Raw genomic sequence first — 72,089 nt, 5'->3', positions numbered from 1 at the left:
CACCAGACGGAAACAGCGCTGAAGCAAAGAATGGCCTTGCGCTATAACACCAAAGTACTCAGAAGAGAGTTTGAACCAAACGACCTCGTCTTAAGGCGCAACGACATCGGCTTACCGACCCCGGGAGAGGACAAATTGACGGCAAACTGGGAAGGCCCCTACAGAGTTAAAGAGGTGATTGGCAAAGGCGCTTTCAAGTTGGAAAGGCTCAATGGTAAAGAGATCCCAAGAATGTGGAACGCGAGCAACTTGAGAAGGTTCTACTCCTAGCACGCGTAACGACCTACCGACCAAACGAGCTAAATAGCCAATCCATAAAATTGTACTTTTCGCTTTGGCTTATAAACCTTTTGTGCAATTACCGACTAAAATATACTTGTCAAAAGTTTTGTTTGTTTACTTTTCTTGGACAACCCATTGTGCAAATGAACTCCACGCAATGCGACGATAATATGCGGCTCCGGGACTGATCACCCCGGGAGCCCGTCAACTACCGCAACAACAAATGGCTACGCTAAAGAGCCACGACCTGGCTCAGCCAGAATACCATCAATACGATAAAACTAGTACGAATAACAACACTGAATATAAACGGTGACACAACCAGACGAACAGGAAAGTGTTAACTACAATAAGATGGGCAACGACCTAAAAAAGTTGTTCATGAAAGTCAAAACAGCTTACGAAAAGTTTCACGAAGTTACACAATATAACAAATCACTTCCTAGGCATGTCGACAATCTTGCCGTCTTTGATCATCTTGAAAACACCAATTGCCGACGTGTCGAAGTCAGGGGCAACGATTTTGACCTGAGCCTTAAGGGCTTCCTCAGTCGCCAGTATTGCACCTTTCCCCTGCTTAACGACCTCCTTATACTTTGTTTTCCACCCCGCAAGCTCAGTCTCGGCAGCCTCCTTCGCCAGAACAGCCTTGTCGCGTTCTTTCTCTAGTGCGGTCACCCGCCCTTGAGCTACGCTAACTTGACCTTCCAAAGCCATTTCCCGCTCGACAAGTCGTGAAACGGTGGCATCAGATTGTTCCAGTTTTTTCTCAGCAGCAGAGGCCTTATTTTCGGTGGCCTGGAGCTTCTCATTAGCTTGGGTAAGTTGCTCCCGAAGAGTTTCAACTTCGCGTTTAAAAGCATTGTTGGCCTTCCCGGCAGATTCCAACTTCTTGCGGAGAGATTCCATCCCAAACAGCTCAAACTCGGCCTTCCGAGCTATCACTGCGCCGCGCAGGAGGGTACGATACATCCACCTCGCTTGCCCGGCAAGAGATGACTCGTGGAAATGCTCTTCAGTGCCGGGAATCAACTGAGCATCTATGAAATTCCCGGCGTCAAAATTTTTCTCCATCACAGTAAGAACCCCCTCGGGACTACTGGACGCTCTCCTCCTTTTGAGGCTCGGCACCTCTTCCACCTCATCGTCGGCTACTGGGTTGTACGTCGAACCCCCAGTACCGACCACTTCGTGGAAGAGGAAACGCGCACCTCCTTGTTGCGAGCCAGGGCATCTTGAACCGAGTTACCGACCTCATCGGCCACAACCCCCTGCTCGGAAGTGGCCTTACTCTTGTCCTCGGGGGGAGCAGCTGACTTCTCATTGGCCGCCTCATCGTCACTTGCACACAAAAACGTCTGGAACAAGTCAGGGAGACCTTTCACCTCGGCAGACATCCCCATTGAAACAGGACAAGAAGATGGTTTAGTCACAAGGGAGTATTGGAAAAATCAAGAAACGAAAGTAAAGCTCAAGTTAAAACTGCTCACAAATATAGTTCCGATCGACTTCCCGATCACCCATGAGGAGGTGAGGATTCACATGATTCCTCTCGAAGACTACCAATAACACATCGGCAATCTTCTTGTCAACGGCGGACATACCCTTCTAGGACACTTTAATAAAGGCATTGGACCCCGCCCCGAAGCTCCAATACGTCGGGATGAGGCGTTCCCCCTCTAACGACAACCAGAAAGGATGACGACCTTTGACGGGACGCACCTTGAAATACTTATCTTTGAACCCATGGTAGGAGTCCTCAAACAAGCCAAAAATCCTCCGACTTTGGGCAGATCGAAAGGACATGAACCCCTTCTTATGTTTCCCTTCCTTCGAAGGGTTTGTAAGGTTGAAAAAGAAAAGAAAAACGTCCACACACACTGGCAGCTTGAGATATTCACAAACCATCTCGAAACAGCGGATTGAAGCCCAACTGTTCGGATGCAGCTGCGACGGTGCCATGAAAATCCGGCCCAGAAGTGCCATTTGGAAGGCGGAGAAAGGAATACGAACCCCCACTTGAGTAAACATGGATTTATAGAACCAAATCCAGTCGGCAACTCGGGGAGCATTGAAGTTGATCTCATATAAACGCTCATGGGGAGCCGGGACGTAGACATCGTAGTTAGACTCCTTGTCGGTACCGCCGCATAAGTACTTGTTTTGGCGGAACTCAGTGAGCTCATCCTCGCCCATTTGATTGGGAGAGTCCCTCAGGTCGGAAACCACCCAGGCATAGGGGTCGTACGCCGCGGGAGAAGGGGAAGCCCGGGAGGCGATGCGAGCCATACCTACACGGGGGGACCATCCAGTCAGTCTAAGAGGTCGGGTACTCGGAGTGAATGCAGAAGCCACACTCAATCTATTCCGCAACTAAGGCTAAACACGACTAAAAGATAACACCCAAACAAAACCTACCCTAGAATGGCAACCTCCTCCTAATACACCTACTTAGGGCTTAAGATCAACCATCATGCAAAGCTAAAACAAACGGCATGCACAAAAAGGAAGCAATGGCAGAAGCAAAAGAACAACGAAAAAGGATAAGAAAGATGCACAATTACCTGTACTGATAGCAAAGATCCGAAAGGAAGACAACAACAACGCTCTGAAACTGCTAAGGGAGAAGAAGATGGGGATGGCTGAATTGGAAACGAAGGGATAAACGCCAAATGGATACCAAAGGCATCATAAAACTGTTTTAAAACTACCACCAAAAGGAGCGCGAAAGCCGAGGGGCATATCAGTCTTTGCACGAAGGGTTTTAAACCCATTATGAGCATTTAATGCTCGACACGAAAAAGGGGCGGTAAATGATCGCCCCAGCAACAAACAGGCACGCGCGCAAGAGATACGTCCTCCCTCACAGACGGCCGACTTGGCGACAACGCATGAGGTCAGAGATAACACGCCACCAATAGCCCACGCGACTATTACTGACGCGTTGGTGGTACTGTTACGGCCTGACCCAAAGGGAACTTGGGCCGACCCGACCCATTGACCACCCGACCTGAACGGTTGAATGATGTACTCGTATCCGGCCCGAGCACGCGTCCGGGACAGCTGGCCATCACAGCTGTACAAGGAAACTTCGAGGAAGGTGGGTTCTGCCCTCGTGGGACCCACATCTGACATAGTATATAAGGGGAGGGTCCTACCCCTCCCCCAAGGTATGTCACACATTCCACTTAACCTATTTCTCACCTGCACACTAACTAACTAGGGCGTCGGAGTGTCTTTGCAGGTGACACCCCCTCTTTCCAAAACAAGACCTCGGCTGCCCAGCAGATCCAATCCCAGCACAATCGCGAACGAAGCGTTCCCGCCTCTTCAAATCTTCACCCGAACCGTCCAGAAACTGTTCAACCGAACAATATTTTATTGATATTAAAATTTTAGAATTTTATCTTTGTTATTTTCAAAAAATAATATAAAAAATAATTTATTCAAAATTTATATTTCAAATTCCAAAACAAAAACCTTGTATAAAGAAGAGTTTAATTTTGATTTATTAATAATATAAAATATTTTATATAATAATTTAATTATATTCATTTTTTAGATAATTATTTATGTAATTAATATAAAATATAATTATTTTTGCTGATATGATAATACAAAAATAAATACACATAAAAATTTATTTTATACTAATAATATATTAAAATTAAATTCTAAAAATATATTAAATAGGTAATTTAATGGTATTGTTTCTGAATAAAAAATCTAAGTAAGTTTAATTTTATGTTGTTAAATCTTTCTAGCTAGTGGAGTTCAAAAAGTTCTTTTAACGCACAAACACTAATATAATGATATAGTATCTGTAAAATGTTACTAATATTATAATTAATTAATGAGAAACTAGATACTTATAATATAATAGCTTTTCTTTTTTTCTAAAAAAAAAAAGAGAATTATTTCCCTTGGTATTTTAGTCATCAAAATCTACCAAGCAATTTGGACAAAAGAGAGAACATATCACATCGATGTGACCTTCCCCTAACTGATATTCAACTTGCATTCAATATTCAATATATATAACAATTATAGAATCAAACTGATATCATAATATAGAGATTACATATATGTAGTAGAAGCATACTCATACATATATTTATAGGAAGATATAGATAGATATATGTCCCTCTCATGGACATAAAATATCACTTAAAAAGAAAGCATCTGGGTGACAATTGTAATTAACTCGTTCATGGATTTCAACGATATATATAAGACAGTGCACTTCAGTTTCAGTTGCACACACATTAGGCTACAAAAAAGTAACTATGTATGTGTATAGATATGTCTTTTTCTTTCACTATTTCAAAATAAGAATAACATCTTCGCGTGCTATCTTGCCTAATTTTCGAACCCAACATGCTGATTGTGATCGATTAAGCTATATATATGATAATTAAAGAATCTTATTTTATAGCTTCTGAATTTCTACCAAATTAGTTATCCACTACTACTCTCCACAATATAATTATAAATTTGTTGAAAATTCTAAAATTCTTTTAATCCAAAGACCATTTATATTAAATTATTAAAAAAGAGATATTTGAGAGTAGAAGTGTACCTAACTTTGTAATTATAATTGAGATTATTTGATTTTTTTTTATCTTCCTCAACCAAAACCTTTTATATCTTTAATAGGGTTGAATTGTAATTTCTCTGATATAAAAAGAGTTATAGATAATACAGAAGCAGATTTAATGTATTGGAGACCAAAACTCTAAAATCACTATTTATATTTGAGTATGAGACATCTATTTTTTAGATTTCATATTTTTTAAAAAATCGAGTAATCTTTTTTTGTTTAACAATACAATTGAAATGTCTTTTATATATATATATATATATATATATATATATATATATATATATATATATATATATATATATCACTAAACAATTATTTAAAAATTCACTTCTCATACAATCAGAAGCCAACTCTCAATAATATTTATAGTTGAAAAAATTCTTTCAATTAATATAGTTGCTACACGCAGGAACGGATCCAGAAATATTATCATGGGGGCAATAACATATATAATATTAAGAAGGGAAAAGCTCTGCATACAAGCCATTAGGTCTTGTATGCTTTACAAGTTCTTTAACGAATAAACTCGCAAAACGCGCTGCAAGATCTACGTTGAATACACGCGCTATATAAAGATCCCGCGTATATATAACTACCAAATTTAAAAGATTTTTTCCTTCTTCATTCTCCTTATTTCTAGATTTGTTTCCTTCTTCGTTCTTCTTCTTCTTCTCATTCTTCTCTCTTTGTAACTCCAGCTTCGTTTTCTATCGATTTTTTATTTTCTGAAATCAAAGTTTGAACTCGTTTTGAAGATAATGGATGATTCAACCTAAGATTCTCAGCTGAATCAGGGCGAAGTGGGTTATGAATTTGAATCTAACGAAGTTTCTGAGGCTGAATTTTGTTGCAGTAATTTGTATAGCATTGTGTAGCTGAATAATTCGTGAACATTGACTGTGAGACTAACGCGTCAACATAAATCTGTGGATTGAATGTAATGTATTAGTTTTGATTGATTATGTGGAATTTATAGCAAACGCTCGGGTGTAGATCAGAACTTTTTTGGGTGTATTTGTTTCGGTAGTGTGCGTGTATTTACAGTTATGGCTTTTTCTGTTATTTTAGCTGAGTTGTTGTCATTCGGGTGTATTATATCAGACATGATTGGGTGTATTTTTAGTTTTTGTGATGGTGTATTCTGCAGCATGTGTGTTTACAGCTTATGGTTTTTATTGTCATTTTAGTTCAGTTGGTGCCGTTCGGGTGTATTATATTAGCAATGATTGGGTGTATTTATAGTTTTTGACATGGTGTATTCTGCAGCCTCTCTCTGTTGTTGATGACCAGTTTGTTCTGAAGGTTGGAATGACCTTTACCACCCTTGAAGATGCTGGAAAATTTTATAGGAACTATGCTAAGGTTGCAGGTTTTTCTACAAGAGTTCGGAGCACAAATAGAAAGGGAAACGAGATTAAGAATCAATTGATTACATGTAGTAGAGAGGGAAAATGGAAATCTAAAATATCTCCGACCGAGAAGACGAATCTGACAGCCGGTTTAAACTGTCCTGCAAGAATTTATATACACACATTGAAGGATGTTGGTGCTTGGATCATTTCAAAGGTTGTGCTGGATCATTCACACCCTTGCTGTCCAAGTAAAGCAGAGATGCTCAAACAGCACAGAAAACTAAGCATGTCCATTCGTCGTACAATAGAGAATAACGAGGAGGCTGGTATCAGACCAAGCAAAACTTACCAATCATTTGTTGCGGCTGCCGGGGGTCATCGCGAGTTAAATTTTATTGAAAAGAATGTGAGGAATTACATTACCAGGGAAGTGCGGAATGTTTCCGAACAAGAAGATGCAAAGGAATTCGGAAAATATTTGTTAAGAATGAAAGAGAAGAATCAGAATTTCTTTTTTGAGCTTGAACTCGAGGAGGATCAATCGATTAAGTTTGCTTCTTGGGCAGATGCAAGAAGTAGAGCTGCCTTTGAGTATTTCGGAGATGTTATTTCATTTGACACCACGTACAATACAAACAGGTAACAAACTGTCCCTTTTTATGATTCTAAATTAATGTGTTTTATGAATCTGCCGCAGAGGTGTATATTTAGGTGTTTTTCGGGTGTATACAAAGTATTTGTTGGGTGTACGTATTGATTTTCCATTCTGCACTATGGTAATTTGTTTCAGATATAATTTGGTTTGTGGTTCTTTTGTCGGAGTGAATCACCACGGTCAGTCAACACTTCTCGGATGCTCTTTGATGAAAAACGAAGAAATTGAATCATTCAAATGGTTGTTTCAATGTTGGCTTCGTTGCATGGGAGGAAATGCTCCGAAAGGGTTTCTCACCGATCAATGCGCATCAATGAAAAGGGCTTTAGAGGCCTGTATGCCAACAACAATTCACCGTTAGTGTATTTGGCACATCATGAAGAAGATTCTAAGCAAATTAAACGGGTACAAGGGACATGCAGATATTGAACAACAAATGAGCGAAGTTGTTTGGAACTCTCATAGCAAAGACTCATTTGATAGGAATTGGAATGAGTTTTTGCTAAATTTTGGTCTTGTGGACAACAAGTGACTTTCAGGTAGTGTTGGGTTAAAATCTATAGTAGAGTTGTAAATTTAATCTTTATCCGGTGTATTTATAGTCTGTGTTTGGGTGTATTATGCAGATCTCTATGCAGACCGTCATATATGAGTTCCAATCTATCTGGATCACCACTTCTGGGTAGGGATGAGAAGCACACAAAGGAGTGAGAGCATTGACGATTAGATTTTTGACGGTTTAGAATTTCACTAATGAAATCTCGTTGCAAGTATAGTTTCTAAACCAACAATAATCCTTTCATACAAAAGATTGTTTGTCACAAGTACAAACCCCTAAAATTAATAACCGAAGTATTTAAACCTCGGGTCGTTCTCCCTAGGATTTACAATAAAGTGTCTTGTTATTGGTTGTGAGTTATTTTGGGGTTTTTGAGATTATAGACAAGAATTATAAATGGCAAGGGAAATAACCTAACAACTAATAAAGCTCTTGGCAAGATATGAGAACTAGAAGTCCTATCCTAGTTATCCTCCTCAATTGTGATAACAAATTATCCATTGCTCCCACTTAGTTAACCTCTAACCATGGAGGAAAGTCAAGTAGATGAATCAATTTGATTCCTCAAGTCCTAATCAACTCCTAAAGGAAAGACTAGCTTTAGAGGTATTCAAATCAATTAGCAACTTCTAATTATCAATCAACAAAAGGATTAGATAACTCAAGAGTCACTAATTACTCAACCAAAGCCAAGAGGAACAAAAGCTACACTAAAATCCTACCAAGCATTTCATCAAACACTTGGAAGGCACAAAAGAAAAGCAAAGCAAATTGACAACAAGAAGAGAATCTAACAACAATTATTGAAAGAAATTAACAATAACAATCAAAAGAAACACAATTATTATGAATTACCTTGAATTGAATTGAAAGAAAGTAGAAGGAACAATACTAGATCTACAACAAAATATAAGAACAACATAAAAGAGATTACACCAAAAGAATAGGAGAAGAATGAATGTAACTACAAGGAATTGAGAAGATAGAAGTAGAAGAAGATGAATCTAAATCTAGATCTAAGAACTAAACCTAATCCTAATCCTAATCCTAATTCTAGAGAGAAGTGAGAGCTTCTCTCTCTAGAAACTAGTTCTAACTACTTCTAAAACTAAACTATGACTAATGGTAACTAACATGTGTTTCCCTCTTCACTCCTTGGGTTAAATAGCATCAGAAATGAGTTGGATTGGGCCCACAAGGCTTCTAAAATCGCTGGCCACGTTTTGCTTCAAGTGGACTAGGTGGCAGCAACGGCGCGTGCGCATACTATGCGCGTGCGCGCCACCATACTTGTAGCAACTATGGCAAATCTTATATCGTTTCGAAGCTCCGGATGTTAGCTTTCTAACCCAACTGGAACCGCATCATTTGGACCTCTGTAGCTCAAGTTATGGTCGTTTAAGTGCGAAGAGGTCGGCTTGACAGCTTTCCGGTTCTTTCATTTCTTCATGAGTTCTCCAACTTTTCATGCTTCTTTCTTCATTCCCTTGATCCAATCTTTGCCTCCTAAACCTTAAATCACTTAACAAACATATCAAGGCATCTAATGAAATCAAGGTGAATTAAATTTATTCATTTTAAGACCTAAAAAGCATGTTTTCACTCTTAAGCACAATTAAAGGAGAAGTTATAAAACCATGCTATTTCATTGAATAAATGTGGGTAAAAGGTGATAAAATCCCCTAAAATCAATACAAGATAAACCCTACAAATGGGGTTTGTCAAGCATGCATTCATTTTTTAACAAGTTTATTACCCAGAACTGCTCGCTTATTCAATTCGTCAAACAATACGATAATTGCCTCGGAAGTAGGGAGCAAGCAGAGAGAGAATCAGATGCTGCAGATTTTCATACGGTCATACCGTGTGCAACCAAATCCTCCATTGAAGCTCAGTTTCAAGATGTGTACACTCATCAAAAGTTTAGGGAACTCCAAGCGCAATTCCGAGGAAAGGTGAATTGCATCACTAGATTAACGAATTCTGCTCTAGGCTATTCAGTATATGAGGTTAGAGAACAAGTTTTCAGCTCAATATTCAACAAGTTTGTGGTTACTTATGACTCAGTTGCAGCCGAGATAAAATGCCAATGCTTATTATTTGAGTCGAGAGGGATACTGTGTCGTCACGCACTAAGCGTGTTAAGCTTTGAACAAGTAAGCCAAGTGTCACCTAGATATATATTGGAATGATGGAGCAAGAAGGTAAAGAGGCGACACACACACACATCAAGAGCAGCCACGACGAGCCACTGTTGGAGCCAAGAAGGAAGAGGTTTGACCAATTGGTTTTTCGTTCGCAAAATATTTGTGAATTTGCATCCGAATCAGAGGAGCTGACTGCAATTCTGCACCGTGCGTGATGAGCGGATAATTTATACGCTTTTTGGCATTGTTTTTAGGTAGTTTTTAGTAAGTTTGAGCTACTTTTAGGGATGTTTTCACTAGTTTTTATGTTAAATTCACATTTCTGGACTTTACTATGAGTTTGTGTGTTTTTCTGTGATTTCAGGTAATTTCTGGCTGAAATTGAGGGACTTGAGCAAAACTCTGAAAAAGGCTGACAAAAGGACTGCTGATGCTGTTGGAATCTGACCTCCCTGCACTCAAAATGGATTTTCTGGAGCTACAGAACTCCAATTGGCGCGCTCTCAACGGCGTTGGAAAGTAGACATCCAGAGCTTTCCAGCAATATATAATAGTCCATACTTCATTCGGAAATTGACGACGTAACTTGGCGTTGAACGCCAAGTACATGCTGCTGTCTGGAGTTAAACGCCAGAAAAACGTCATGATCCGGAGTTGAACGCCCAAAACACGTCATAACTCGGAGTTCAACTCCAGGAGGAGCCTCAGCTCGTGGATTGATCAAGCTCAGCCCAAACATACACCAAGTGGGCCCCGGAAGTGGATTTATGCATCAATTACCTACTCATGTAAACCCTAGGAGCTAGTTTATTATAAATAGAACATTTAACTATTGTATTAGATGTCTTTTGACCACGTTTGATCTTTGGTCTCAGTTTCGCCTTATTCTTCATCTTAGGAGGCCATTGAGCACGTTTAGGGGGGCTGGCCATTCGGCCATGCCTGAACCTTTTACTTATGTATTTTCAACGGTGGAGTTTCTGCACACCATAGATTAAGGGTGTGGAGCTCTACTGTACCTCAAGTATTAATGCAATTCTATTTTCTTTTATTCAAATCTCTCTTATTCTTATTCCAAGATATTCATTCGTACCCAATAACATGATGAATGTAATGATTAAGTGACGCTCATTATCATTCTCACTTATGAACGCACGTGATTGACAACCACTTCCGTTCTACATGCAACAGAGCTTGAATGTGTATCTCTTAGATTCCCCAACAGAATCTTCGTGGTATAAGCTAGATAGATGGCGGCATTTATGAGGATCCGGAAAGTCTCACCTTGTCTGTGGTATTCCGAGTAGGATCCTGGGAATCCGGAAGGTCTAACCTTGTCTGTGGTATTCCGAGTAGGATTCCGGTAATGAATGACTGTGACGTGCTTCAGACTCGCAAGTGCTGGGCGTTAGTGACAGACGCAAAAGAATCAAGGGATTCTATTCCAGTAGGAGCGGGAACCAACCAGTGATTAGCCGTGCTGTGACAGAGCGCGTGAGCGTAGTTTTCACTGGGAGGATGGGATGTAGCTTTCGGCCAGGTGATGCCTCCAGACGATTAGCCATGCGAGTGACAGCCGCAGAGGACCATTTTCCCGAGAGGATTCAAAGTAGCCATCGTCGAACAGTGAACCCCTATACACAGCTTGCCATGGAAAGGAGTAAGAAGGATTGAGTTGAAGCAGTAGGAAAGCAGACGTCCGTGAGCCATGCAGTATCTCCATATGCTTATCTGAAATTCCCACCAATGAATCTGCATAAGTATCCCTTTTATTATTTCTTTTTATTATTTGATTTTCTAAACTCCATAATTTTATCTGCCTAACTGAGATTTACAAGGTGACCATAGCTTGCTTCATACCAACAATCTCTGTGGGATCGACCCTTACTCGCGTAAGGTTTATTACTTGGACGACCCAGTACACTTGCTGGTTAGTTGAACGGAGTTGTGTCCACTCGTGTCAATTTCAAATTCCATAAAAGTACAACTTAAAGAATAGTGATCACAATTTCGTCCACCAAGTTTTTGGCGCCGTTGCCGGGGATTGTTCGAGTATGGACAACTGACGGTTCATCTTGTTGCTCAGATTAGGTAATTTTCTTTTCAAAAATCTTTTTCAAAAATTTTTCTTTTTATTTTTCGTTTTTCCAAACTATATTTTCGAAAAAAAAATTAATAAAAATACAAAAAAATTAGAAAATCATAAAAATCAAAAATATTTTGTGTTTCTTGTTTGAGTCTTGTGTTAATTTTTAAGTTTGGTGTCAATTGCATGCTTTTAAATTTTTTCTTGCATTTTTTCGAAAATCTCATGCATTCATAGTGTTCTTCATGATCTTCAAGTTGTTCTTGATAAGTCCTCTTGTTTGATCTTGATGTTTTCTTGTTTTGTGTTGGTTGTTGTTTTTCATGTACACTTTTGCATTCATATTTTCCATGCATTAAAGATTTCTAAGTTTGGTGTCTTGCATGTTTTCTTTGCATCAAAATTTTTTCAAAATTATGTTCTTGATGTTCATCATGATCTTCAAAGTGTTCTTGGTGTTCATCTTGACATTCATAGCATTCTTGCATGCATCTTGTGTCTTGATCCAAAATTTTCATGTTTTGGGTCATTTTTGTGTTTTTCTTTAAAAATTCAAAAAAATCAAAAAAATATCTTTTCCTCATTTTTCTCCAAATTTTCGAAAATTTGAGTTGACTTAGTCAAAAATTTTCAAAATTAGTTGTTTCTTACAAGTCAAGTCAAATTTTCAATTTTAAAAATCTTACCTTTTCAAAATCTTTTTCAAAAATCATATCTTTTTCATTTTTTTTATATTTTTCGAAAATTCCAAAAATCTTTTTCAAAATATTTTCAAAATCTTTTTCCTATCTTTACATCTAATTTTCGAAAATTAGCTAACAATTAATATGATTGGTTCAAAAATTTGAAGTTTGTTACTTTCTTGTTAAGAAAGGTTCAATCTTTAAGTTCTAGAATCTTATCTCTTAGTTTCTTGTTAGTTAAGTAATTTTAAAAAATAAAATCTTTTTCAAAAATATCTTTTTCTTAAAAATCTTTTTATCTTTTATCTTATCTTTTTCAAAAACCTTATCTTTTTCAAAATTTGATTTCAAAATATCTTATCTAACTTCTTATCTTCTTATCTTTTCAAATTTGATTTTAATATCTTTTTCAATCAACTAACTAACTTTTTGTTTGTTTCTTATCTTTTTTTCAAAACCACCTAACTACTTTTCCCCTCTCTAATTTTCAAAAATACTTCTCTCTTTTTCAAAAATTCTTTTTAATTGTTTTAAATTTTAATTTTAATTATATATTATCTTTAATTTTCGAAAATTACTAACCCCTTTTTCAAATTTATTTTCGAAATTTCTCTTCTCTTCTCTTATTCTATTTAATTATTTAATTACTAACACTTCTCTTCACCTCTCTTCATCTAAGAATCCGAACTTCTTATATCCCTTGTATTTGGATTCTTCTACCCCTTTTCTCTGTATACTAACAGAAAGGAATTTCTATACTGTGACATAGAGGATTCCTCTTTCTTTTCTTGTTTTCTTCTCTTTCATATGAGCAGGAACAGGGAAAAAGGCACTCTTGTTGAAATTGATCCAGAACCTGAAAGGACTCTGAAGAGAAAATTAAGAGAAGCTAAATTACAACAATCCAGAAATAACCTTTCAGAAATTTTCGAACAAGAGAAGGAGATGGCAGCCGAAAATAATAATAATAATGCAAGGAGAATGCTTGGTGACTTCACAAAGCCAACGTCCAAGTTTGATGGAAGAAGCATCTCCATTCCTGCCATTGGAGCCAATAACTTTGAGCTGAAACCTCAACTAGTTGCCTTAATGCAACAAAACTGCAAGTTTTATGGACTTCCATCTGAAGATCCTTATCAGTTTTTAACTGAGTTCTTGCAGATCTGTGAGACTGTAAAGACGAATGGAGTTGATCCTGAAGTCTACAGACTCATGCTTTTCCCTTTTGCTGTAAGAGACAGAGCTAGAATATGGTTGGATTCACAACCTAAGGATAGCCTGGACTCCTGGGATAAGCTGGTCACTGCTTTCTTAGATAAATTCTTTCCTCCTCAAAAGCTGAGCAAGCTGAGAGTGGATGTTCAAACCTTCAAACAAAAAGATGGTGAATCCCTCTATGAAGCTTGGGAAAGATACAAGCAGCTGACCAAAAGGTGTCCATCTGACATGTTTTCAGAATGGACCATATTAGATATATTCTATTATGGTCTCTCTGAATTTTCGAAAATGTCACTGGACCATTCTGCGGGTGGATCTATTCACCTGAAGAAAACGCCTGAAGAGGCTCAAGAACTCATTGACATGGTTGCAAACAACCAGTTCATGTACACCTCTGAGAGGAATTCCGTGAATAATGGGATACCTCAGAAGAAAGGAGTTCTTGAAATTGATGCTCTGAATGCCATATTGGCTCAGAACAAAGTGTTGACTCAACAGGTCAACATGATCTCTCAAAATCTGAATGGGCTGCAACATGCATCCAACAGTACTAGAGAGGCAGCTTCTGAAGAAGCTTATGATCCTGAGAACCCTGCCATGGCAGAGGTTAATTACATGGGTGAACCTTATGGAAACACCTATAACCCATCATGGAGAAATCATCCAAATTTCTCCTGGAATGATCAACAAAAGCCTCAACAAGGCTTTAACAATGGTGGACGCAATAGGCTGGGCAATGGCAAGCCATATCCATCATCTTCTCAGCAACAGACAGAGAATTCTGAACAAAACACTTCTAATTTAGCCAATATAGTCTCTGATCTGTCAAAGGCCACTTTCAGTTTCATGAATGAAACAAGATCCTCCATTAGAAATTTGGAGGCACAAGTGGGCCAGCTGAGTAAGAAAGTCATTGAAACTCCTCCTAGTATTCTCCCAAGCAATACAGAAGAGAATCCAAAAGGAGAGTGCAAGGCCATTGATGTGATCAATGTGGCCGAATGCACCAAGGAGGAGGAGGACGAAAATCCTAGTGAGGAAGACCTCCTGGGACGTCCCTCAAGCAAGAAGGAGTTTCCTATTAAGGATCCAAAGGAATCTGAGGCTCATATAGAGACCATAGAGATTTCATTAAATCTCCTTCTGCCATTCATGAGCTCTGAAGACTATTCATCCTCTGAAGAGGATGAAGATGTGACTGGAGAGCAAATTGCTCAATACTTAGGAGCTATCATGAAGCTGAATGCCAAGTTGTTTGGTAATGAGACTTGGGAAAGTGAACCTCCCTTGCTCATTAGTGAACTAGATACTTGGATTCAGAAAACTCTACCTCAAAAGAAACAAGATCCTGGCAAATTCCTACTACCTTGTACCATAGGCACCATGAGCTTTGAAAAGGCTCTATGTGATCTAGGGTCAGGGATAAATCTTATGCCACTCTCTGTAATGGAGAAGCTGGGGATCATTGAGGTACAACCTGCCTTGTTCTCATTACAATTGGCAGATAAGTCATTGAGACAAGCTTATGGAATAGTAGAGGACATGCTAGTAAAGGTTGAAGGCCTTTACATTCCTGCTGATTTCATAATCTTAGACACTAGGAAGGAAGAGGATGATTGCATCATCCTTGGAAGACCTTTCCTAGCCACAGCAGGAGCTGTGATAGATGTCAACAGAGGTGAATTAGTCCTTCAATTGAATGGGGACTACCTTGTGTTTAAGGCACATGGCCATCCCTCTGTGACAAAAGAGAGTAAGCATGAAGAGCTTCTCTCAGTTCAGAGTCAAGAAGAGCCCACACAGTCAAACTCTAAGTTTGGTGTTGTGAGACCACAACCAAACTCTAAGTTTGGTGTTGGAACTACACTAACATTGACCTGATCACCTTGTGGCTCCATGAGAGCCACTGTCAAGCTATTGACATTAAAGAAGCGCTTGTTGGGAGGCAACCCAATTTTAATTATCTAATTTTTATTTTATTGTTATTTTGTGCTTTATTAGGTACATGATCATGAGGAGTCACGAAAAAAATCAAAAAAATTAAAAACAGAGTCAAAAACAGAAGAAAAAAATTTTTCACACTGGAGGACGCACAGGCTGGCGTTCAACGCCAGTAAGATGCATCTGGCTGGCGTTCAACGCCAGAACAGAGCACCATTCTGGCGCTGAACGCCAGAAACAAGCAACATCCTGGCGCTGAACGCCAGAAACAAGCAACATCCTGGCGCTGAACGCCAGGAATGTGCCTAGAGGAGACAAACTGGCGCTGAACGCCAGTAACAAGCATGAAACTGGCGTTCAACACCAGAAACATGCTTTACATGGGCGTTGAACGCCCAGAACGTGCACCAATGGGCGTTTAAACGCCAGAATGATGCACGAAGGCATTTTACATGCCTATTTGGTGAAGGAATGGTATTTCTTTACACCTCAGGATCCTGTGGACCCCACAGGATCACCTCAGGATCTGTGGACCCCACAGGATCCCCACCTACCATATTCCCACCTTACCTTTTAATCCTAATCACACTCTCCTAATCCTAAATCTCATTTTCCTACTCCCCATGTCACACTTCCCAACACCCATCACCAATCACCTCAATTCCTCTTCCCAATTACCCCATTCACCATTCACATCAACCCACTCTTCCCCATAAACCCCACCTACCTTCATAAAATTCAAATTCAATTTCCCACCCATTCCCACCCAAAATGGCCAAACATACACCCTCCCTTCTCCCTATAAATACCCTTCCATTCTACTTCATTTTCACACAACACAAACCCATCTTCTCCCACTTAGCCGAACCCACCTCTCTCCCTCTCTACCATATTCTCTTCCTCTTCTTCTACTTCTCTTCTTTTCTTTCTTGCTCGAGGACGAGCAAAATTTTAAGTTTGGTGTGGTAAAAGCATAAGCTTTTTGTTTTTCCATTACCATCAATGGCACCTAAGGCCGGATCATCCTCTAAAAAAGGGAAAGGGAAGACAAAAGCTTCCACCTCCGAGTCATGGGAGATGGAAAGATTCATCTCCAAGAGCCATCAAGACCACTTCTATGATGTTGTGGCAAAGAAGAAGGTGATCCCCGAGGTCCCTTTCAAGTTCAAAAAGAATGAGTATCCGGAAATCCGACATGAGATCCAAAGAAGAGGTTGGGAAGTCCTAACCAACCCCATGCAACAAGTCAGAATATTGATGGTTCAAGAGTTCTATGCCAATGCATGGATCACTAGGAACCATGATCAAAGTATGAACCCGAATCCAAAGAACTATATCACAATGGTTCGGGGGAAATACTTAGATTTTAGTCCGGAAAATGTGAGGTTGGCGTTTCACTTGCCCATGATGCAAGGAGATGAACGCCCCTACACTAGAAGGGTCAACTTTAACCAAAGGTTGGACCAAGTCCTTATGGACATATGTGTGGAAGGAGCTCAGTGGAGAATAGATTCCAAAGGCAAGCCAGTTCAACTAAGAAGACTGGATCTCAAGCCTGTGGCTAGAGGATGATTGGAGTTCATTCAACGCTCCATCATTCCTACTAGCAACCGATCTGAAGTTACTGTGGATCGGGCCATCATGATCCATAGCATCATGATTGGAGAGGAAGTAGAAGTTCATGAGGTCATCTCCAATGAACTCTACAAAATAGCCGATAAGTCCTCCACCATGGCAAGGCTAGCTTTTCCTCACCTTATTTGCCATCTATGTTACTCAGCTGGAGTTATCATAGAAGGAGATTCCCCCATTAAAGAGGATAAGCCCATCACCAAGAAGAGGATGGAGCAAGCAAGAGAAACCATGCACGGTTCTCAAGAAGTGCATGAGGAAGCTCATCATCAACAAATTCCTGAGATGCCTCAAGGGATGCACTTTCCTCCCAACAACTATTGGGAGCAACTCAACACCTCCTTAGAAGATTTGAGCCACAATGTGGAACAATTAAGGGTGGAACATCATGAGCACTCCATCATTCTCCAAGAAATAAGAGAAGATCAAAGAGCAATGAGGGAGGAGCAACAAAGGCAAGGAAGGGACATAGAAGAGCTTAAGGACATTGTTGGTCCTTCAAGAAGAAGACGCCACTAAAGGTGGATTCATTCCTTGTTCTTTATTTTCTTTCTGTTTTCGGTTTTTAGTATTGTGTTTATCTATGTTTTGTGTCTCTACTTCATGATCATTAGTATGTAACCATGCCTTAAAGCTATGAATAAAATCCATTAATCCTTCACCTCTCTTAAATGAAAAATGTTTTAATTCAAAAGAACAAGAAGTACATAAATTTCGAATTTATCATTGAATTTAATTTAATTATATTGATGTGGTGACAATACTTTTTGTTTTCTGAATGAATGATTGAACAGTGCATATGTCTTTTGATGTTGTTGTTTATGAGTGTTAAAATTGTTGGCTCTTGAAAGAATGATGAACAAAGAGAAATGTTATTGAGGATCTGAAAAATCATGAAATTGATTCTTGAAGCAAGAAAAAGCAGTGAAAAAGCAAAAGCTTATTCGAAAAAAAAAAAAGAAAGAGCAGTAGAAAAAGCCAGTAGCCCTTAAAACCAAAAGGCAAGGGTAAAAAGGATCCAAGACTTTGAGCATCAATGGATAGGAGGGCCCAAGGAAATTAAAATCCAGGCCTAAGCGGCTAAATCAAAGCTGTCCCTAACCATGTGCTTGTGTCATGAAGGTCCAAGTCAAAAGCTTGAGACTGAGTGGTTAAAGTCGTGATCCAAAGCAAAAGAGTGTGCTTAAGAGCTCTGGACACCACTAACTGGGGACTCTAGCAAAGCTAAGTCACAATCTGAAAAGGTTCACCCAGTTATGTGTCTGTGGCATTTATGTATCCGGTGGTAATACTGGAAAACAAAATGCTTAGGGCCACAGCCAAGACTCAAAAAAGTAGCTGTGTTCAAGAATCAACATGCTTAACTAGGAAAGTCAATAACACTATCTAAAATTCTGAGTTCCCAGAGACGCCAATCACTCTGAACTACAAAGGAAAAAGTGAGATGCCAAAACTATTTAGAAGCAAAAAGCTACAAGTCCCGCTCATCTAATTAGAATTAATATTCATTGATATTTTAAAATTTATAGTATATTCTCTTCTTTTTATCCTAATTGATTTTCAGTTGCTTGGGGACAAGCAACAATTTAAGTTTGGTGTTGTGATGAGCGGATAATTTATACGCTTTTTGGCATTGTTTTTAGGTAGTTTTTAGTAAGTTTGAGCTACTTTTAGGGATGTTTTCACTAGTTTTTATGTTAAATTCACATTTCTGGACTTTACTATGAGTTTGTGTGTTTTTCTGTGATTTCAGGTAATTTCTGGCTGAAATTGAGGGACTTGAGCAAAACTCTGAAAAAGGCTGACAAAAGGACTGCTGATGCTGTTGGAATCTGACCTCCCTGCACTCGAAATGGATTTTCTGGAGCTACAGAACTCCAATTGACGCGTTCTCAACGGCCTTGGAAAGTAGACATCCAGAGCTTTCCCGAAATATATAATAGTCTATACTTCATTCGGAAATTGACGACATAACTTGGCGTTGAACGCCAAGTACATGCTGCTGTCTGGAGTTAAACGCCAGAAAAACGTCATGATCCGGAGTTGAACGCCCAAAACACGTCATAACTCGGAGTTCAACTCCAGGAGGAGCCTCAGCTCGTGGATTGATCAAGCTCAGCCCAAACATACACCAAGTGGGCCCCGAAAGTGGATTTATGCATCAATTACCTACTCATGTAAACCCTAGGAGCTAGTTTATTATAAATAGAACATTTAACTATTGTATTAGATGTCTTTTGACCACGTTTGATCTTTGGTCTCAGTTTCGCCTTATTCTTCATCTTAGGAGGCCATTGAGCACGTTTAGGGGGGCTGGCCATTCGGCCATGCCTGAACCTTTTACTTATGTATTTTCAACGGTGGAGTTTCTGCACACCATAGATTAAGGGTGTGGAGCTCTACTGTACCTCAAGTATTAATGCAATTCTATTTTCTTTTATTCAAATCTCTCTTATTCTTATTCCAAGATATTCATTCGTACCCAAGAACATGATGAATGTAATGATTAAGTGACGCTCATTATCACTCTCACTTATGAACGCACGTGATTGACAACCACTTCCGTTCTACATGCAACAGAGCTTGAATGTGTATCTCTTAGATTCCCCAACAGAATCTTCGTGGTATAAGCTAGATAGATGGCGGCATTTATGAGGATCCGGAAAGTCTCACCTTGTCTGTGGTATTCCGAGTAGGATCCTGGGAATCCAGAAGGTCTAACCTTGTCTGTGGTATTCCAAGTAGGATTCCGGTAATGAATGACTGTGACGTGCTTCAGACTCGCAAGTGCTGGGCGTTAGTGACAGACGCAAAAGAATCAAAGGATTCTATTCCAGTAGGAGCGGGAACCAACCAGTGATTAGCCGTGCTGTGACAGAGCGCGTGAGCGTAGTTTTCACTGCGAGGATGGGATGTAGCTTTCGGCCAGGTGATGCCTCCAGACAATTAGCCATGCGAGTGACAGCCGCAGAGGACCATTTTCCCGAGAGGATTCAAAGTAGCCATCGTCGAACAGTGAACCCCTATACACAGCTTGCCATGGAAAGGAGTAAGAAGGATTGAGTTGAAGCAGTAGGAAAGCAGGCGTCCGTGAGCCATGCAGTATCTCCATATGCTTATCTGAAATTCCCACCAATGAATCTGCATAAGTATCCCTTTTATTATTTCTTTTTATTATTTGATTTTCTAAACTCCATAATTTTATCTGCCTAACTGAGATTTACAAGGTGACCATAGCTTGCTTCATACCAACAATCTCTGTGGGATCGACCCTTACTCGCGTAAGGTTTATTACTTGGACGACCCAGTACACTTGCTGGTTAGTTGAACGGAGTTGTGTCCACTCGTGTCAATTTCAAATTCCATAAAAGTACAACTCAAAGAATAGTGATCACAATTTCGTCCACCAGTGCGTACGATAACGTCATGGCTGAGATGGAATCATTGAAAGCCAAAAGAAAGGGCACATCTTCTTTATCTCACGAAGATGCCAACTTGGAATCCGTTAACGAGCTTCAAAGCCCCCCAAGGATTCGAACAAGAGGACGTCCAAAAAATAGGCTAGGTTCAAAGTTGGACAAACAGATTGCAAATGCCACAAAGAAGAAGAAAACGAAAGTTTAAAGCGAGGTAAAAGTGATGTTCTTTAAATTTGTGGTGATTGAGTTTATTTTTCTCGTTAATAGTTTAGCTAATATGTGAGTTTGTTATATTCAGATAAACCTGTTTGATGTTGCATCAGTGGTGCATTCAAATTCCAGCCAATATCAAGGACATGTTATGAATTATCAGTTCAGGGCACCAGTAGCAGGGGACAACTCTTTGGGTGTATAGTTATAGAATATGGGTGTAAAATCAATGTTATTTTGGGTGTATTTTTTTGTGAATTTTATTCTAATTCACATTTTACATATAGATACATATATATACTTCAGAATCTTCTGTTTGTTTTTTTTACAATGGTTTAATGGTTTTAGGTATTAGGGTTTACAGGTTAGGGGGTAAGGGTTTAGGTTTTAAGTGTTTAGGGTTTAGGGTTTTAGGCACAAAGCATCAGAGGGGATAGATTTAAGGGTGTATATTCAATTTTCTTTGGGTGTAAAAAATGGCAGGTTATGGGTGTATATTTGATTCGATATTTTCCTTCATATTATAGTACCTGTAATTCATACATTTTGAACACAGCACACAGAATTTAATAATTGAAAGAAATTTCACAATAAAATGCATTATAATTGTCAAATATTTACAACATGTCTTCCATTTGTTACAAGACTATATAAGATTTACATTAAGCAGTGTCAACATCCTGAGAATCTATTACATTAAGCAGTGTCAACATCCTCAGAATCTATCTAACAATATGGACTCAATAACAACGAGGATAGCTTGGACAGTCTTATTGCATTACTTCCCCTAATGGCTTCATGTTTGTCTATATTCAAGTCATGGAATAGAATCCGGGAAGCATATTCTACTCTAAAGTGGTCCACCTCGTCCTACAGTAAAAAAGAATATTCTGTTTAATCAACTATGTTAATTGAGTAATGTAATACAGAGTTATTTAGTTTTAAACATATTTACCTGAGACCAATTGTCCCACTCATACTTTCGCCTCTTAATGTTTGTGGACTCAAATATCTCAAGCCACTTCATTACGTAGATAGCACAGTCATAGCTGAAAATAGAAAAATAAATTATAAATTACATATAGGAAAGTTTAATTTTCAGAGTGAAAGATTTATACCTTGTCTTTTGGCCCGATATGTGAAGGTATGGTGCTACAATTTTCCTGTCTTTGTCCTTTGATTTCAGAGGTGCCCCCGAGCATATACTTTAATTCATGATATTACGTATCCCTTAAAACACAAAAAAAATCAGTAATAAATGAATAATTTCAATAAAAGGATACACCCAAAGGAGTTAATAGTTACCCCTTATATTAAATAGAAATACACCCAACTATATATATACAGAACACAGAACCAACTTACAACAAATGTATTCAGCACAGTTCTCTCTTCGGTAGGAGATTTGTTGTGTACTGGGTCAACTATATAAAATTTCTTCTTTCTTGTATCAGCAATCCATAACCACCAATGGTCTGAATGGCAAACAGGTGCAAAAATCTGAAATATGTTCAGATTGAACACTATTTTAATTTATTTAGCACATAAGTAAAAAATCGTGATAAAAAGTTTTTGAAATGAAAATTTACATAATGATGTGATGCTAATTTTTTAAGGTCCAAGAAGGGTATAAACATTGGGTAGTCTTCCACCCTGAATGGCTTATTAGTTTTAGCGTTTAAGAATACCCCCTTTGGATGATTTACAATCGCCATGTTCTGTAAAAATTGAGAACAACCAAATAAATCCAGAAAATACACCCAAACGAATAAACAACTCCCACCCAATTGAACACAGAAAATGCACCCAAATGAATAAACAGAATACACCCAATGTAAGAAAAATAATACATCCTAAGGAATGCAGAAAATACACCCAAAATTCGTTGAAGCAATCCTTACCACAATATCAGGGGGAGACAGTATACTTCTTCTTGAAACCTTTGAATATTTTATTGGTTTAAGATGAAGCACATGGCAGAGACAATCTAAAAAAACAGAATACACATCAATCAGGATTGTACTTAATTTTGGTGATAAAAAAATTAATATTGTTGTGATATTACCTCAGCTTCTATATGCGTTTTAGGCGCAAGTGATGCAAGGTGGAATTTTGACAGAGTGTATATATCTCCGGCTTGGAGTCTGCCGATGTCGTCAAACTCATTAGTTCGCTCATTTGAGTAGGATTTTACTCGTACAGCCCAGTGGTAGCATTTCTGTTTCATGTCAGTAGTATCTAAATTCGGCGTGACAGAGTTTCAAACTTCTCGAAACTCTCTGCCGCACTCTCCTTTGGAATCTGTGGACTTTTTTCTTCTTTTGTCACCCCACCACTTGCAATTTTATGTACCAGATTCTCTAATTGTTCTAGCAGTGTTGGGGTTTTTGGAGCTTTTACCACGTGTTCATCTTGCATTGACGCCCCCTCCTGCGTTGTTGTTTCTTCTTGGCTCAAATCAGTGAAGCCAAGACTGAATGATGGCAACAGATATTTTTTAGGAACGTACGATGTTGTCCGTGCCATCATCATCACGCAGCAGCGTCTTCTGGGGCTGGATTACTACGTGATCATTTATAACATATTATAACAATAAGAATATACGGATGATAACCAAAATATTGATTTTATTGTAATGAACTTACATTTTAGATGGAGCTGGGGAAAGTGTGGGTGTGCTTTCTTCAAGTTCTTGGGGGGGGTTCAGGAGTGCTGCACGGCACATAAAATTAATCATGACGTAAATAAAACTATTCAGGGGCAATATACACCCAAACTGTAACTCAATATACACCCAAACTGTAACCCAATATACATCCAATAATATTTCTTACGTTTTTGTAGTTCCTTCAATTTGTAGCAGAGGGGTTGGTTCATATTTTGTCTCAGGTATTTCTTCAAATTCCGGCATAGCGGTTGTTTGGGACACTGGTAGACAAACTTGAATCGAAACTCTAAACAAGAAGAAAAATGAAAGGTTAACAATGCCTTTGAAAATAAAAAGGTTATAAGAGTGAAATATTCTTGAAAAACTCACATTGCAAGAGCTTCGGACGGTGTCTTTTTTTTCACAACCATCATATTCAAATCAGCCGGCTCACTGTCTGACTCTTCAACCAAACTCATTCTAAAATACACCCAAAGAAAGTCAAAAATACACCCGAACAATTCAAAAGAAAGACAGGCTTTGTTTTTTGAGAACTTACATAATTGCAGTTTTTTGTTTTTTTTTCCTGCCTTTTTTTTTCTCGAATAAAACAATAAAAGACTTTTTTTCTAAAAAAATATACAGAATTAGAAGTAGAAGGTAATAAAAGAACAAAAGTAATGGTTATTTGAAAGAGAAATTACATGCTGTTTGCCGGTCTGTTTACGCTACTTTGTGTTGTGTGTCCTTGAGAGGAAGGATCATCACTTCCCAAGTTTACGTTCGATATTCTAAACAGAGTTCATGTTATTCAGACAAAATATCATACAGTTAAATCATGATAAAAAGATTTTATTAAATAAATCTTCTTACGTTTCAGAGGAGACATAGTGACCTTCCGTCGATCGCAGGTCAGCTTCCTTCTCCCTGCGAAACAAGAAACAGTTATTAACAAAGAAAACACGCTAAAATTTGAAATATACACCCCAACAAGATATACCCCTGTGCAGCAGAATTTTCATTGTTTTTCCTTAAGAATTCATCTAGATCTTCACTTCCTATTTCAGATCTGTCAGTACATTCATAAAAGAACATGTTAACAAAAATAATCATGATGATAGACGGTAATATAGCTTACAAAGTACTATACCCATGATAGGATTGATCTTCTTCAGGAGATGAATGCTCAACAACAACCTTTTTCTTTTTGGATTGTGTTCTGGGTGGAAAAAACAAGTATGAATCAGAAATAAAAAATTAATTTTATCACAAAATATTATCCAAAGAAGTGCTTACTTTTTTGGTGTTCTTTGTGTCTTTTTCTTTTTTTTGCTTCTTCACCGGTGATGATTCTTCGCTTCTATAAGTTATTAAGAGACACTTCTGTTAATACATGAAATCTTGATAATAAAGCCAAAAGAGAGGAGTAATAATTTCAGAACATTACTCATCAGTTGATTCAGATTCTGCATCAGAATCTTCTTGACTCTTCTTTCTTTTTTTGGAGTCGATTCTGGAATGCAAACAATCATTATTTAAAACATAGTAAAGATATAAAATACACCCAAATGAATGCACAAGATACACCCAAATAAATGCACAATATACACCCAACACAATAAACAAAATACACCCAACTTGATAAACAAAATACACCCAAATGGTTCAACAAAATACACCCAACTTGATAAAGAAAATACACCCAAGTATGGTACTTACTTTTTTTCCTTTTTGCTGGGTTGTTTTCTTGGTGAATCCTCTTAGTCTTCTTGAGTCTTAGACTTAGAGGTAGAACTGTCACTATCAGTTGTTTCTGTCTCCGAAGACGATGTTAAACTTACCTTCCTTTTTTGTTTTTTTATTTTTTATTTTTTTTATTTTTTCTTTTTTTTTTCATTTTCTTTATTGTTTCAGCCATCTTTACAATCCCCTGAAATACTAGAAATTTTAGTTAGCAGCATTCAGGTAAATAAAATACACTCAACATATTATGTTCACTTACCATATTTTCCTCTATTTCCGCCCTCATTCTTTCGACTAACTGCTCCTTATTCCAGTTTTCAATCCAGGGTTTTGGAGGTCTTTCTGCCCTCTTCTTGTCTTTATTTTTAGAAAGATGAAAGTAAATTATCATCAGGGCAAAGAGGCAGCCATCAATTGCCTTTTTCTTTTTCTCCTTGTAATCGGTTATGCCATTGATGATAAAACTCAAAACATGCCCTCCCCAGTTTCGCTCTGTTATGGTGTCCATCTAAAAAATTGGGGCCAGATGCACAGGTGAGATTTTGTTTATTGTCGTTAATAAAAGGAATGTCATCTGTATATAGAGGATGAAAATCCTCTTGAACATTAGGCGATCCTGTTCGCTACCAATGCCAATATCCATCATCTCATCTGTAAGATTTTTGAGGGTCTTACCCTAGAATCTTCTAAAAATTTCTATATCATCCTCAGAAAGTTTCTTATAATTAACTTTATGAGGAAATAGATCCCCTACAAAAAAGAAAACAACATAGTATGAAAATCAGTTCAAATACACCCAAGCATAAACTTAAATACACCCAAGAATCAGTTAATATAGACCTATAATTTTTAGTGAGTTACCTGATGCGTTGATGCCAAGCGCATCACCTATTATTTTTAGACTTATTTTAAAAGAACCGTATCCGGTTTTCAGTCTGTGCTCCCCTAATTTGAAGTTGTTAGCCAACTCCCTTAATACTTGGTGATTCACCCTTAGTGGCGGGATGTGCATCAAGCCACCGAATCCCAAATCCCTCACAATTGTTTTCTTCTCCTCACTCATGTTTCTGAATTTCTCACTTAATATATGTGTTGCACACTTAAGGTCTTTGGTTTGCTGTAAACAAAAACAAAATTATAGTCTGATATATTTCTATTATATACAACTGATTTCATCTAAGACATATATTTGTTCTTACATTTTTTTCAGATTGGTTTCTCGCTACCATTTTTTCTGAAATGAAAAATACACCCATAGATATCAGTAAGATACACCCATAGATATAAGTCAGATACAACTATAGGTATCATTAGGATACACCCATAGATATGATTCAGATACACCCATATATATCAGTATTATACACCCATAGTTATGATTCAGATACACCCAACAATTTATGCCATATACACCTAACAAATTACTCCATATACACCTACTAAATTATGCCATATACACCCAAGGACAAGCGATATTACAAGGACAAGCAATATTATAATAGTTGCAACAGTTGATTATATTACACTATATCAGTTCAGAAATTTACATCCAACAAATTATGCCATATACACCCAACAAATTACGCAATATACTCCTGAAAATCAGTTACGAGAAGAACTAGAACAAGAAGAACAGTAAAACCTAGGATAACTAAGAAGAACAGTAAAACCTAGAACCAAGAAGAACAGTAAAACGTAGAACAAGAAGAATATTAAAAACAGTAAAATGAAAGATAGAACAAGAACAACAGTAAAACCTAGAAGAACGTAGAAGAACAGTAAAACCTAGTTCTTCGATTTCGAAATGTGAAAAATCTACAAGATGACTAAAATAGTAACGTACCTTGAGTAATATTTCTTCGTTTTTTCTGAAAATTGTTGATGGAGAGTTCTATCTTTTGTTGATGGTTACTGCTAATCTTCACGACGGGTTCTATCTCTTCAGTTTGGAATGTTGCTCGAAGATTGACGGTTTGTGTTTTCTTCGAAAGAGAAGTGGAGGAGTGCACCATAACGAGCGCTTTTTTGCGATTCGTAACGGTTGAGTGACGCGCGTGACATTGACGCTCTATTCAATGGGAATGAGTGCGCGTGTAGCGTTATTGGGCTGGGCCAACTTGTAACGCTTATAGAGAATTTTTGCTTGTATGTGTAGCAGGTCCCTATTAAGAAATTATGCAAAAAATTATATAATGTAAAATGTATTACAAAAATATATCGATAGAGAATATATTTTAAACTACAAAAATATGTATGTATTTTTTTATTAACGAAGTGGTCGATTCTTCGTATCATAAAATTCATCGATAATAGAATCTGTGTTAAATTTTTCAGCAATTTTTTCAAAATAATTAAAAGACAAATAGCAAGAAATTCATCTTTTATTTTGTTTCTGAGTTATTCTTCACAATATTCATAGTTGAAAAAGATCTCTCAATTATAGTAGTTGAAACAAAGAGAATTAATACCAAATGAATCAAGAATGACGCTCACAAGAAGAAAAAAAATTCACTTTATGGGATTTGAAAAATTTTATTTAATTAAAAAATATTAGTAATAATATCTTTTCAAATTTTTTTAATATTGTTATTTACTTTTTAGATATTATAAATTATTAATATTTAACTTTTATTTATATTAGACTAAATACTAAATAAATATTTTAAAAAATTAAATCATACTTAATAAATTATTACTATTAATCTTTTTTTTACAAAACTTGGGGCCGAGGCCTCTACTCCCCCTTTGTATGTACGTCCTTGGCTACACAAAAAATTAAAATTAATTTTAAAAAAAGATAAATAATATCTACGTTTGATTTATTTTTAAGAAAGAATACTAATCTTATTTAAATTGAGAATTAGTCATTCTAATAAATATGTAATATGAAATTCTTAAACGGACTATTAAGTACCAAAAGTTGAATAAAAAATTAGAGTAATGCTACATGTATACCAAAATTAGCAAATAAATTAGCCACCAATATAAAATATATGTTAAAATATAAATACACATTAAAAATAAATTAAACTACATGTATTTATACACAATATATTGGTGATCGATTTTAGTGTACAAATAATATTTTAAAAAAATTATTATAAAATTAAATTTAATAATTTAATGAGAACAAATAAATATTATTATCGTATACTATTAAAAAAAATTTCAAATGATAGTGGAACAGTTACCCCACTATAATGTATATATAAATCTGTCCTGGTTACTATAATATTATTTTGGTCATGCTTTTAAATATTTTTAAAAATTTATTTGATGTTTGTATTTTTTGAGTTATTTTTATTAGAAATACGAATTTTTGGGTACCTTTTGATAATTACCCATCATGGACAGAATTTAAACACTGAACTCATGTAGACACCGAAAAGAACCACTGAACTCATGTTCTTTCCTGTCTAAAATACATGTTACTTTAAAATTTTAGTACATTTAAAAACTATGTATTTAAATATTAACTAATTAATATATAAATATATTAAAACTTTTAACGTGGTAAAACCATAAAATGACTCTCCTCATTTTAAAATAACTATTGTTGTTTTGACTTTTATATACTAAATGTAACGTCTTAATTATCAAAATGTCATGTTTTTAACTGTGTCACTCTAATAGTTCGAATATGATAATGATTTGTAAAATATTTAATACTAAAATATGAATTTGTTTAAAACTTAAAACCGAATATTCAAAACTTCTATTCATACGTTATAGTACAAATTACAATATATATATATATATATATATATATATATATAAACTTCACATATTACAATTCCTATCCTTCTTGCAAAAATTGCTAGAAATAAAGGCGAGGAAAAAAATAAAACTAAGATAATACAAAATAATGTCGAATGAACAGAAAATGAATATAACTCTTCTAAAGCTCCGTCGCCCATATCTTGAAAAGGGAAAAATCTATAGGAGAGTGAGAACATCATTCTCAAAAGGATTCTTACTATAGGGTTATAGAATTACTATAATAAGATACGAGAATAAGACCGTTTTTAAAATACAGTAATTAATAACCACCTTATACTTCTTTTCAAAACCAAATATTTAATATTCAAAATCCGAAATCCTTTCTAAAAAGAAAAGCTGTTAATTTCTCAGAAATCCAAAAACCTTTTTAAAAGTTTTTCCTAGACAGCATGAATGACAAACTGTTTCAAGTTCATTAAATCTATGCTGAATCAGTTTAGTTTTTCATACGTTTATAAACAAAAGCACAACCAAACACAGCCTTCAGCCCATCTCATAATCAACCACGGCCCTAGACCCAAGCAACTCAATCAACAACCAATTCATCACAATTCAACAAATTTTCAGTCACAAACACAAGTAAGAAGGTTCAAACACAATCAAGCAGTTATATCAAGTACAACAATTAGCAATTAAACATAACTATTCACATAGACAAACCAAATACAATATGCACACCCAAACAATGTTATATAAATGAATATGATGCATGCCTGTCCTACTGGCCATGAACTCACGCATCGGTTATGTTGTCAGACCCGACTCAGATAAGCGGGATTAAACCACCATCCTTAAAAATTACTTTAAAATATTGTTTGTTGTACCAAAGTACTAATTAATTTAAAATCAAATACTTTAATTGAGTTTATCAGATAATAAGATTAATTTTTTATTTTTAAAAATTAAAGTATTGAATTATAAAAATATTAACTACTTAAATTAAGTCATAAAATTCTTATTATTTCATAACTACTAGTTATAATTTAAATATGAAAAATAACTCAATAATTATAAAACTGAATAAAGATCTTAATTTATTTCAAATTCAATTAATCAAAACTTACTTTAATTATCTTTAATAAAAAAAATTTCTGAAATTAAAGTTACAAAAATATTGAATTTAAAATTGGCTCATGATAGTCTTTTTTAAAAAATTTTGGGTTTAACACTAAAAATTAATATTTTAGATATAATTTAGGTCTAAATATATTTGTTTTTTAATGTAAACAAAAAGTCAATACAACATTTATTTTGAAAAAAAAAAAGAAAAAAAGAGAAAGTAATTATATAGAAATTATTTTTAATATGAAGATGAAGATGGTATTTTAATTGAATATTAGTATTTAGAATGTATTACAGTATTGTAGAAATGTAAAAAAAATGTCTAATACACATCCTATCTCTTGTCAGACAAGATGATGACTGACACATGTCTAATACGTATTTTGTGTATTGATTTTTTATCTACAAAATTCACTCACATATAATTATACTAAATAATTTTATTTTCAACAAAAATATTAATATTTTTCTATTAAAAAAAAATAGCCGTAACTATATCAATACCAAAAAAAAGCTAGTTATATATGTTACAACTAGTACAAAACTGGTGGAGCAAGAAAGGGACTGATCAGAGCTGAACAAATAGAAGAACCATGTCAGAGTTGATTAAGGCTGTTTATACTTTCTAACTTTATTATTACAATTTGTAATTGTACAAAAATGGGGAAACATGAGAATTACTGAATTCTTTATCAAGAAAAAATCAATCCAAAATTTTATTTCAAGATAATTTGTCGATGTTGGGGCCTAGGAAAACATGACAAAGATATCCATGAGAAACCTATTTGGTATATTGAGAATATCAAAATAAGATTGGTTAATAATTTATTAGTTTTTTTGATATTCTATTTTACCTATTTATAAAGAATATTTACTGGCATTATTTTGTATCTTCTATTAGCTTAAATAAACTTTATACTAAAATATTAAAATTGATCATAAAAGATACAAACGCTAATAAAATCAACCATAAAAATTTTAAAATTGAATTGTAATCATAAAAGATTGCTTCATTTGATAATTTTAACCATTGTAATAAACTGAGAGTGGAGGAATAAAACAGATAAGCGGTGATTGCAAAAACAAGAACATTGACAATAACAATAAAAAATGGTAATTGTTACGATACGATAATAAATTCATATGTACCGATACGTTTAAAATATAGACAAATAATAATAAACTATGTGGCATTTTTTTTTACATTAGCATTTAATTTTTTTTAAATATATATTATATCACCACTTTTATTAATACCCCCTTTAATTAAATAAAAATAAAAATATATTTTCTTATTTAATTTTATAAAAAGTCTTAAACATCCTTCTTTTATTTGATTAAACAAAAATACCCTTTTAAATTAATCAAATTTTAGAATTCAATTAATCCTAATTTTATAGTTTCAAATAATTAAAACAACAAAATAAAAACATATTAAAAAAATAAAAAATTAAAATTGTTCTTCATCTGGATTAAACATATTAAAAAAATAAAAAATTAAAATTGTTCTTCATCTGGGTTCGGAAACCCTCTCGTTCACGCCTCTGAAGATTTTAGTATTCTTCATCTTCTTCTCTCCTCTTCCTATCCTCTCTCTCTGTCTCTCTCTGCTTGATCTCTCTCATCTGTCTCACTGTGCGTCGCACGCAAGATCTCTCATTCTCTCCTCTCTTGTCTCGCAATCGATGTCATCGCCGGCGTTTCAACGTCATGCGGCCTTCCCTGGGCTCCTCATGTTTAAGTTATGGCTTAAATTATGTTAACCTCTTTTATTTTACGGATTATATGTACTATAGTTGCATTTTGGTGAAGAGGATCCATTTCTTATGTGCAGATATCTGGCAAGAAAGACCCTCCAATCAGCTCTTCCAAGAATAAGTTAAAAATACTCAGCTGGCAAGAACGACGAAAACTTGAAAGAGATAGAAAGCAGAAAGAAGAGGATGAGCAAATATTAGCAAAAGTGGAAGCTCCAATACCACAATCCAACATTGGGTTTAAGCTGCTCAAACAAATGGGTTATACGCCCGGTGCTGCCCTAGGCAAAGAGGGTTTGGGTAGGGCTGAGCCAGTGGGGATTGAGATTCGACGATTGCGAGTTGGTATTGGCTTAGATGATCCTCACAAGGAGAAGAGGAAAAATGAGAAAATCATAGCTGAGAGAAAAAGGAGGAAAGAGGAGGATCTAATGCAAGACTTTGGGTTGAGACAGAAGTCGCGATGGCAGAGTAAGAGAGTTGTAGCCAATTTTCATAAGGCAAAGGTTGCCCTTGATCAATTAGAGAATAGAGAAATCATTGAACCGGAAAAGAATGAGGATGATGAAGAAGAGGAAGATGAGGAAGAGGAAGAAATAACAGAAGAGGTGCGTAACTAAAAGGTTATATTTTTGGTTGAACGCACCTTTTAACCATGTTTTGGTATTGATTTATGCTGAATAACACATGGAAACAGCACAAATGCTTTCTTTTTCTCTTGATTTTAACTGCTCAGGCACACACATTAAGTCAATACACTTTCATTGCTGATTAATTTTCTCCTCGTTATACTCTAAATACAAAGCGATTTAAACAAATATTACGCATTGCACTTTGTCATCATTTGATTCATTTAAGCCGATCCTACCTAGCCATTGCACAAAGCTTACTTGTCGTTGTTGTATTTCTTATACTTTGAAATTCATTCTTGTTGAACTTTGTTAATCTATTCCTGCGTTTGTATTTGGTTGCGACTGTGATAGTGATACATGTAATCGATTCAGGATTTGCAAGAAGTTTTGATGAAACTGAGGGATGACCACAATTATTGCCTCTTTTGTGGATGCAAGGTGAGTAAACAACTCACACAGTTACTTTTTGTATATTTGTTTTGTAGTAATACTAAAAACCAAACTTTGACACTCTTGAAACTCATAATTATCTACAAATTAAATTTTGATTTTTATATGTTTCTTCAGTATGAATCAAAGGATGCTCTCTTTACCAACTGCACTGAAACCAATGAAGATGATCACTAACTTGATGGTTTCTGAGATGAACACCTGATTGTGCATTGTCATCTCTCTTCTTTTTTGCCAAGCACTCATTCTCTTCTGGGCTGGGGTCCTCTTCGTCACCCAGTCGTCCTTGGTAAGTCCATGCATCATCACTTTCCCTGTTCTCCCTTTCCCAGATTCTCTTTTCCCTATATTTTGAGATGATGTTGAATTGGTAATCAATTAATTTGTTAGTGATTGAATCTTGAATTTGTTGCTGTCTTGCTGAATAATCACCGAGTTTAATTTTTTTTTCTTTGCTAAAAATCATCAGAGTTGAATTTGTTACTGATTATCATCGAACCTTGAATTTGTTGCTGGCTTGCTCAAACACCCCCTATTATCTTTTCTATGCACTACTTGGGTATGTTACAGTTTTTATATGACTGGGCTTACAATTTATTGCTGTCTTGCTCAAACACCCCCTATTATATTTATCTCTACAGTCTTCATATTATACATTGCTTCATGATTTCAGTTTGTTTTTGCATGATATACTTCAACTGATAGCTTGTTTCCCCTGAATGAATTAAAATAAAAAATTGTAAACTGAACATATACCCCATTCGGGTATTTGGATCAAATAAAAGCAAACAAGCCAAAACCCCAATTGACAAAAGGAAAATACTGCCAGTCTTATGATTGGACCAAGAGCAAGAATGTTCATTTGTTTCACATTTTGATAGGAACATGCGGGTCTTTATACACTGTGATCTGCGAAGCCGTTTTATGTGATTACATTCTATTTTACGTAATCCTTTTACCAAAAAAGGAAAAAGAATCTGTATCCCTCAATCATTTCTTAATGGATGCAGCGCCTTGATATAGTTAATGGTGTTACTGAAGTTGAAGGAATAGCAGAGGAGAAACCTGCAGGTGCTGAAGAGGATGAAAGTACTAATTACAAGATCACACATTTTCTTTAAATAGCATTTCAATTCATTCACTAATAACATTTTGATTTGGTTTTGTAGAAAAAGGAGTGCCTGCTTTTTGGCTCAATGCAATGAAAAACAATGAAGTGTTAGCTGAAGAGGTTAGTTGGTTCTATCAATAGTTGGTTCTATCTTCTTTCTTCACTAACTCTATACTCCAACAAACAGCAAGGGAACAACCAGTAACTGAAGAGATGCAAGGTTGGGGAATGACTTTTAAGGCATTGAGGTTTGAATGATCTCTTAAGTTATTCCGCTTTCTTGATTACTATTTGAGTTTGGATACTTGGATTGAATGCAATGGTTGAGTTGGTAAGAAAGTTCATTATCAAGATTATGATGTTTGCAAAAGTTTCTGCTGATACTTTCTGTCGTTAATTGGTCTAGAGACAATATCTTCAAAGTGGTGGAGGAAAAAATAATTTTGGTGAAAGTGGATAGTGCCTCTGAAATTTTTCCTAGCACTTCAATATATGCTTGAATTGAAGTTCCTGGAGAAAAACATTTTTGAATTTCTACTTTGGTTTCTAGTATGCACTGCATGAAGACTGAAGTTTATTGTGCGTATCTGTAGATACATTCACGGTTTTCTACAAATACTTTCCCTAGCTGGGATCGTGCTCAGCCTATGCAAATATTGGGACACAATGGAGAGATGAACACTCTAAGAGGCAATGTCAACTGGTATGCCTTGAATAATTTTTGTACTATGCTAGTTAATGGTATGACAAATATGAATGAATAATATGTTGCACTGCGATTTTAAACTGGCTAGCAGTATTGTCCCAGTGCTGCTGATCTGACCATTCAGTATTGTTTGTTATAGTTAATGGATACCTAGCTTACTTTTTTCTTTTCTCAATCTTATTTTTTAAATAAGAGGATACTTTGTTTCATTATGGTGTGCAATAAGCTTGATGCTAGTTGTGGGTGGGCATAGCAGCATTGAGTATTGTGTTGGATGTTCTCATCATGTTCTGATTGATGTATATTGTATCAGCTAATATGGTATATTTTGTAGGATGAAGGCACATGAGGGGTTACTGAAGTGCAAGGCACTTGGTTTATCAAAGGATGAATTAAAGAAGCTTTTGCCCATTGTCAATGCAAATTCATCTGATTCAGGTGAAAATTTTTCCCTTTTTATTTTATTTTAAATTTTTGTTTTTATTTTTTTGACTAGGTTATATTTACATACTGAATCTAATGGGTAGTTATTCTTTTCCAGGAGCTTTTGATGGCGTGCTTGAGTTTTTGGTTCAATCTGAAAAAAGTCTTCCTAAAGCTGTTATGATGATGATTCCTGAGGCATGGAAAAACGATAAAAACATGGATTCTCAACGTAAAGCATTTTATGAATACTATTCAGCTCTCATGGAGCCATGGGATGGACCAGCTCTTATATCATGTAAATATTTTGTTGGACTCTGATTCTATATAATGTGCATGTCCTCTCGACACTGGCTTTACAATTCGGCACTAATTTGATCTAATATCATTACATTTACTGATGGTCACTATCTTGGAGTGGTGCACGAAAATTACGATCACACTTTGTAATTCTGCACAACTAACTAGCAAGTGTACTGGGTCGTCCAAGTAATACCTTACGTGAGTAAGGGTCGATCCCACGGAGATTGTCGGCTTGAAGCAAGCTATGGTTATCTTATTATTCTTAGTCAGGATATCAATAGTGGTTCTTAGTTTTAATTGCAAAGAGTAAAAGAGCATGAATTAAATGATACTTGTTATGTAGTAATGGAGAATAGGTTGAGGTTTTGGAGATGCTCTGTCTTCTGAAGTTCTGCTTTCCTACTGTCTTTTTCTTCACACACGCAGGTCTCCTTCCATGGCAAGATGTATGTTGGTGGATCACTGTTGTCAATGGCTACCAGCCGTCCTCTCAATGAAAAGGGTCCATGTACATGGCTAATCATCTGTTGGTTCTCACTAATGTTGGAATAGGATCCATTGATCCTTTTGCACACTGTCACTCCGCCCAGCATTCATGAGTTTGAAGCTCGTCACAGTCATCCCTTCCCGGATCCTACTCGGAATACCACAGACAAGGTTTAGACTGTCCAGATCTTAGAGATGCTGCCAATTATTTCTAGCTTATACCACAAAGACTCTGATCTCAAGTAATTAAAGGCTCTGTTGTCAGGAGTGGCAATCAAACGCATAGACCAGGAACCCAAGAGATATACATTCAATCTAAGGTAGAACGGAAGTGGTTGTCAGGCACGCGTTCATAGATTGAGAATGGTGATTAGTGTCACGGATCATCACATTCATCATGTTGAAATACGAATGAATATCTTAGAATAGAAACAAGCGTGATTGAATAGAAAACAAAAATAATTGCATTAATCCATCAAGACACAACAGAGCTCATCACCCCCAACCATGGGATTTAGAGACTTATACCGTCAAAGATACAAATTCATATGTAAAATGTCATGAGGTACAAAATAAATCTCTAAATTTTTATACTCAACAAGTAACCTAGGTTTTCAGAAAATGAGTAAACTAAGATAGATAGTGCAGAAATCCACTTTCGGAGCCCACTTGGTGTGTGTTGGGGCTGAGCATTGAAGCTTTCACGTGTAGAGGCCTTTTTTGGAGTTGAATGCCAGTTTGTAACTTGCTTCTAGCATTTGACTCTAGCTTGCAACTTATTTCTGGCGTTTAACGCCAGAATAGGGCAGAAAGCTGGTGTTGAACGCCAGTTTGCGTCGTCTAAACTCGGGCAAAGTGTAGACTATTATATATTTCTGGAAAGCCCTAGATGTTTACTTTCCAACACAATTGAGAGTGCACCATTTGAACTTTTGTAGCTCCAAAAATTCCATTTCGAGTGCAGGGAGGTCAGAATCCAACAGCATCTGCAGTCCTTTTTCAGCCTCTAAATCAGATTTTTTCTCAGGTCCCTCAATTTCAGACAGAAAATACCTGAAATCACAGAAAAACACACAAACTCATAGTAAAGTCCAGAAATGTGATTTTTTCATAAAAACTAATAAAAATATACTAAAAAGTAGCTAGATCCTACTAAAAACTATATGAAAACACCCCAAAAAAGCGTATAAAATATCCGCTCATCACAACACCAAACTTAAAATGTTGCTTGTCCCCATGCAACTAGATAAATAAAATAGGATAGAAATAAAATCAAGAGGCAATTTCTGAGTTTTATATGAAGCTCAAATTCTAATTAAATGAGCGGGACTAGTAGCTTTTTGTTTCTGAACAGTTTTGGCACCTCACTTCATCCTTTGAAGTTTAGACTGATTGGCATCCATAGGAACTCATAATTCAGATAGTGTTATTGATTTTCCTAGTTTCGTATGTTGATTCTTGAACACAGCTACTTTTATGAGTCTTGGCCGTGGCCCTAAGTACTTTGTCTTCTAGTATTACCACCGGATACATAAATGTCACAGACACATAACTGGGTGAACTTTTTCAGATTGTGACTCAGCTTTGCTAAAGTCCCCAATTATAGGTGTCCAGAGTTCTTAAGCACACTCTTTTGGATTACGACTTTAACCACTCAGTCTCAAGCTTTTCACTTGGACCTGCATGCCACAAGCACATGGTTAGGGACAGCTGGATTCAGCCGCTTAGGCCAAGATTTTATTCCTTTAGGCCCTCCTCTCCATTGATGCTCAAAGCCTTGGATCCTTTTTACCCTTGCCTTTTGGTTTTAAGGGCTATTGGCTTTTTCTTTTTCTTTTTCGCCCTTTTTTTCGCAAGCTTTGTTCTTCACTGCTTTTTCTTGCTTCAAGAATCAATTTCATGATTTTTCAAATAATCAATAACATTTCTCTTGTTCATCATTCTCTCAAGAGCCAACAATTTTAACACTCATAAACTTCACTATCAGAATTATGCACTATTCAAGCATTCATTCAGAAGACAAAAAGTGTTGCCACCACATATAAAAAAATTTGAATTTTTCTTATTAAGAACTCAAAAAAAAATTGCCTCCTTATTCTAAAAATATCTGCTATTTTATTCATGTTTAATGATGATGAGAAAAATAAATTATAGCTTACTTGGAGATGATAAAAATAAAAATAAAAATACTAATTACTACTACTCATATGACTCCTAAGATAGATTTCTAATAGTAGAAGTTATCACAGAATTATGATTAGGACTCAACAACCTTTATTTTGGAAGATGGATGCTCCTTCAATTTGTGGGTTGTTTGGACCTTCAAGAGAAAGCTTCTGGCACTTCAGCTCCTGTAGTTTACGCCCTTGCTTCTCCTGTTCTTTAAGCAGTTTGCAGATCATACTATTTTGATTCTGTTGTTCTTACTTAAGTTTATCCATAGTTTCTTGCAGCTTGGTGACAGATGCTTCTAGGCGGGTCCAGTAGTCAATCTGAGGGATTTCTGAGAGGAACTCCTGCGCCCTCCTTTTGATGGAATTTTCTTGTACTTGTTGTCCCTCTATTGACTTCTTGGTGATTGGATGTTCGACTGGGATGAACTCATCTACTCCCATCTTCACCCCAGCCTCTTTACACAGCAGAGAAATCAAGTTTGGGTAAGCCAATTTGGCATCCTTGGAGTTCTTATTTGCAATTGTGTAGAGCTCACAAGAAATCAGTTGGTGAATTTCCACTTCGTTTCCTTGCATAATACAATGGATCATCACTGCTCTCTTGATAGTGACTTCGGAGTGGTTGCTGGTAGGTAGTATGGAACGCCCAATGAAATCCAGCCATCCCCTAGCAACTGGTTTGAGATCCCCTCTCTTAAGTTGGTTTGGAACACCTTTTGTGCTGGTTGTCCACTTGGTTCCAGGGATGCATATGTCCTCTAGAATTTGGTCTAAGCGCTTATCATCACACACCATTCTCCTATTAAAGGATTCTGGATCATCTTGTAGTTGAGGCAGCTTGAAGACCTCTCTTATTTTGTCAAAGTGGAAGTAAATCATCTTCCCTCTCTACACTGGATCAGAATGGACTGCGACCTGGCCGCTTCTATGTTGGGAGCACACAAGTTAAATTATGTTGATTCTCCTTGACCATTAAATTATGTTGGGAGCACAAGTTATAACACAAGTGGTGTATTAATCTAACGAATAAGATTTTCTTCTTTTTCTTTTTGTTTCTTCCTAGTTTGGTACGATAGTTAAGCAATTAGGCACAATATATATTTATATAATCATTTGTTAATTTTTTACATGTATTTTATATAATTAACAAGTAATTTATAGCTTATTTCCATAAAACAAATATTCTATGTTTAGAGATATGTTGGATCAAAGTTGTTACTATCTTTTCAATACAAGAATGAATGCTAAAATGGTCATACTTAATTAAGGGGAAAGTAAAATATTTAGGGTACCTAAGCAGATAAACATAACCAAGTCAAATTGGATAAATGGAAAAATTTCTTCCTCTTTGCCAATTCAATCAACTGAACAAGAAAACAAAAGAAGAGTGTATTTAGAAGCAAGCTATTGAATCTAATGGACACCCTCTTTCAATGCACCGAATAATTAGTGTGACTAATTTACTATACACATTATATATAGTTATATACACACACACACACACAAACTACGTTTAGGAGAATGATTTTGACATTCTCTAATTGATGATGTCATTTTTTTATTGTATGTTATTTTTAAAAAATAAAATAAAAAAGATGAATAATAATCTAAACCCATTGAGCTTTTCCAACCAGACAATGCAAGTGGCATATATTGGAGGGCCATGATCTCTCAGGAGCTCAGATTGTGTCTTCCTTCTCTTCCTGATTGACTTTTGTTTAAATGAAACACATTTGTTGAGCCATCCAGATATAGCCTCCAGATACGATTTATGAGCTCCAATCTACTTGGTCGAGCTCGATGATAGAAAGAGGAGTTCATCTTCAAGATAGCTGGTAATCTGCCTATGTAATTCAGAATGCATGGCGATTTTAGCATGACTATTGTTATACGGTACTGAAATGATCTGAAACTGAAGCTTGTGACATTCAAACATCACTTCCCACATCCTGCTTAACCTGCCATTTAACCACAAACAGATGAAATACAAAAGAAAAAGCAGTTATTTTTTTTTTCAAAATAAGTAAATGTGCATGCATAAACTATACTTCTCATTGACTAAGATAAGGACTTAAGTGCAGCCAACACTACCGATATAATCCTAGACAAGTTACAATGGGAACTAAGGAAAGTATTAATTAAATCAAAAGGGAGCTGCATACTTACACTGTCAACAATAATTACGTCAACTGAACCACTACGGATTAAGGTATCCACAAGACTAAGTGCTTGTTCACCACAATCTAATTGTGAAAGCAACAAGTTTTCAGTATTCACACCAATGGATTCTGCAAGTGCCTTATCAAGAGCATGCTCAGCATCAACAAATACACAGTAGCCTGCATGAAATGAAGATATGAATGCCAGCATAAACTAACTACAAAATCCTTAACATAGATTCCTTACAAATACATCATAGTAGTAAACAAACAACCCTTCTTACTTATCTTCAGTATTATGATGTTATTAATTGTGGTAACTTCATTTTTATGATCAAAATAGCATAAATTAAGCCTGAAATGTTGATACAGCCCACCAAGATACTTGTAGTGCAAATTTTAAATTATACACATTATACCTCTTACTTCTCTCTCTGCCAAAAGGATAAGAGAAGTGGAAAACAGAACACAACCTGTTCACAACTGGAAACTAGCTAGGTGCTAGCAACTACAAATTGTTGCTACAGTGCAGAAATAGTGATTAATGAGGAAGTAGAGATATTTAACTAGTGATTTGCCACTTCCAAATCATAATTGAGTTATAAGACACTAACACTGGGATAGGAATTCATTCGGTGTTACAACAGAGAAGAATACATCCACTGTATTATCACAATGTATACAGAAAATCAAGGGGAGGGAGATTAAAGCAAATGCCTCTTGTGATTGACAATAACATATTGATAAGTTGACAACTATAGGAGTTATGGTCATATTACAACCAAAAACAATATAGACATTATCATCAGGGGCAAAAATTAGCATCTATAGATAACTTCCTTGCTTCTGTGCCTCTGAAATCACATGTAAAGCAAGAGTTGTTTTTCCAGAAGCCTCTGGACCATATATTTCCACAACACGTCCCTACAACAATTATATATAACAATTAGCTTACAACTATCACCCAATGAAACAATAAAGCGTAAACTAAGAGACATATTTCTTCTTTATTTATCTCTTGTCATATCAGGTGAAATTGTGGAAGCATAATTGTCATGTAGTTGCCGAATTAACATAGCAAATTAACAATGAATTTAATGAAATATATAAAATCACAGGATGATATATTTAATTAAGCCAAAGAGAAATTAATAAAGGCCTTACAATATTTCAAGGCAGCAATATCAAAAATAACACAACTGACAAATAAGTTAATTCAGAGATACATCTAAACTCCCCCAAAAATAAATTGGGATAGGATCTTAAAAGTAGGACACAGTTACTTGGGATTTAGATAATGCAAACAAAATGTCAACATGAAAATAATATCATGGAACAAGTAACGCTCCAATGCTAAAATAAAAATCAAAATATTATTGTAACTTCAAAACTAGACCATTGAAGCCTTCAGAATACAAAATTTTTGGAAGTCAAATGATTCTGTTTCATAACAAAATAAAGGTTGCTCATCACATATTTCATCAAGCTCACATTCAATAAGTAAAACAATAAAGCCATTTTCCAAATAAGTGGAGTCAACTACAAGGATCAAATGAGCATAGACACAAGCATGCAAAAAGTAAGAACATGAAAATCCCATTGCCCCAATTACTTATATACATATACTGTCAACAATAATTAGATACCAAGAAGCATGTAGCAGAAATCTCAATAACTCACTTGGCCAAACACAAAGTCATAGTTTCCCTTGAACCGCTACCTCAGTTCAGATTCTGGAGTGGCCAACAGTTTCTTCGTACAACCATTACTAATCCCCGATTTTACCATATAACAAATATGATTTTACCATATAAGATTTTACCAAATTGTACATGGATTGGAATTTCAAGTTCAGACATTACCTGGCAACAAAATTGGCCAATGATTTAGCCAATTCACTCGGTGCCGATAAAAGCTAGAGACTCCATTCTTGATGATGCAGACAGAGAGTGGCAGAGTGCAGGGAGGAGTGGAGGAAGATGTGGTGGCTGCCAGAAAGGGAGAGGTGCTGGACGACGATGGCTGGACAGGGCTCGACGATGGAGGGCGAAGGGGCTCGATGACGGAGGGCGAAGGGGCATTCAAAGAACTTGCATAGAGGAGAAAGACGAAGTGTTTGTCCAGTTGAATGGTTTAGCCTTCCTTTTCCTTTAGGTTCTTTAAATTTCCATGGGTGGCTAGCTACCGAGATCAATGCAGTCAATTATTGCTAGGGTTTTGCCGTTTTAGTGTGCTTCAGAGGGGAGGGGGCACGAATGATATTAGGAGAAGATGAAGATCATATTGATTTTTTTATTTTTTTGATATGTTTTGCTTTGCTTCAGAGGGGGCATGAATGATTAGGGGAATTGGAGAAGACGAAGAATGATTGACTTTTATTTTTTATATGTTTTTATTTTGTTGTTTAAATTATTTGAAACCATAAAATTAGGATTAATTGAATTCTAAAATTTGATTAATTTAAAATGGTATTTTTGTCTAATCAAATAAAATAAGGATGTTTAAGACTTTTTATAAAATTAAATAAAAAATATATTTTTATTTTTATTTAATTAAAGGGGTATATTAGTAAAAGTGGTGATATAATATATATTTAAAAAAGAAAAAGTTAAATGTTGATGTGGAAAAAAATGCCACATAGTTTATTATTATTTGTCCATATTTTAAACGTATCGGTACGTATGAATTTATCATCGTACCGTAGCAATCACCATAAAGAATACATAAAGTAGTAAAAGATAATTTACATTAATAAACCAACATTCATCTAATTTTATGCAAATTATCTAAAATAAAAAATGTAACGTGAATCATTCTAATTACATCTTTATACAAATCGAAATAGATAGATTAAATTTAAATTTTTACATAAATCGAAACAGTCAGGTTCAAGTTATATATTTTTGTATGATATCCTAGTAGATCTAATTAACCTGTTTTGACTTATACATGCATGTATGGTATCCTAGTAAATCTAAATATACTATTTTGATTTAGCCTTCGATTGCTCATAGTAATTCGAAACACACCGTTTCGATTTACACACATGAAAAGCCCATAGTAATGCGGTTCTCCCTGTTTCGAATTACCCACGGTTGGTAATTCAAATGAGTCTAATTAGATTTACTAGGAGCATCCCTATAAATAGAGTTCGAATTGGATTCATTCGAACCACGATTCTAAAATGATGCCCCACCAAATCCTCAACCCAAACATTCCAACATTTGAAAAATAACGTGATGGGAATAACCTGGACCATCTTTATTCTTTGGATGGAGTTGCCCATATTTATGATGTCATCAATGAAGAAGTTAGTGTATACATTTTTTTTCAAAAATAATATTAAATGTTTTACGTTAATTTTTTGTGTCTTTTAATGATGGTCATTATTATAATTGTTAAACTAGATAAATTGGTTAGATTAGTGGTTTAATAATCTATAAAGGTTTGACCGAACAAGTTCTAATTTAGATAGTAGTTACAAACAAGCAGAAGAATATGAGTAGTGAAGATAATGTGTAGTGAAACTTAGTTAGAACAAGACTAGTCAATGAAATTGATGTTGTGAATTGGGTTGTTAGTAAAATTATTTTATTAGTATTAAACATATTTTTATTAGGCCCAGTTTGATGAATACATAAATTTATTTTGTGCTTATACCCGTAACATTATTTGGTTGCGTTTATGGCATTATTTGGATTAAGAGATGCATTAGTTGATATTTTTATATAAATATGTTTTGATGTGGTCGTAAAAGACAATTTGTTTTGTTGTTTATGCAGCCTTACCGATGTATCGGTAGCATGAGACATCAGCAGGGTATGCGCCTAGATGAGAGGATCATTCCGTACTTGTAGATGGCTAGTTTATACCATCTTGCCAAGCTAAACGAGACTTGGTTTAGGTTGCATGAGCCGTTGGTAAGTGCATTCGTAGAAAGATGGCATCTGGAGACGCAAACATTTCATATGCCATTCGGAGAGTGCACGATTATCCTACAGGACGTGGCATACCAGTTTCGGCTGCCGATAAATGGACAGTACGTCAGGAGATGCTTGACGGAGTTTGAGCGATACATCGAGGGCGGTCGCCCAGTTTGGGTGTGGTTCCAGGAGTTGTTGGGTGTATTGCCTCTTGTGAATTGTATCGACAAGTTTATGGTGAGATGCAGTTGAATGCAGGATACATTCGAAGAGATTCCTGATGGCGCCGACAACGCCACTGTTAGGAGGTATTCCGGGGCCTATATCATGATGTTTTTGGGAATTTAGCTATTTGGCGACAAGTTTGGTATTCGCCTGCACATTCGATGGCTGCCATACGTAGCCAGACTTGAGGACATGGGTAGGTACAGTTGGGAATCAGCTCCTCTGTCATGGTTAGCCCAGCTGCAGAGTGACGTGCTGGCGGAGGTGGGATAGAAAAATTGACCACGACTCAGCATTCTCACCCTCCACAAGTGCAAAGACAACATGCAGGATGCTGGAATTCCCTTCATGAGCAATCCAAACGAGCAATGTCCCCCCGTATTTGTCGTACAATTGGGTCTTGTCAATACTGAATAATTGCTTGCAATGTCAGAAGGCTTCAATACATGGTGAGAATGTCCAAAAAAGCCGGTGGAAATAGGCATGCGATTGATCCACTTACCCACCCACTCGTACAGGACTCATCTTCAACACTGCAATACTACCCGACATCATCATCTTGACACCTAGTACTCATCGTGGCAACTCGTTCTATGAATCATCCCAATCTCCGTAAATCTATGCCACAGCCTTCTACTTAGCCAACCAAACCCTCCTGTAAGTCGGTTTAAAACCGAATTGTGCCTCTATCGCATTCAGAAGTACCTTGATACACACGGCAGCATCAGGTCTAACCATTGGCAGTATGAATGCCGAGATCACATGATAATCAAGACTCCTGTAATCACTTGATATCAACGTGGCTCGACAAGTATGAGGTCCATTGTACCGTTTTACCTCCCAAATACATCTGTGCTAGCAAAATTTGATCCAAATCAACCATGCGTACCCGTTGTCGAATTCCTTACACTTCCCATAGTACTTGCGATAATCAGACTCCACCATTTTGTAGTGAACCTCGCATCGGATGCTATAATCTTCATGCTTAACACGACCTCCTCTTTATCTTGAAATTGCTTACTAACCTGAAACCCGCTAGTTCTCCAACATCCTGTGTGTCTCTAACACTAAATCCAACAGGTTCGCCAGGAATTCCTTACTATCTCATGGCAGCCAAGTCCAAATTTGAAAAGTGTGGGGGAAAAGGGGGTACTGTTGAGTTCTTGAACTAGACGCTCCACCACCCCCAACTGGATTACTTCCTACTATGTCATCACCACTGCGATTTAGATCAGCTGCGAAGGACAGGGAGGCAACCAACATTGCCTAAGGCATAATCACAGGCACTGATGAGGAGGCATCACTTGGCCTCGAATTAGAACAGGCTGTCATTGCTGGAACTTAAGGATTCCAGTTCAAACTGCTTGAGCTGGAGACCACATCTACAAGCTTGGCCAATAGCTCAGGGGTTCTTACCTTGGGAAACTGCCGACGACAATGGAATAGAACTTCCAAATCTTTGTCACTCCCTATGACGAATGAATCGTACTTCACATCATCCCACAAAACTAAAATCGGATTTCTATAGAATAATTTCTCAACCCGTTTCACACCTTGCAACCCCAGTTTTTGGATTACAGAATTCAGGAACTCAGTAAAACTCGTTGAAGATTTCAAAACAACACTAAAGGGATCTTTATCAGTAAACTTAATTTCAGAACGTATTTTTTTCTTAATCAACCCTCTATAGTGCACTAATACTAGAAAACTATCCGCACTAGCCATTGTGTTTTACTCTCCTACAAAATTGACGTTCATATCTTATTTATATAGGTTGGCCTCACAGTAAATCTAATAAGTCCCATTCGAATTATATGAGGACAATATCATGGTGTAAATCGAAACAGATTGTTTCGAATTACTATGGCCCCACGTACATGGCTAAATCGAAACAATAGTATGTTTAGATTTACTAGGATACCATGCATGCATATATAAATCGAAACATGTTGATTAGATTTACTAGAATACCATGCAAAAATGTATAAATCGAACCTAATTGTTTCGATTTATGTAGAGACTTAAATCTAGTCTATTTATTTCGATTTACATAGATATATAATTGGGGTGATTTACGTTACATTTTTTATTTTGGATGATTTGCATAAAATTAGATAAATGTTAATTTATTAATGTGAATTACCCTAAAATAAAACACAGAATGGAGGGAGGCTAGGGTTACTTACAAACATTCTTTAACATTATATATTTTATTTTTTATTATATGAGTTTAAATAAAAAATTACACATCACTTTACTACTAAATGCTACTTTGGACATTAATTTTATACATAAAATCGTTCATTATTAACAGCAACATAGCTCAATTCATAATTGGTTAGATTGTCATTTAAAAATAATCTTTCATAGCTACAACTCAATTTAAAATATTTTATGGTAAGTTTTTTCAATATTTATATCTTTCATGATGAATTTTGATATTTTAGTCTAAATTGTTTTTGTTTTAACCATGTCTCATTTATTCTTTTTAGTACTATGAACTTTAATGTGAGAAGAACTCAACTAATCTCACATTGTGTGTGGGACTTTCCTTTGTCTAGTCCTAGTAATAATGATAATATATATATTAGTCCCTATAAATGGATGATAATATGGATAAGGAATGCACCACATCAAGCTAAGTAGTCAACATACATTTCATTTTATTCACATGTATCCGTGAAGATCAAGCAAACTTGTTTTATTGAGAGAGACATCACAAGCATAGTACCATCACTCATTATGTCTTCCATGAAAATGTAGTCACTCGTGATGATTGCTTTTGAATTGTACAATCCCGGTTTTGTCTATTAATAAAAAGATCCTTCCTACTAATGCTGCTATGTATATATATAGTTTTGGAAAGTTTTTAAATATATTTAAAACGCCTGTATTTTAATAATTTTAACTATTAAATTTAATTAATATATATTTTATATATTTTTTATAATTAAAATCAACCGTTAAAACGATTTAAACACTTACAATTTTTCTGTTAATTATTCGACCTTGATCGGAATCTAATTGCTACACATGCATGAAATTTCAAAATTGAGTATGAGTAGTTAATTGGAGATCAACTTTGCTGATGATAGCTACTAGCTTAGCTACCTAAAGGATAGGTAGAGAGGTAGGTCACTATTCCTTGAGATCAAGGTACTGTTTATGAGTCTAAGGTTGTTGCAACTTTGACACAACTGTCATAACAGTTAAATTAGCTAGTTAGTTGGACGACATAAGATATCTTCCATAAATATATTTTATCACTTTGTTTCTCTTTTGTCTTTCTTTGAAAATGATGAAAAGGGAAGAAGTGGAGTGGAAGTTGAATTTTTTATTGAGTTGTTTGGTTGAAAAAATTTGAGAATGAAAAAGATTTCAACAATAATTTCTTTCTTTCTTTCTTCGTTTCCACTTTGAAAAAACAAAAAAAAATTAAAGAACTAATATATATAGATCATATTCGTGATAAATTTTAGGGTTAAGTATTTTTTTGTTTCTAACATTTGGGTGAAAATAAAAATCGTTCCCAATCTTTTTTTTTTATTAAAATCATCCTCAACGTTACGAAATATTATAAAATCGTCATTTTTCAAAATTTTGGACTAAATCACCCTTTATCATTATCTCTCCCCTTTACTCTCCTCTATTTACCTCTTCGACTCCTCCCTCTTCCATCTTCTCTCTTTCCTGCTCCACTCTCTCCATCCAAATTTTCAACAACAACAACTATTTTTTTTAATTTTAAAAAATTAAACAAAGATAACGCAGCATCAACAACAATATATTTAGATTTCACCCAAATCTTCAACAGCAACAATTATTTTTTTAAATTAAAAAATAAGCAAAGCTAACACAAACTAACGCAGCATCAACAACAATATATTCAGATTCCACCCAAATTTTCAACAATTTTTTTTTAATTTCAAAAAAATCAAGCAAAGCTAACACAGAATCAACAACAATATATTTAGATTGAAAAATCCATCAACAATAATAACACCAATTCAAATTCAAGACAGAAAATTCAAGAGAGAAAAAAACAGAAAAGAGAGAAGAGAGATGAAGGGTAGTATTGCTGTCGTCCGTCACCGTCGCGGTTGAAGAAAAGAGGAGAAACGGTGGTGCAGGAAGCTACTGCTCCTGGCGCTGTCGCAGCTATGGCTGAGGATAGGAACGACAGTGATAGAGAACGATGTGATGGCGGCAGCCAGAGCTGAAAAAATACCGTTGAGGTCGATGCCGACATGGTTGTCGTTGAGGGCTAAAAAGAGGTCATAATCACCAAGAAAGTGGTCGTCGTGGGAGATAAGGAAGGTGAGGCTAACGTCAATGGAAGAAGGGTTGAGGTTGGTGATGGAGAGGGGGAAGAAGATGGAGAAGGAGGTGGGGGCAGAGATGGTACAGTAATAGAAAGAGAGAGAAGAAGAATTGGAATTGTGGTTGGAAGGGGGGTTTCGAAGAGAGAGGTAGGAAGAAGGGTAGGAGGAAGGGTAGGAAGAAGGGGATGGGAGGGAAGAAAGAGAAGAATTACGGTGACGTGGTGGGGGTTGGGGGTTTTTTTTTAATATTATTTTTATTAATTTTAAGGGTAAGTTAGTTGGAAAAATAAAATTAAAGTAGAAAAGGACGATTTTATAACGTTTTGTAACGTTGAAGTCTTGAGGATGATTTTAATAAGAAAAAAAGGTCGGAGACGATTTTTATTTTCACCCAAAACGTTAGGAACAAAAAAAATATTTAACCCTAAATTTTAATTTTGTTATTCTTTATGTGTATAGAAATGTTATTTATATTATATCCTAAAATTAGCTACTATATATTTATATATAAGTACATATATTATTTAACTCATTTTTAAAGTATATTTTATATTTTAACATATATTTTATATTAATAGCTGATTTTTGAGGTAATTTTAGTATACATCTAGTGTATAATAACAATATTATATAATAAACAATAAATTATTTTTTCCCTTAGTAAAACAAACCCAGAATGATTGTAATATTAACATTTAATGTAAAAACCGATGTTACATATATTTAAATGTAATAAATAAAATATTAAATTCATGAATCTGTATATAGCCATGCTAGTATTACTAGAGAGATAAATTAAAGAAGATTGGTTAGGATTTAGTAGTTTGTTAGGATATTTATATTATTTTTAGAATATTGTACTTAGTTTATAAAAGAAAAAATTATTTTAAAATATTGTTAAGAAGATTTAATTATTAAAATATATTTAATATCAAAATTATTAAAAAATTATTTTTTATAATATTTAAAAAGAATGACCAAAATTTTTTTATAAAGAATAAATATACTCTTATGTTATTCTCTTATTTATTTTTTTATAAATATATTTTTTAATTATCTATTATACCTAAATTTCTATTTGATATATTTGTATCTATAATAAAAAAGAGATTTTTACTTCAAAAAATATAGTTAATTGATTGGTCACTAAAAATTGATATATGTTTATTTAGAAATTAATTTTTTGTCATGATATCGAACTCATTTCAAAAGTTCAAGCAAGAGATAATATGAATAATTATATCTAACGACTTTTGAAGTAAGAATCTCTTTTGAGTTTATTCGAATTTTCGTAAAAGCTTTCTTTTTTTTATCATTTATTTTATGTTTTTTCTTTGGATTTATCAATAATTAAACTCTTGATCTTTTGAATATAAAAATTTTAATACTATATCATAATACGATTCATCTAAAAAATTTAAGCTAATAAAATGAGACAACATAAATAATTATATTTCAATAATTTTAAAATAATTAAATAAATTATTGTATTTTCGATCTATTATTAAAAATCAAATTAAATACTAAGCTCCATTCTCCCTAAAAACCTATAAAATCCAGCAGCAGGGAGAACCCACGCAACATGTATATAGCCTTATCCCATTACTTTACTTTGAAGGATCTATTATATAGGCTAATATTGTTAAAAATATAACTATTAATATTATTTTTTTATTAACTTCAATTTTTAAAATGAGTGATTTCATAATAAATACATTTATATTCTTGAGTTCTAAAGCCTCTTCCATCCTAAGGTCCTACCAATCCACAATTTCAATAATCCTAATAAATCTTCTCTCTTCAAAACGCTTGTTAATATACATTTACTACAATAATTCCGGCAGGTAGCGGCGGAAATTTTGCGGCGATTTTGTAAAACCGCCGTCAAATGACATATTGTGGCGCATATCACGGCAATTAGGGACGAGGCTGCAATCAAGATTGTATTTAGCGGCAGTTTTTCTTAAACCACCGTCAAATAAGCGGTTGGGCTGCAATCAGGCCGAAATTTAGTGGCGATTTTCTTTGAACCGCCGCTATATTTAAATCAAGTTTGTATTTTGTGGCGTCTTTTCGAAAACCGCCAGTATATGTCCGCGGGTGATTTATTGTTTTAAATTTTGCAGCGGTTTTGTTTAAACCGCCGCAAAATGGGTATTACGACATATTGCAATATTTTCGTTAGTAATAAATCATCTGGGTATAATCTAGTTAAGTAAAGACTACTATGTTAAGTTACATATGTTTAAATCATTGTTACTTATTTTAAAAGAAATTATATATTCAAATCAATAAATTATATATTATTGTCAGCCACTTTCTAATTTGGAATAAAAGATCCCCTACAGTTTCAATTTGAATTTTTCGATTATTAATTGATTATCAGACTTCATACATTTATTTATCGTATACCACTTTTAAATATAGTTTAACATATGATAAATTATATAACACTTATTTGATTCATCTCTATCATTATATATAATGTGTATTTCAAATAAGTTACTTGATAAAGATTTAATTCTACTATAAAAATAACAAAATATAAAGATTTTAATTTAATAGAAATATAGTAAAATTCTTGCCCATAAAATAAAAAATATAACCACTATTAGAAAAAATAATTACAGAAGATAATAAACTTCGAATGTGTTGTCTTTCGTGTATTTCATTTCAATTTTAGACTGTTTTATCATCGTCTCTGTATCTATTTTGATTGAAAATGATTACTGAATAAATATTAAGCGAAGAAAATATTTACTAGATTTTTTATAATTTGTAAAAATTATTATACCATATAATAATTAATAACATAATTTTATAATAAATAATACTATTAATATTAAAATATTCTTATAATATAATAATGTTAAAGGTTATAAATTAATATAAGGATATTTTAATTTTAATATTATATAATTAATTATTATAATAAATTATAATTATTGTAATATTTATAATTTTAATACTAACGACATTAATAGTTATAATATTTATAATAAACATTATAAAATAAATTAAAATTATTATAATATTATGTTTACTAATAAGGATATTAGTTATAAATATTTATAAAGATATTAATATCCCTATAAATATTTATAACTATTATAAATTATAGCTATTATAAGCAATTATTATAATAATTTGATTAATAATTAGTATAATTTATTCAATATATAATTATTATATTTATAGATTTTATGATTTTCATATATTTATAGGTATTATAAATATATTAATAGCTATTTATAGCATAATAAATATCATTAATTTATAATTATTAATTATTTATAGGTATAACGTAATAGAGATTACTAATTACGTAGATTACTTATAAGGATATATTATTAATTTTATGAAATCTTAAAATTAATTTCAATCATTGATTTTACTTTGCCCGGTTTGAAAAATTTTTTTAAAACGGCGCTCTTTTGATTTTTATTAAAAAAAAACTCTTAAACCTAATGGACTATCCGCAAGTCCCCACTCCTCCTAAGTCCCAACTCATCTCCCCTCTTATCTGAAAATTCGTCGGCATCGTTTGGTCATCGGAAGTAGGATTGAAGATTCGTCATCGTCGCTGTTGTGGAGCTATCTCTTCTCGTCGCTGTCGTTGAGTTCTCTCTTCTCCTCATTGTCACCGCCGAACTCTCTCCTCTCCTCGCCGTCACCGTCGAGGTATCTTTTCTCCTCGCCGTCACCGCCGAGGTCTCACTTCTATTCGCCATTGTAGTGGAGCTCTCTCTTTGTCGCCGTCAAGCTCGCTCTCTGTCTCTCTGTCCCTTCCTCTGGTTAGCTTTAACACTGCTTCTTGAGTTTGGTTTTTCTTGTTTTGTTGATCTGTTTGTAACAATTCTGAATTACTGATTGAGTTGCTGGGGTGGTTCACTGATATTAAGTTGCCGAGATTTTGTCAATATCTGACTATTCTGAGTTGCTGAGACTGTCCTAATAATATTGTTGAGTGTTTTTCTTATGACCCTCTATCCCTTTCTTTGGTCATCTAGTCGGCATTAAGCATTTTTTGTTGATTTTGATTTTGATCTCTTGCTTGTTTTGTTATGTTGATTTGTTGTTAATGATACTATTTGAGCTGCTGGTTAAGGTACTGATTCTGAATTGTATCAAATTTTGTGAATTTGGTTAAATTTTATATGGTATTGTGAACATGTTTTTTAGTTGTATATTTATTTTGGTTAAAAAAATTAATTTTTCAAAGGCCGTTTATTTTGATTTAGACTGAAATTAGAAAAAATATAAAAAGAAGGTTCAAATAGTACATACATAAGACGCAGACAAATGTGACTTACCTGGTTGAAGATCCATATAACTAGCTATTGGTGTGATAATTAAGGAGTTCAACAAACTGAAAAACAAAAACTGAGTTTCATTGTGAGAAATCAAAACAATTTAATGTGAAACAGTTCAAAGTAGCAAATAAAAAAATATTTAGAGAGAAACCCAAAAAGAGGAGAACCAGATAGGTGAGTGGTACTTCAGAAATAATCTGTGCTGAACTTATGTAAACTGATTGTATTGCTTATCACTAAAAGTTTATTTAATTGAAGAAGCACGTTTATATACCTTTGTGAATCATAGATTTTTATAACTGATTATTTCAACAAACATTAGAAATTAATAACAATATTCTCTACTTTTTTGTTAACCTAACAGTTTAAGTCCATTTAAATTACGGAGGTAGTTCAGTTTAAATTTTTAAAGAAGCAATAGTTAACTTGCTTAAGTTAATCCCATAACTTCGTAACAGATTTAGGGCGAGAATAAAGGAACAAGGGTACACTGCATAACACAAATTTAATGTGATTTGAAAATACTAAAACAAAATATTTGAAATGATTAACGTTAAATCCATTGGTCAAATATTGTTATGATCTCCTCCTATTTCTAAGTATTTTCTGTTTTTTCTATACAGCACAACATTTCTATAACTCTCAAACTCTCACATAAGCTGCACGTCATTCTCATCAGGTGAGAAACTTTTCCATCTCAAACCAATTGCATGAAGTCAGTTCACTTTTTCTTCGAGAGCTTTTTCCGTTGCTGGTTAAATATAAGAGTGTCTTTTCAAAGTTAAGGTACCTTTTTGTTCTTCTTTTGTTTACTTTATTTTAGTTTTCTTTTACATATCATTCAGCAATAAGTACTGTATAGTATCCAAAGTACTCTGAAATAGCTCCATGAACCTCTCGTGTTACATTTCTGAATTACTAAACTTTTTTAAGATAAAAAATTCATTTTTTAAATCATTAACTTGTAATAATCTCGTTCACTGTCTTTTGGGTATATTATTAATTGTAATATACTCATTTTTTAATTATTTGCGTTTCTATCTCTTTCAAGTTCCAACTTGTTTTTCTCTTTATTTGTTTCATGTTGACACACGAGTTTATTTAGTTTTTAAAAAATTAAATGTCTTAGTTGATTTTTGAAAAATATAATCGATGAGTTAAATTAGTCATTTTATTAATTTTTTATAAAAAAAATCAGTTAACTACTGACAGTTATTATGTGACTATGTGAGATAAAATCTGTTACGTATTATATTTTCAACATGTTACATAATAACATATAACTTACAAAGGGAAAATGAAATGCACAGCTTTACCACCAAATCTTTCCACAATTACCAAAAAATAAATTAAGTAAAGTTTGAAATAGAAGCTAGATTTATTTTTATTCATTAATTACATAACAGTTTCACTTTTTATATCCTTTAATTTTTAGTTAAATTTCTAGTTCGTGCCCTAGGTGCTGGACCATGTCCCACCCAAGTTTTCGGTAACGCTGCTGGACAACCGTCGGGTTCTGTAGAATCAAATGCAGAGAACAATAGGAGGATTGCAGAATTGACGGCTAAGCTAAAAAAAGAGTGGGCGAAGAGACAGACAATACAGAAGGTCTTGGGATATCTAGTCCAACAGCAAGAGGCAATTTGCCAGCTGAGATTGTTGCAGAGCTGGCTTTTTTGGGCGGTACACGGGACTCGTCATGCGCAGGGTCATCTTCATCTGGAAATCACGACCCGCAACAAAAATATTGAATTTCAATTAATGTTCTTAGATACTTTTACATTTAAGTTGGTTTAGTGCTTTATACTTATTTTATTCAACTTAAACATTCTTATTTTATTTTGGATGATGTTATGACAATTTTGTTATATATGTTATGTTCTCATATGTTTAATTTGGTTTGTTATGTTAATTGAGCTGTTTTATTTGGTTCCAATTTTTTTAAATTAATTGAAAAGTAAAAAAATTAAAGTTTAATAAACATACTTTGTCAAAATAGACAAAATAATAGAAAATCTTAAATTTTAATGAGATATTTGAATTTGACGACGATTTTAAAACCGTCGCAAAACAATAATATGTTGTCTTCCTGTTCGACATTTAGCGGCGGATAACAATTTTCCTCCACATGCTGCGGCGGGTAATAATCGCCGCAAAACTTAAATTGCATTTTGCGGCGGCTATTTCAACGGTTGAATAAAACCGTCGCTATCTGTTTTGCCGCATCCTATCTTCCGGCGTTTCATTAAACCGCCGCGAAATGTCACTTTTGTTGTAGTGATTAAACTATATTTTCGTTGCAAAATACTAAAAGTAAGGGGGAAAAATAAGTGCAAACCATATAATTTTGAATCGAAAAATGATGAATAAGTTAGAAAAATAAATTACTTTGAATATACATCTTAATAATAATAATAATAATAATAATAATAATAATAATAATAATAATAATAATAATAATAATAAAGGAGTTAAATTTAAAGTTAGAAGACTTAATAACGATGAATTAGTGATTCGCAACAACAATTTTTTTTGTTATAGACGATGAAGGTAAATAAAAAGAAAATATGTTTATAGAAAAGAAATAGAGTAAAGTATCGTTTTTGTCCTCAACGTTCGGGGTAAATCCTATTTGTGTCCCTAATGTTTAAATCGTCCTATTTGTATCCTAACGTTTGTAAAAGTAACTCAATATTATCCTGCCGTCAATTACACATCATGAACACTTTAGTTTGAGTTTTAAAAATCTCTTCTTGAAGTTAGAATACAAATATTTGGGATATAATCGATGATCCACTCCGAAAAATAGCTCATCAAAAGTTGAAATTAATTCCTACAACATTTACATAATTCACTTTTCTAGGAACATAATTGAATCTAAACACAAATAGTGGGTATAATATTAAAATCAAACACATCCAAGTGAGACCTAATTGAAAATGAATACATCTAAGTGAAAATAATTGAAAAATATAATCTGATTTATTAGTATAATTGATAGTAGGATAACATCGAATCACTTTTATAAACGTTAGGGATACAAATAGGACGATTTAAACGTTAGGAACATAAATAGGACTTATCTCAAATGCTGGGACAAAAACGATACTTTACTCAAAGAAATAAATAAAAGAATAACCTAAACCTATTTGTCTCTATAAAAAATGTTTGATCTTTCTACTTAAATATTATAAAAATTAATCCTTTTTAATAAATTTAATATAAATTTTTTTAATAGTCTTTTAAAATAATTTTTTATAAAATGTGCATTGACTATAATCACATTCGTTATCTTTTATTTATATATTATTAATTAATGTCTGTTTTCTATTTTTCATTTTCATTAGTTTATTTAACGTGAAAAATACGAAATCATTTTTTTTAATAATTAAAAACTTAAATTGATAGGCAAAGACACATAAATAATTATTATATCTATTTTTTTTTTTTTGTTCTTGATATCATGAACTTCAACAATATACCAACTAACATATGTCACGAAGCATGTGATTAGATTGTGTGATGATCATGGTGGCTCAGAGTCAAGACTTATTAAATGTTGATCTCTTTTTGTTTTCATTCTTCTATTTTAATTAATCACAAAACAAATTAAAGCATATTAATTTGAATGTATGTGGTCCTTGTCTCTACACTATCACTTTTATAAATTCTTAAAAATAGGTAATTAACAAGTTATAAAATGTCAAAATTTTGTAATTATTTTTTTATTAGAGGGTTTATATGAGAATTTTTTTAATAATATATATATTAAACTTGGTGCATTAACCGTATAAATAATTTTATATAGTCATTTAATTAAACTTATGAATTTTTATATTTTTTTTAACAATGAATATCAAAATTAGTTATTTTGTTATTATTGGATGAAAATTAAATTATATATATTGAAAAATGATTTCTTATAACAAAAACAGATATGTATTATAATTTATGAAAGAACAAGAATTTGAACAAGTTTGAGTCCTTCTTTAATTAATTGACCTTTCTTAAGTAGCAAGGCAAGATGAGAAAACTTCTTCCCTCCTCCCTCTCCATATTTTGAGCTCAATAAAATCCTAACTAGTTCTGTGGGTCTTGTGGCTGGCGATGATTAACAAATTCTTAGGGAGTTGAAATTTAATAAGCATCATAGGCTAAACAAATAATAATAATAATAATAATGGACTTTATGAAGAAACTTTGCCACCTTGGGCCGGCACATATGTTATACATATATATCCTCGTACCACAAGAATTCTGGGACCTAGGATCTTACCCAACACATATGCCACCGAAATTCATATGATATATATAGAATAAACTATGTTTTATGTTAATGTGCTGCTACTGTATAGTTTCTTCTGATTTTTGGTTCATTATTTTCTTTTTGGTTCAATCACTTTCAAGGTTGGCATGTCAATTGATCATTCAAATCCCACTAATGTTGACAGCACCACACTCCACAAGGGAGAAGTTTCTTTCACCTTATTATAATTTTGTACCATAAAGTCTCCCACTCTGGTTATTACGGGTATTTTAAAAAGTGTTGTTAAAATTAAAATAATATTTTTTTATTATTTAATAACGTTTTTAAAAAAATTACTAAAAAATATTACTAAAATATAAAAAAAAATATATGATTTTAGTTTTAACAACATTTATGTAACTAACGTGACTATCATAAGTATAGGCATATTAAAATCTACTCGTATATATATTTCGTTGTAGTTATTTTTATTTTGCTATGTAGTGTAGAGTGTAGGTCACTATGTCAAATCCGTAGTTATTTAAGAGTCTTCATAATTTTTAAAATTGTATCTAATACGTTCTAGACCGTGGCAAAATTAAAAACAAAAAACAAAAAAAGACTACTTATTTCTTACGAATTTTTATTCGTGACTAATGTATAGTCATTAATTCATTATAATCTTTCAATACATTAGCCACGGTTTTGAGAATGGCAAACCTCCACATCTCTTGTTGTGGTATATCATAGAAATTTATCAATAATATTTCATGCATACTAATTTTCTTTGAAATTTATCACTTTTTCTTTCATGATTAACATTATTATTATTAGTTTATTAGTTACTACTGATCGATTACATACACTTTTGTGTGAATTTTTGTTGGCTAATCCAAATTAATATTTGAGTGTGTTTATTTTAATTAATGAAAATGTTTTTCCCATCCGAAAGTCCTGTGCTTTTCTAACCTTGTCATTTAGTTTTCCACTTCAATAATTTTTTTAATTATATTAGATATATATTAAAATTAATTATTAAAATTATTTATTAATATAAAAAATATATTAAAATATAAAATATATATTAAAAATAAATTAAATTATATAAATATTTATATATAATATATAATAATTAATTTTAGTGACTAATTTTAGAGCGTAATAAATATCATTCTTGTAATTCTCCTAATAGATACACCACATCAACATAAAAAGTATGCATGGTGACACTAGCTAAGTCTTGAATATGTTCAATGTTAAACATATATATATCTAACTAATGTTGAAAAATAGAGATGTGGTGTTGACAATTTGTGCAATGTTATTATATGAAAGAAATCCTAGCTATATATATTAATTAAATAATTAATGACTCCACTTTGTATCTCTGATCAGGCTACAGGTTATTGGGACCCCATCATACATATCGTTTTTTAATGTTTATTCAACTATGCACTATGTGAATTCCTTTTCTCTAGCACTTTCTATAAGGAGGAACAAAAGGATAGTGAATTATAGTGCATTTTTTTTATTCATTTTGAGTTTAAAATACTTTACAATATCATATTATTTTATTAATAATAATCAAATAGTAAATTAGATTTAAATTTGATTGACACTCTTAATCTGAGGAATTAAAAGATAAAAATTAGAGGCTTTTGAGGATTAATTAAGTTTCAAAACCTTTTTTGCCAAACAATACATCTCTTGATGGAATAAAATTAGAGATAAAGTATATTTTTTATTTAATATTTATATTTTTTTAAAAATATTTTTAATATTTAATTATATTTAATTTTATTTCTAATAATATTTGTTTTATATCAAAATTATTTTAGATGTTAATTTTATCTAAAATATTAGAGATAAAATTAAAAACCTTTAAAAATATTTTAAAAATAAATTGTAAATTGTAGAGACAAAAAATATATTTACTCTAAGATTAAATTTCTTAAAGTAGTTGTTTCTCGTATCTAAAATCCTTCTAAACCAAACACGATAGTACATGTAATAAAACTTATATTAACAATCTACCACATGTGCCTTTCATAAATAATTAGTTTAACATCAATTCTAAGCCGAACCACTTGTTTTCAATCATTTTAAACTGTCTGTGATGCCTTGTAAAAGTTTGTTGAATTAAAGCCACCTCCATAAATCATGGGGATGCCACCCACTTAAGTTAAAACTAAAGTTGCAAAAATCGGAATAGTCAATAAATCAGTAAGATAATTAATTTATTGGTTTAATAATTTGATCGAAGTAAGGTTCCATCGGTTTAAATAAATTTTAAATAAAATTATTAAAAATTAAATATATAATTTTAAATATTTATCTAATGATTTTTAACCTAATAAAATGTAAAATTTCACCGTTTTTAACTAAACAAAACTCTAATCATCAAAAATCATAATCATCATTAAGTGTTAGTTTCAAAAATTTTATCATAGATAGAATTTTTAAAGTACAGCTATAGAAAAAAGTTTCATTCGTGCACTATATACTTGATGACATCTCATATCACAATAATCTTGTTTTCTTTCTTACTACTACTACATAATTTATATTTCTGGAATATGAACATCATAGATATTAGGCAATCACAATTCACAACAAAATGCAAACACATGTTAAAAACCAGAAGAGGGGGATTAAGAAAAAAGTATCTTGTTTAACGAGTGATTTGAATGGATTTAACATCAGGTTTCTTAACTTCTGCCTTAGAAACAGACAGTAAGAACACCATTCTTCATGGATGTCTTCACTTGATCCATTTTGGCGTTTTCAGAAAGCCTGAATTTCTGCATGAAATTACCACTCACTTACAACATCAGGCATACCCAAATAAGAAAATCAGAAAACCAACAACAGTATTATTTCAAAAAATTAGCAACATCATTTTAAAAAATTAACAACTCAACAACTCAGAATAATAAAAAATGATCAAAATCAGTAATTCAATACTATTAACTCAGCAAATCAAGATAACTAAAATAGTAAAATCAGCAATTCAAGATCACTAAAATAATAAAACCAGCAACTCAATCAGCATTATTAACAAAAGTACAAAAACAAGTAAAAACAATTCAAGCAGCATTGTTTACCGGAGGAAGGGTCATTGAGCTCGACAGCGACATAAAGAGATCGAGAGCTCAATGACGACAAAGAGAGGGTTCAATGGCGACAGAGAGAGACGACAGCGAGGGAAAGAGAAATGATGATAGGCGACGAGTATACCTTCACCTTTCACAGGCGACGATTCCTGATGCCACCACGATCAGTTCTACCCAACGGCGATAGAACCCTCGACCCTTTCGGCGATGAGACCTAGCGACGCGAGAAGATGGGATCCAGGAGAAGAGGATCAGCGACGACAAGGTTGGACGTTGGCTGAGGAGATAAGTTCGTCGGCGATGACGGTACTGGGCACTGGGCGCTGGCTCCTAGCCTCCTGCTGCTATTGGGTGGGAGAGAGAAAGAAAATGGGACTAAGGTTCCGTGGAGTGCAGAGAGAGAGAGAGAGGAGCTGGGTTTTGTGATCTTGTACGTGAGTGACAAAGAGAAAAAATGGAAGAGAATTTATATATTTTTTATTTTTTTAAAATTGAAAATCGAAAAAAAGTTGTTCGATTCAAACAGTTTACTCGTTAATTGTCGATTCGGCCAATTTTTTTACTAATTTTTTTTGTCAAACGATTTTATATTTTAATTGAATCGGTTAAATAATTGATTCTTAATTGAACTGGTCAGTTCGATTCGATTTTTAGAACAATAGTTAAAACTATCATTGACTTAGATGTCAAATCTCCTTTTAATTACAATTGAATTGCTTAATATTTTAATTGTGATATTAAATTATCAAACTAATTATCGAAACTTTGTACATCATCAGCTGGTCGGCTTTTATAATGTAAGTGAACGATATGCACAAAGCCACAAACATAATAGATTTATTACTAAATTTTAGTAATGTTTAGTTTGTTCAAGTAGTGTTTAGAAGAGAGATAAGTATTCAGAGGTTAATATTAAGAGATAGAAATTAAAATAAATTTTAATATTATATTTGGTGTAAAATAAAATTTTAATTTAATTTATATAAATGGTGAAAATTAGAATTTAATTAGTTAAAATGAGAGTATTTTAAGTATAAAATGTTATAAAGTTTTAATATCTGTTTTTAAAAATTTTAATCCCATGTATCTCCAATTTTTGAAGGTACTAAAATTTTGGAGACAAAGACTAAAATTTTAATACCGATCTCTAGATCAATAAATATGATACTAAATTTCAGTCCTTTAATTTCTGTCTCACTACCTCAAATACTTAAGTGAAAATATTTTTTTTGTATGAGTATTAACTTTGTCATCAAATTATTTGTCATACAAAAGTTTAAACCAATAAATAATTATATATTTAATACGTTTAAACCAATTAATTATATATTCACTTTGTACAATTTTTTTTAATTTTTTATTTGTCTTAACTTTTTTCGTTACGATGATAGAACTTTAAATTTTTAGTCCCAGTCATGAAATCAGTTGAGACTGAACTTTGAAAGGAACAAATTGAACAACCTGCTTCATAAGGTGTGTTATGAAGTGTACGTTAGTATTTTCATATGACAACAATATTTATGTGTCTTGGTTATTAGAGGTAGTAAGGTATACGTAATATATTATAACTGAGTAATTTATTTGTCGTTTGTGATATGTCCTTGATAATAATGCCAAAGAAAATGAGTTACGAATTAAATTTTTTTTTTTATCTATAGATTGAACTTGTATGAACGATCTAAATGAAAAATCATTTATCTCAAAATTTTAATTGATACAAGAGTAGTGTACATAAATAAATAGTTAGATTATATGTCTAACATAGTTTTTCTATTTTCAAATAAGTGTTAATTTTTAAAATTTTTTTTTCAGAAATAAATTGTCTACTTTACAAATGAATGTATAATATTCTTTCTTTCAGTCATATCTCTAAATTAATATTTATAAGAAAAAAATAAATTAGTAAATAAACAAATAAAATAATTATTACTATCAAAGATATAATTTTGACACTTATTTAAAAATAGAAGGAGCAATCCTAAATTAAGCTAAATGAATTAAGATTTAATAAATTTCAAATTAACATTAACAATTTAAAAATAAAAATATTCAAAAAATAAAAATATTTGTTAAAATATGTTGGAAATCTTTAAAATTAAAATTAAAATTAAAAGTCTAAAATAGAAAAGGAGATCCGTCCAACTTATTCAACATTAATTATTGATTATTATTATTATTATTAGTACCTTAGCTAGGTCCAGTAGTCAGAACCATAAGTTATAATAATTGTGGGGGAGGTTTGTTTAATTTTGTGGTGTGCAGCGCGACATATGGCATGTCTATAAAATTAAAAATCAAATTCAAATCGTTAAACAAAGCACATATTGGTTCACAATTATTGCTAATAACAAAGTGAAGTAGTGATTTTATATATCTTGTGAAAAGATTACTTACTGTAGATGATAAGGCGAAAGTGACATTATTAAGGCATAAAATAGTGAAAATAAAATATGTTTTTATGTGACCATTATACATCGGTTATATGTTATACTTTGATTATGAATATTATAGATTGATAGTCAATAATAATTATTTAAATAAGTATAAAAGGTTTAAATATATTTTTATTTAAAATATTATCACTAGACATAACTGATTACTTTTTATTTTAGACATAAAGAAGAGGATAAAAAGATTATTTAAATTATTATAATTTATAAAATTTATTATTTATTTACTAACTTAAACGTCAAGTGTCTTTTATAAATATTCACCCTTTCATTTTTTTATTATCAATGTATAATTTATTCCAATAAAAAATTTACAAATATTTATGGGTGAATAAACTATACAACAATCAACTTCTACAAAAACAATTCTTATACAAGAATTGTTCAAAATATCCAATTTCTTTTTTTTTTTCTTGAATTCTTCTCTAAATAATAAAAAAAAAGTTAAAGAAAATATTATAAAAGTTGATTATGCTTAGCTTGTGATCCGCGAAATCACATGCCCTGATTCTGCTTTATTCCTTCCATGGTGGGCAAGTAAATAGTAGTAAATGGTTGAGATTAATAGATAGGGTTCAATAATCCTCATTGATTATTGAAGATGACATAACCAATTAACTAAAAAGAATGCAAATTAATAATTAACGGGACACGTTCACTTCCTAGTCCCTACCATTTATAGACTGATAATTCAAGTCATATAGCTCGTCAAATAATATTCGGCATAACATGTCCTTTCTATTTGTTACATGCTGATCTTTCTTGTATATAATTCTCCCTTGGATCCAAGCACTTGTACAGTTGTACTACAAAAATCATTTATACTTAATTTCATTGAATACAAATGTCATTGAATAACTTTCTTGTTCATCAATTTCCTAAACATTTAATTTTAATATATTAATAATATAAAATATTTTATATAATTATTTAATTATTATATTTATTTTTTAATTAATATTTATACAGTCAATATTAAAAAATAATATCATTTTATTAATAAAATATTAAATAATTAAATATACGTATAATAAAAATATTAGACAACTAACTTTTTTTAATTAAATATAACTAAGTTAAATTTATATGTGTGTGTTTACGTTTTGGTTTTGAATCGATAAACGAACTGATTAGATTATTGAGTCACTAGTTGAACCGGTTAATTTAGTACTACATAAATAAAAAATATAAAATAATAAAAAAATTTAAAATTAAAATTTAAAATATATTTACTAAATTTTAAGAACAATCAATTCTCAATAAATTATAATCAATAAATTATAATCTAATTATTATTAAATAATTATATAAAATTATAGTATTTTTTCATGATAAATATTTTTTAATTTATTTTTATATTAAAATAACTATTTTAAATTTTAATAACTAATTAACTAATTAATATTATTTGTTATATACTATATGTATTTATTGAAAGAATAATATTAATAAATATCATATAATTATAAAAAATAATTATATTAAAATTAATAAAAATATATATTTAATATTTTTATTTATACATATTTAATATATTTATATTTATATTAATAATTATAAATAATAAAAAATATAATTAATTTAAACATAAATGAATATAAAATTAAAATAATATTTTAATAAAATTATTGTATATTTTTATTATATAATTAATAATTATCATATAAAATAACAATGAATAGTATAGCCTAGTAACAAGGAGAGTATGCCATAATAAGCTAAGGAAGACTTGAATTCAAATAATATCTTCATTTAATTTAGAATTTTCACTTGAGTGGTTCGATTGGATCGATTTTTATCCTTTTTTGTTAAATTTGATGATTTTTATTGGTTCTCAACTTAAAACGGTTCTGGAAATAGACCGGACAAATCGGTTGATTCAGTCTAATTTTAATAACTATGAGTTTTGGTTCTCATTTTCATTCTTCTTCTTCTCTCTTCTTTTTCACTTTTATTATATCATTATCGTCATTTTCTCCTCTTTCACCACCACCACTACCACCTCCTCATCCTTCTAATTTCTTCTCCCTTCCTCCTCTTTCTCCTTTTCCTCTTCTATCTTTTTATTTTTTCATTTGATTTCTTCTCCTCCTTTTTTCTCCTCTTTCTCTTTTATTATCATCATCATTCTCATCATCGATTGAAAAATGTCAATGTGGTATTTAACCACTAATTTCTTCAGATTTTTTAGCCTTTCTATTAAACGATCATTCTAGCTAGAGTTAACAATCTTGCTTGTGTGTAATGTTAACTGATTACGTGTCAAGAAATCATTCTAAGGGAGAAAATATTTTTTTTTATTGTGTCAGCAATATGTTGTCGTAAAGTATGACAAGTAAATTCTTAAAAAAAATTTAATGAGACACTTAAAATCCTAATCAATTATGAACATAGAGCATAAATTCATAATGAACCATAAATTAGAATAAATAACTCTAAATTTTAACAAATTATTATACCTATTGTTGCACTGGTTGTCGGTCTTAGTCGATGATAGCCTAGTTCTTTGCTTCTTCTTATGTTGCTAGTAAACAATAAAGAATATTGGAAATTAACACCATGGTTAAGGCCAGAGGCATCTCCCATTAAGAGACCTCATGGACATCCAAAGATCAGGAGAAAGGTTGATAACGCTATTGAAAATTAAGGCTGCGTATGTTTATAAGCACGAAAAATTAAGACAGAGACGCAGAGAAACAAATTTGTGTTTGGCAAATGAGATCCCGAACCTATACCGAGGTATTGACGGCGATTCTCAAATATCGCAGAACCGAACGAGATACGATAAGATAGAATGCAATAGAGACAAACAAAAGACAGGGGGAACGGGTTACCTACTTTAACGGTCAAAGCGAACCCAACCCTTTCATTTCGAATTCAAGAATTCGGAATGAACCAAACCTCCAATTTTTGGGCATTAAAATACGTTTCAGACGCGGATGATTTTCATAAGAGATTCCTAACATATCATAAGATTTTCTTTCGGACAGAAATATTATGTCCAAATACACTGAATTAGTGTATTTTGCGTCTATTCTAATAGGAAAGACATTGAAACACTCACAAAAAACATAATTTATTTTTTATTTTTTCTTTCATTATTCTTGTTAATTTTTTATAAATATATTTTTATTCTATTTTTCTTCCTAAATTTTTTGAATGAAAAAATGAGAATAAATTAGACTTGCATAATTTGTACGTTCTACTTTATTACATACCAAATAAAATATAAGAACGCTAATTTTTGTGTCTCTGTTCTCTGTGTCTTACTTTTAGTGTCTTATCTTATTATATTCTCATAACCAAATGGGTCCAAATGACTAAGAATGAGAACGAAGTTAGGAAAGCCTTCCAGGACATGTAGTAAGTCTGGAGACATTATTATAAGGCTTGCAAGGGAGCTCTAGAGGGCCTTAGTTCGCAACCTAAGAAGAAGAAGTAAAAAATTGAGGGTCCACAACTAATGTTAGCAACCAGTGCCGTAATAGGTACAATCAGTGCAAATTCAGAAAATTTTATTAGTGGGGACAAAATATATATAATATAATAATGATTTTTATAATTGTACTATGATATTATAAAATATAATTACTTTTCAAATTATTTAACTAACAAATTAAATAATAAATAACAATTTAAAATAATAACAAATAATTTAGACTTCCATTCTTTTGGGTTTTATATTTTAAAAAGATTGAATAATCTTTTTATTGTCAATATAATCAAATGTCTCTCTTTTTATATATGTCACTAAATAATTGTTTAAAAATTCATCTCCCATACGGTTACAAAGCTGACTCTTTATGATGTTCATACTAGAAAAAGTTCTTTCAACTGATGCAGTTATTATGGGCAAAACTAAAACTAACTTCAAAAGAAAAAACACTAATGGATAAATAATATTTTTTCGAATCTCAACCAATTTCTAAGAAAGAGAACCAATCCCATTTAAATTTGAGAATTGATCTTTAAAATGCACATCTAATATGAAGTTCTCAAGTTGATTATCAAGTTCGAAAAGTTGAATAGAAGAAAATTCTAATGGATAGAATTGAGCTAACTAAATCACCTTCTCTTTATCAAATGCAAAAATTTGAGAGTCTTGAATTCAAATAAGCTATACAAAAAAGCAATTCGGTATTCACCTCTGTAAAATTATTGTTGAGTTCTTGAAGTTGTCTATTAATTACTTGCTAGAATATTTTAACTTGAAAATAATGCAAATTTGAGATCTTTTGAACTTTGCGTCTTGATCTTTCTTATGACACAAATATATCATCTATTTTTGGAACAGTAATATTATATTTGTCACAAAATAATGAGACTTTGTCAATTAAAAGAGACCAATTCAATCATCATCTCTTATATTTTGCAACAGTTATTTAGACACTTTAACTAATGCCATATCATTTATAATGTTTTAATCATTCCTTTATAACACCTGAGATAACTCATTAGTAACTACCAAAATATTTTTCATCAAGTGCAAGTTAAAAATAAATTCAAAAGGCTGAATGATATTCAATAAATGACATGCTTCAGCTCTTTGTTCTGAATTATTTCCATCTTTCTCACCATATTCAAGAACTTTGACTACAGAAGAAAACAAAGAAATTAATCTAAGTATAGTTTCATAGTGTGAACCCCATCTAGTGTCTGCAGCTCTTTTTAAAGCTATTTCTTGATTCAAACCACATCTACTAGAAATTTTTTCACTTTGTAATGCTTCAATTGTCTTAGTCATCTGAATATCACAAAACATATCTCTTCATTTACACGCAACTCCAACAACATTGCACAAATTAGTTAACAAATCAAAAAGCAAAACGATTTCAACTTATTTTTTTACAACAGTTCTGAGAGCTAACTGAAGTTAGTGGACGAAGCAATGTACATAGAAAGTATAAGAATTTTCTTTTAATATCAAAGATTTCAAACCATTAAATTATCATTACATGTTACTTACACCATCATATCCTTGTTCAGTACTTTTGATAAATTTAAATTATATGTTCCAATAATGACTTCAATGCTAATTTTAGAGATAAAGCATTGACATTAGAAACATGAACAAAAATAAGAAAATGCTTTCTAACTTGCCCTTCTTTATTCACATACCTTAAACAAACTGATATTTGTTCCTTAATAGAAATGTACGGACTTAATAAATAATTCATCCCCAAGATCGTCAACAATAACTTTTGGAATTGAGGGTGCTCTTAGTTTAAGATTTCTATGGGTATTTTTGAAAGCACGATCAATCTCTTCGTTATATTGCGCAAAAAAATTTAGAAGTTTCAAAAAATTTCTTGATTAACAGAATCATCTGTCTTCTCATTACCACAAAAGACCAATCCTTATCGCAAAAAAATCTAATACAATCAATTGTTGCTGTTAAGTAAATTTGATCATTCTTTTTAGCTTGCTCAGATTATTTTTCTTAGCAGTACTAATGTGTTATTTTGACTTCATAAGTTCTTCACATTTTCTCCAAGCTTGATTATGAGCACTATCATGAATTTCAACATGAGTTTGTAGTCTCTCTTTTCTTTTTCAAATTAAAAAGCTATTGGTTACAAAAGCATCACCACCTTCCAGTCTCTTATTTCATAAGATAATAATAAAGACAAAAAAAATCTTTTAATATACTATACTCTAGCCAGTTGCCATAGTCATCAAACTAATTTGGATTAAATTTTTAAAAAGAAGAACCACAAGTAGTTTGAGAGAAATTATGAATCCTTGACAAGGACCTTTTGTAAATATATACATCTAATTTTGTCTCTGTTATTCGGATGATAATTTAAAATCTTTGGTCATTATTCTAAATCTGCTATAAGAATCTTTACTTTACTTTTTAAAAACCTCCTTTATTAGAAGAAGTCAATGAATTGTTTTGGGATCCAATCTTCAATAATAACATTTTTTTAAAATATTTTTTCATTATTAATAGGATAAAATTATAAACTTAAGTTAATTGATTAATATAAATAATTTACAATTTTACACAAACTTAAAAGTAAAGCATAAAATTATAAATACAAAGCTGACAAAAAATATCCTAAATTGGTTAACAAATTGGTTACCACTAGAATAATATCCTAAATTCGTTAACAAATTCCAACCGCAATAACTAATAATATCCTAAATTTTAATTTAAAATAATTTAATACACAAAAACAATTAACAAACAAATTAACAAAATCAAATTAGCAATTACAAAGATAGAACAAATTCAATCACAATTAACAAACCATGTAACCAACTTTATCAATTATCAAATAATAAAGAAAGCAGATCAGTAATTCAATATTTCAAATTTTCAGTGAATCGTGAATGAACCAAGAGTCCAAGGCTGAACTGTTGAACTCTAGGAAGCAGAATCTAACAACAGTGCGATGCCCTGCAGCAGCAGGACGAAGGTTAAACTGTTGAAGATTGAAGAGTGAAGAGGATCACAGAAGAAGATGGCAAAAAAAGAAGGAGAAAACAAAAGAGAAATGCAAAAGAAGAAGGCAGAATCACAGTACCAAACAACCAGTGACACAGAAGAGAAACGCTGAAGAAGAAGGTAGAACCAAACGCCGAAGGAATGCCAAAGAGGAACGTGGTGACAGAACCACACACCAATGACACAGAAGAAGAAGGAAGAACCATACACGACGATGCAAGGAGAAACCGCAATGCCGGAGGCACGAAGCCACATGGGAGAAACGCTGAACAGGGCAGCGAAGTCAACGACAGTGAGCCAATGACACTGGTGGAGTGGTGAGACTGCGGGTCTGCAACAGTAACCCTGGAGGGCGGAGACTAGCAAAGGAAGAAAATTGGAAAAGGGGAGAAGGAGGAGGGTTAGGGATTTGAGGGGTGGGTCAAAATTATGTAGCAGGGACAATTATGGAATATCACTAAGAACTACTGAAACAAGAATTATTGTTGGTCTAGAATTTTTCTTATAGAAATAAGAATTACTTCATTGTAAGTATAGCTCCAAACCAACTAAGAACCCTCACATCAAATTTTAATGTTTGGTTGTCACAAGTACAAACCCTAATAAAAATTAACCGAAGTATTCAAACTTCGAGTCGTCTCACAAGAAATTGCAATAAGTGCTCAATTATTGGCTATGAAGAACAAGAGGTTTTGATTTGTAATTGACAAGAAAAGTAGATAACAAGAAAGTAAATGACAAGAACTAATAAAGAAAAGAAAGAGAACTCTTGGCTAAGATATGGGAATTGAGATCACCATCCTTGTCTATAAACCATGTATTGACAATTATGAGGGACCATCCCATTAAGTCTACTCATATGCTTGAAGTAAGTATAATGTCTACCTCAACGCTTGAAGTACGTCAAATAGGCTTGATCAACATCAATCCATAAGTCCTAGCCTAGCTACTAATTGACTTAGTAGTAGGCTAGTGCCAACGGTTATCAAATTGACTACTAAGGGTTCTCAAATCACCAATACATTGAGACCCAATGACTTAAGGTCACTCAATTCCCTTAGCCTAGGCCAAGAGTAAATAGAACTACTCAAAAACTAGTGAAAATATTTCATCAAATACCTAGAGTGCAATAAAAGTAAACATCACAAAATGCAAGAATTAATTAAACCCATAACTAACATAAGCAAGAAATTAATAATAACAATGAAGATAAACATAAAAGAGACATGGAAATATAAAATTGCATTAAAGGAAGATTAAAATCAACAAGGGTTCATAGACATAAAAGAGGGAAAATAAGAAATTGACAAGTAAAACTAGAAGAGTAAAGATGTAACAACAAGAAATTAAAAGGAAAAACTAAATCAAAACAAGAATTAAAAGTTGAATCTAAGAAAATTTAACCTAAACTACCATAAATTCTAGAGAGAAGAGAGAGTTTCTCTCTCTAGAATTCTATCCTACAACATGATGAAAACTATATTATGATTTCTTCCCCCTCAATCCCTTGCAATCTTTGGGTTCAAAAGCATCAAAAATGAGTTGGATTTGGGCCTCCTTAAGCTCAAAAATCGCCCCCGGCGTTTTGACTTTAGTGAAGTCACGTGCAGCTCATCACGCGTACGCATGGGGTCACGTGTATGCGTTATTGATAATTTTACTGGTCACGCGTGCGTGTGGGGTGACGCGTGCGAGTCGCTGGCGAATCTCCATCTCACGCATATGCATGGGTGACGCGTGCGCGTGGCATTGAGTTCAGTAAATCCTCATTTCTCAATGAATTCTCTATTTTTGCATCATTTTTCTTCGTTCCTTCAACCCAATCTTTGCCTTCTTATCCTGAAATCACTTAACAACATATCAAGGCATCGAATGAAATTAAAGTGAATTAAAATTAGTGATTTAAAGGCCTAAAAAGCATGATTTTTCTTTTAAGCACAAATTAGGAGAAATTCACAAAACCATGCTATTTCATTGAATAAATGTGAGAAAAGTTGACAAAATTCCCTAAATTCAGCACAAGATAAACCACAAAATTGGGGTTTATCAAACCTCCCCACACTTAAACTAAACATGTCCTCATGCTAAACCAAGAAAGACTAGAAATGGGGTATGAACATTTATTCAATGAAAATAAACTATATGAACCTATCTACATGCAGGCAACTAAATGCAAGATGCTTTTATTTACTTGGTTAAAAGTAAATCAACCTCCAAGATGTATATGAATAAGTAGGGCTAAGGTCATATGACGACTCACAAACTCCACCAATTCAAATATCAAAATGAAGTATAAACAAACTTGCAAGAAGAAAGCTCATGAAAGTAGGGAACAAGGAATTGAACATCGAACCCTCACCGGAAGTGTATTCGCTCTAGTCGCTCAAGTGTATAGGATTGATCACTCAATTCTCTTCTAATCATGCTTTCCAAGATTTATTTTTCTTCTAACAATCAATAATTATTCAATGCATGCATACATTCATCATGAGAACTTATTCATAGGTTGTAATGGGACTAGGGTAAAGGTAGGATTGTATATGGTCAAGTGAGCTTGAAATTTAAATCTTTGATTAACTTAAACTTCACACGTAACCTATATAACAACTTATAAAATTCTAAACAAACCTAACTACCCATAATTCTCACTTTTTCACACACTCATGCATTCTCTTTTTGATCACCACACATATGCATTGATGTTATTTGCTTTGGGGCATTTTTTTCCCCTTTTTATTGCTTTTCTTTTTTTTATGTATATTTTTTTCTTTTATTTTTTCTATTTTTTTCTTTTTTACATTCTTTTTATTTATAATTTTTTTTCTT

At 33.2% G+C, this 72,089-nt stretch overlaps 1 protein-coding gene and 1 pseudogene across 1 annotated transcript; both read left to right on the top strand.

Moving 5' to 3' along the window:
* The first annotated feature begins 30,268 nt into the window (after positions 1 to 30,268).
* LOC112803791 (uncharacterized) lies at positions 30,269 to 33,035 on the top strand. Its single transcript, XM_025847253.1, has 4 exons — positions 30,269 to 30,277; positions 31,854 to 32,384; positions 32,781 to 32,846; positions 32,976 to 33,035. Exons 1-4 carry the CDS (start codon positions 30,269 to 30,271, stop codon positions 33,033 to 33,035), a joined length of 666 nt encoding a protein of 221 aa, XP_025703038.1.
* A 650-nt stretch (positions 33,036 to 33,685) lies between these two features.
* Positions 33,686 to 33,796, top strand: LOC112804652 (small nucleolar RNA snoR2/U65; annotated as a pseudogene).
* Positions 33,797 to 72,089: the final 38,293 nt, after the last annotated feature.

The sequence above is a fragment of the Arachis hypogaea genome, chromosome 5, assembly GCF_003086295.3.
Source record: "Arachis hypogaea cultivar Tifrunner chromosome 5, arahy.Tifrunner.gnm2.J5K5, whole genome shotgun sequence".
Classification (NCBI taxonomy): Eukaryota; Viridiplantae; Streptophyta; class Magnoliopsida; order Fabales; family Fabaceae; genus Arachis; species Arachis hypogaea.
This window is presented reverse-complemented; position numbering and strand designations above follow the sequence as displayed.

What these genes read in the sequence shown, in the direction of transcription:
- LOC112803791 (XM_025847253.1), top strand. An exon ending in AGGAAGAAATAACAGAAGAG is followed by an intron (nt 32,385 to 32,780) that starts GTGCGTAACTAA and finishes TAATCGATTCAG; the next exon opens with GATTTGCAAGAAGTTTTGAT. An exon ending in GCCTCTTTTGTGGATGCAAG is followed by an intron (nt 32,847 to 32,975) that starts GTGAGTAAACAA and finishes ATGTTTCTTCAG; the next exon opens with TATGAATCAAAGGATGCTCT.